The sequence below is a fragment of the Pseudophryne corroboree genome, chromosome 10 (genome assembly GCF_028390025.1).
Source record: "Pseudophryne corroboree isolate aPseCor3 chromosome 10, aPseCor3.hap2, whole genome shotgun sequence".
In the NCBI taxonomy this organism is placed as follows: domain Eukaryota; kingdom Metazoa; phylum Chordata; class Amphibia; order Anura; family Myobatrachidae; genus Pseudophryne; species Pseudophryne corroboree.
In genome coordinates this window covers 330,736,132-330,808,220 of record NC_086453.1, presented here as the reverse complement: position 1 = coordinate 330,808,220, position 72,089 = coordinate 330,736,132, and the positions used below count along the sequence as shown (strand labels likewise).

At 46.7% G+C, this 72,089-nt stretch overlaps 1 protein-coding gene across 1 annotated transcript; it reads left to right on the top strand.

Annotated features, from left to right (window-relative positions):
• The first annotated feature begins 22,429 nt into the window (after window positions 1–22,429).
• Window positions 22,430–68,213, top strand: LOC134965334 (nicotinamide N-methyltransferase-like). The gene is made up of 3 exons (XM_063941806.1): window positions 22,430–22,580; window positions 47,598–47,805; window positions 67,787–68,213. Exons 1-3 carry the CDS (start codon window positions 22,430–22,432, stop codon window positions 68,211–68,213), a joined length of 786 nt encoding a protein of 261 aa, XP_063797876.1.
• The last annotated feature ends 3,876 nt before the right edge of the window (window positions 68,214–72,089 follow it).

Sequence of the window (72,089 nt, the reverse complement as noted above, 5' to 3'; positions counted from 1 at the left end):
TACTACCAAGGAGCTTTATGTCTAGGCATACATGCGCAGGCATGTATGCGGGCGCGTTTGGTAACGGATGAAAGCTCCTTGTGGCTACATGTATGATGGGCCAAAGAGCTATTCTGATACCACTTTTTTTTTAATCAAAAATCCTTTTTGTATTGGTGTACAATAGGCTTTCACTGTTGTGTGAATTTACTATTCACTAGTGTTTGTTTTTGGCTTATTCATAGGATTGGGAGGAAAATTGAAGTGGACGGCATAGTTCGTGTTGTGCGTACCAAGGTGAGTAAAGCAATGTTTCAATGTATATATTCAAGAAACTTTGGACCGCCTGCCCTTGTGGAACCACACAGCCCAGCAATGGGTCATGCTGGGCTGTGTGGTTCCACAAGTGCAGGCGTGTCAAAGTGCTGACCACTGACACCACTATTCCACTTTGGACCGCCTGCCTTTGTGGAACCACACAGCCCAGCAATGGGTCATGCTGGGCTGTGTGGTTCCACAAGTGCAGGCGTGTCAAAGTGCTGACCACTGACACCACTATTCCACTTTGGACCGCCTGCCTTTGTGGAACCACACAGCCCAGCAATGGGTCATGCTGGGCTGTGTGGTTCCACAAGTGCAGGCGTGTCAAAGTGCTGACCACTGACACCACTGTTCCACTTTGGACCGCCTGCCTTTGTGGAACCACACAGCCCAGCAATGGGTCATGCTGGGCTGTGTGGTTCCACAAGTGCAGGCGTGTCAAAGTACTGACCACTGACACCACTATTCCACTTTGGACTGCCTGCCTTTGTGGAACCACACAGCCCAGCAATGGGTCATGCTGGGCTGTGTGGTTCCACAAATGTTCTTGGGAAAGGAATGAACATGACATCATTACTGTCTTTACTTTATATGTTTTTTTTCCCCCACAGATATCTATCTACACAAGAATGTAAAGAAGAACAAACTACTTTTTTGTTTTATTACATTTCATTTTTTATTTAAAAAATAAAATATAATTTTATATATTTCTTCAATAAATTTTTAAAATGAGAAGTTTTCTGTGGTTTTTATTTAAATTATTAGTAAATACAATGTTAAATATGAGATGCAGTGGTATTGTGTTAGGTCGCCCATGGTACAGCAGGGGAACTGTCGTGTCCCTTTTCATCCATGAGGATTCAAGCCACTTGGGAAGGATACTCCGCAAGACCTGTGGAAGAGAATAGTATGAGGTTCCAGCTATTGGTAGTGTCACCCTTCTATGGAAAAGGTAAAGGTACAAGCAACACGACACAAGCAGGTTACAGCGGCCCCAAATGCAACCCTCCGGCACTTGCGTAACTACACATCCAAACATTCCCTGACGCAGCGTAAGCATTGCTGTCAGGGCATGATTGGATGTGCAGTTTTGCAAATGCCGGAGGGCTACACTTGGGACACGCTGGGGTGACTTTGGACAAGAGGGAGTTTTGGGCAATACATCTCACCTGAGCGGGGTTGTCAGCAACATGGCGGAGGTTCAGGTCCACATCACAAGTAGGTCGCCCATGGAACATCAGGGGAAATGTCGTGTCTCTTCACATCCACGCCACTTGGGAAGGATACTCCGCAAGACCTGTGGAAGAGAATAGTATGAGGTTCCAGCTATTGGTAGTGTCACCCTTCTATGGAAAAGGTAAAGGTACAAGCAACACGACACAAGCAGGTTACAACGGCCCCAAATGCAACCCTCCGGCACTTGCGTAACTACACATCCAAACATTCCCTGACGCAGCGTAAGCATTGCTGTCAGGGCATGATTGGATGTGCAGTTTTGCAAATGCCGGAGGGCTACACTTGGGACACGCCGGGGTGACTTCAGGAAGCCAATCAGGAAGCGCCACCGCGGGTAACCCCACCGCTGACTGCAAAGCTCCCACCATTGAAACTAATGGAGGGAGCTGTGCAATGCGCTGTCTGCCAGCTCAGACGCGCATACAACCAATCAGGAGAGTGCCACGAAGTGGCGCTTCCTGATTGGCTGAAGGGACCTTTCTGTGACAGCAGTCACGGGGGGTCTCTCTGCATTCGGGGAAAGGGGTCCCATGTGTAAACATGGGACCCCTTTCAGTCCGTGTGGTCCGGGTATTCATTTTTTTGTTTTGCCAAGTACGTGGATTACAAAACACAGGACACTGGATCAGGTGAGTATAATTTTATTCACAGGTACCCCGGATCGTAGTATCAGGAGACGTGGCACTCGGCGGGTCAACATAGGTAAGTATGTATTAGAGATGTGCACTTGAAATTTTTCGGGTTTTGTGTTTTGGTTTTGGGTTCGGTTCCGCGGCCGTGTTTTGGGTTCGACCGCGTTTTGGCAAAACCTCACCGAATTTTTTTTGTCGGATTCGGGTGCGTTTTGGATTTGGGTGTTTTTTTCAAAAAACACTAAAAAACAGCTTAAATCATAGAATTTGGGGGTCATTTTGATCCCAAAGTATTATTAACCTCAAAAACCATAATTTCCACTCATTTTCAGTCTATTCTGAACACCTCACACCTCACAATATTATTTTTAGTCCTAAAATTTGCACCGAGGTCGCTGGATGACTAAGCTAAGCGACCCTAGTGGCCGACACAAACACCTGGCCCATCTAGGAGTGGCACTGCAGTGTCACGCAGGATGGCCCTTCCAAAAAACACTCCCCAAACAGCACATGACGCAAAGAAAAAAAGAGGCGCAATGAGGTAGCTGTGTGAGTAAGATAAGCGACCCTAGTGGCCGACACAAACACCTGGCCCATCTAGGAGTGGCACTGCAGTGTCACGCAGGATGGCCCTTCCAAAAAACACTCCCCAAACAGCACATGACGCAAAGAAAAAAAGAGGCGCAATGAGGTAGCTGTGTGAGTAAGATAAGCGACCCTAGTGGCCGACACAAACACCTGGCCCATCTAGGAGTGGCACTGCAGTGTCACGCAGGATGGCCCTTCCAAAAAACACTCCCCAAACAGCACATGACGCAAAGGAAAAAAGAGGCGCAATGAGGTAGCTGTGTGAGTAAGATAAGCGACCCTAGTGGCCGACACAAACACCTGGCCCATCTAGGAGTGGCACTGCAGTGTCACGCAGGATGGCCCTTCCAAAAAACACTCCCCAAACAGCACATGACGCAAAGAAAAAAAGAGGCGCAATGAGGTAGCTGTGTGAGTAAGATAAGCGACCCTAGTGGCCGACACAAACACCTGGCCCATCTAGGAGTGGCACTGCAGTGTCACGCAGGATGGCCCTTCCAAAAAACACTCCCCAAACAGCACATGACGCAAAGAAAAAAAGAGGCGCAATGAGGTAGCTGTGTGAGTAAGATAAGCGACCCTAGTGGCCGACACAAACACCTGGCCCATCTAGGAGTGGCACTGCAGTGTCACGCAGGATGGCCCTTCCAAAAAACCCTCCCCAAACAGCACATGACGCAAAGAAAAAAAGAGGCGCAATAAGGTAGCTGTGTGAGTAAGATAAGCGACCCTAGTGGCCGACACAAACACCTGGCCCATCTAGGAGTGGCACTGCAGTGTCACGCAGGATGGCCCTTCCAAAAAACACTCCCCAAACAGCACATGACGCAAAGAAAAAAAGAGGCGCAATGAGGTAGCTGTGTGAGTAAGATAAGCGACCCTAGTGGCCGACACAAACACCTGGCCCATCTAGGAGTGGCACTGCAGTGTCACGCAGGATGGCCCTTCCAAAAAACACTCCCCAAACAGCACATGACGCAAAGAAAAAAAGAGGCGCAATGAGGTAGCTGTGTGAGTAAGATAAGCGACCCTAGTGGCCGACACAAACACCTGGCCCATCTAGGAGTGGCACTGCAGTGTCACACAGGATGGCCCTTTCAAAAAACACTCCCCAAACAGCACATGACGCAAAGAAAAAAAGAGGCGCAATGAGGTAGCTGTGTGAGTAAGACAAGCGACCCTAGTGGCCGACACAAACACCTGGCCCATCTAGGAGTGGCACTGCAGTGTCACGCAGGATGGCCCTTCCAAAAAACACTCCCCAAACAGCACATGACGCAAAGAAAAAAAGAGGCGCAATGAGGTAGCTGTGTGAGTAAGATAAGCGACCCTAGTGGCTGACACAAACACCTGGCCCATCTAGGAGTGGCACTGCAGTGTCACGCAGGATGGCCCTTCAAAAAAATACTCCCCAAACAGCACATGACGCAAAGAAAAATGAAAGAAAAAAGAGGTGCAAGATGGAATTGTCCTTGGGCCCTCCCACCCACCCTTATGTTATATAAACAGGACATGCACACTTTAACCAACCCATCATTTCAGTGACAGGGTCTGCCACACGACTGTGACTGAAATGACGGGTTGGTTTGGACCCCCACCAAAAAAGAAGCAATTAATCTCTCCTTGCACAAACTGGTAGTACAGAGGCAAGATGTCCACCTCATCATCATCCTCCGATATATCACCGTGTACATCCCCCTCCTCACAGATTATCAATTCGTCCCCACTGGAATCCACCATATCAGCTCCCTGTGTACTTTGTGGAGGCAATTGCTGCTGGTCAATGTCTCCACGGAGGAATTGATTATAATTCATTTTAATGAACATCATCTTCTCCACATTTTCTGGAAGTAACCTCGTACGCCGATTGCTGACAAGGTGAGCGGCGGCACTAAACACTCTTTCGGAGTACACACTTGTGGGAGGGCAACTTAGGTAGAATAAAGCCAGTTTGTGCAAGGGCCTCCAAATTGCCTCTTTTTCCTGCCAGTATAAGTACGGACTGTCTGAGTGCCTACTTGGATGCGGTCACTCATATAATCCTCCACCATTCTTTCAATGGGGAGAGAATCATATGCAGTGACAGTAGATGACATGTCCGTAATCGTTGTCAGGTCCTTCAGTCCGGACCAGATGTCAGCATCAGCAGTCGCTCCAGACTGCCCTGCATCACCGCCAGCGGGTGGGCTCGGAATTCTGAGCCTTTTCCTCGCAACCCCAGTTGCGGGAGAATGTGAAGGAGGAGATGTTGACAGGTCGCGTTCCGCTTGACTTGACAATTTTCTCACCAGCAGGTCTTTGAACCCCAGCAGACTTGTGTGTGCCGGAAAGAGAGATCCAAGGTAGGTTTTAAATCTAGGATCGAGCACGGTGGCCAAAATGTAGTGCTCTGATTTCAACAGATTGACCACCCGTGAATCCTTGTTAAGCGAATTAAGGGCTCCATCCACAAGTCCCACATGCCTAGCGGAATCGCTCTGTGTTAGCTCCTCCTTCAATGTCTCCAGCTTCTTCTGCAAAAGCCTGATGAGGGGAATGACCTGACTCAGGCTGGCAGTGTCTGAACTGACTTCACGTGTGGCAAGTTCAAAGGGCAGCAGAACCTTGCACAACGTTGAAATCATTCTCCACTGCGCTTGAGACAGGTGCATTCCACCTCCTATATCGTGCTCAATTGTATAGGCTTGAATGGCCTTTTGCTGCTCCTCCAACCTCTGAAGCATATATAGGGTTGAATTCCAACTCGTTTACCACTTCTTGCTTCAGATGATGGCAGGGCAGGTTCAGGCGTTTTTGGGTGGTGCTCCAGTCTTCTGTACGTGGTGCCTGTACGCCGAAAGTGTCCCGATTCTTCTGGCCACCGACAGCATCTCTTGCACGCCCCTCTCGTTTTTTAAATAATTCTGCACCACCAAATTCAAGGTATGTGCAAAACATGGGACGTGCTGGAATTTGCCCATATTTAATGCACACACAATATTGCTGGCATTGTCCGATGCCACAAATCCACAGGAGAGTCCAATTGGGGTAAGCCATTCCGCGATGATCTTCCTCAGTTGCCGTAAGAGGTTTTCAGCTGTGTGCGTATTCTGGAAACCGGTGATACAAAGCGTAGCCTGCCTAGGAAAGAGTTGGCGTTTGCGAGATGCTGCTACTGGTGCCGCCGCTGCTGTTCTTGCGGCGGGAGTCCATACATCTACCCAGTGGGCTGTCACAGTCATATAGTCCTGACCCTGCCCTGCTCCACTTGTCCACATGTCCGTGGTTAAGTGGACATTGGGTACAACTGCATTTTTTAGGACACTGGTGAGTCTTTTTCTGACGTCCGTGTACATTCTCGGTATCGCCTGCCTAGAGAAGTGGAACCTAGATGGTATTTGGTAACGGGGGCACACTACCTCAAGAAATTGTCTAGTTCCCTGTGAACTAACGGCGGATACCGGACGCACGTCTAACACCAACATAGTTGTCAAGGCCTCAGTTATCCGCTTTGCAACAGGATGACTGCTGTGATATTTCATCGTCCTCGCAAAGGACTGTTGGACAGTCAATTGCTTGGTGGAAGTAGTAAAAGTGGGCTTACGACTTCCCCTCTGGGATGACCATCGACTCCCAGCAGCAACAACAGCAGCGCCAGCAGCAGTAGGCGTTACACGCAAGGATGCATCGGAGGAATCCCAGGCAGGAGAGGACTCATCAGAATTGCCAGTGACATGGCCTGCAGGACTATTGGCATTCCTGGGGAAGGAGGAAATTGACACTGAGGGAGTTGGTGGGGTGGTTTGCGTGAGCTTGGTTACAAGAGGAAGGGATTTACTGGTCAGTGGACTGCTTCCGCTGTTGCCCAAAGTTTTTGAACTTGTCACTGACTTATTATGAATGCGCTGCAGGTGACGTATAAGGGAGGATGTTCCGAGGTGGTTAACGTCCTTACCCCTACTTATTACAGCTTGACAAAGGCAACACACGGCTTGACAAATGTTGTCCGCATTTCTGTGAAATACTTCCACACCGAAGAGCTGATTGAGCTGATTTTTTTGGTATTTTCACCAGGCATGTCAATGGCCATATTCCTCCCACGGACAACAGGTGTCTCCCCGGGTGCCCTGACTTAAACAAACCACCTCACCATCAGAATCCTCCTTGTCAATTTCCTCCCCAGCGCCAGCAACACCCATATCCTCCTCATCCTGGTGTACTTCAACACTGACATCTTCAATCTGACTATCAGGAACTGGACTGCGGGTGCTCCTTCCAGCACTTGCAGGGTGGGCGTGCAAATGGTGGAAGGCGCATGCTCTTCACGTCCAGTGTTGGGAAGGTCAGGCATCGCAACCGACACAATTGGACTCTCCTTGTGGATTTGGGATTTCGAAGAACGCACAGTTCTTTGCTGTGCTTTTGCCAGCTTGAGTCTTTTCATTTTTCTAGTGAGAGGCTGAGTGCTTCCATCCTCATGTGAAGCTGAACCACTAGCCATGAACATAGGCCAGGGCCTCAGCCGTTCCTTGCCACTCCGTGTGGTAAATGGCATATTGGCAAGTTTACGCTTCTCCTCCGACAATTTTATTTTAGATTTTTGAGTCCTTTTTTTACTGATATTTGGTGTTTTGGATTTTACATGCTCTGTACTATGACATTGGGCATCGGCCTTGGCAGACGACGTTGCTGGCATTTCATCGTCTCGGCCATGACTAGTGGCAGCAGCTTCAGCACGAGGTGGAAGTCGATCTTGATCTTTCCCTATTTTTGGAACCACAACATTTTTGTTCTCCATATTTTAATAGGCACAACTAAAAGGCACCTCAGGTAAAACAATGGAGATGGATGGATACTAGTATACTTATGGATGACGAGCGACTGCCGACACAGAGGTAGCTACAGCCGTGGACTACCGTACTGTGTCTGCTGCTAATATAGACTGGATGATAATGAGATAAAATTAAAATATATATATATATCACACTAGTACTGCAGCCGGACAGGTATATATTATGTAATGACGGTCCTGCTGGACACTGTCTGTCAGACTCAGCACTGCAGACTCCTAAAGTAAGCTACTAGTATCAAGAAGATAGAAAAAAAAACCACGGGTAGGTGGTATACAATTATGGATGGACGAGCGACTGCCGACACAGAGGTAAGCTACAGCCGTGGACTACCGTACTGTGTCTGCTGCTAATATAGACTGGATGATAATGAGATAAAATTAAAATATATATATATATATATCACACTAGTACTGCAGCCGGACAGGTATATATTATGTAATGACGGACCTGCTGGACACTGTCTGTCAGACTCAGCACTGCAGACTCCTAAAGTAAGCTACTAGTATCAAGAAGATAGAAAAAAAAAAACCACGGGTAGGTGGTATACAATTATGGATGGACGAGCGACTGCCGACACAGAGGTAGCTACAGCCGTGGACTACCGTACTGTGTCTGCTGCTAATATAGACTGGATGATAATGAGATAAAATTAAAATATATATATATATCACACTAGTTACTGCAGCCGGACAGGTATATATTATGTAATGACGGACCTGCTGGACACTGTCTGTCAGCACTGCAGACTCCTAAAGTAAGCTACTAGTATCAAGAAGATAGAAAGAAAAAAAAAAACACGGGTAGGTGGTATACATTTATGGATTGGACGAGCGACTGCCGACACAGAGGTAGCTACAGCCGTGGACTACCGTACTGTGTCTGCTGCTAATATAGACTGGATGATAATGAGATAAAAATTAAAATATATATATATATCACACTAGTACTGCAGCCGGACAGGTATATATTATGTAATGACGGACCTGCTGGACACTGTCTGCAGAATGCGTTTATAAAACACCACACGACGAGTGTTTAACTTTTTCAGCAGACAATCACAATATACTGGTGGTCAGCAGACAATCACAATACTGGTGGTCAGTGGTCACTGGTCAGTCACACTGGCAGTAGCACTCTGGCAGCAAAAGTGTGCACTGTACTTAAAATATGTACTCCTGCTATAACTGCTCCCAAGTCTCCCCCACAATTAAGCTGTGTGAGCAGTGAGCACTCAGCACAGTCAGATAATGATATACAGTATTACATATGATGCAGCACACTGGGCTGAGCACAGATATGGTATGTGACTGTGTCACACTGTGTATCGTTTTTTTTCAGGCACGAGAACGGATTAATTAAACTGGTGGTCACTGGTCACACTATCAGCAGCAAGTAGTACTCCTCCTAAATAATTAGAGATGAGCGGGTTCGGTTTCTCTGAATCCGAACCCGCACGAACTTCATGTTTTTTTTCACGGGTCCGAGCGACTCGGATCTTCCCCGCCTTGCTCGGTTAACCCGAGCCGCGCCCGAACGTCATCATGACGCTGTCGGATTCTCGCGAGACTCGGATTCTATATAAGGAGCCGCGCGTCGCCGCCATTTTCACACGTGCAATTGAGATTGATAGGGAGAGGACGTGGCTGGCGTCCTCTCCATTTAGATTAGAAGAGAGAGAGAGAGAGAGAGATTGACCTGATTTACTGGAGCTTAGGAGTACTGTAGAAGTGTAGAGAGTGCAGAGTTTACTAGTGACTGACCACAGTGACCACCAGACAGTGCAGTTTTATTTAATATATCCGTTCTCTGCCTGAAAAAAACGATACACACAGTGACTCAGTCACATACCATATCTGTGTGCACTGCTCAGCCCAGTGTGCTGCATCATCTATGTATATATATCTGACTGTGCTCAGCTCACACAGCTTATAATTGTGGGGGAGACTGGGGGAGCACTGCAGTGCCAGTTAATAGTTATAGGTTATAGCAGGAGCCAGGAGTACATATTATATTAAAATTAAACAGTGCACACTTTTGCTGCAGGAGTGCCACTGCCAGTGTGACTGACCAGTGACCTGACCACACTGACCACCAGTATAGTTAGTAGTATACTATATTGTGTGATTGCCTGAAAAAGTTAAACACTCGTCGTGTGACTTCACTTGTGTGGTGTTTTTTTTTTTATTCTATAAAAAACTCATTCTGCTGACAGACAGTGTCCAGCAGGTCCGTCATTATATAATATATACCTGTCCGGCTGCAGTAGTCGATATATATATATTTTTTATATCATTATTTATCATCCAGTCGCAGCAGACACAGTACGGTAGTTCACGGCTGTAGCTACCTCTGTGTCCGGCACTCGGCAGTCCGTCCATAATTGTATACCACCTACCCGAGGTTTTTTTTTCTTTCTTCTTTATACATACATACTACTACATCTCTTTATCAACAGTCTATATTAGCAGCAGACACAGTACGGTAGTTCACCGGCTGTAGCTACCTCTGTGTCGGCACTCGGCAGTCCGTCCATAATTGTATACCACCTACCCGTGGTTTTTTTTTCTTTCTTCTTTATACATACATACTACTACATCTCTTTATCAACCAGTCTATATTAGCAGCAGACACAGTACAGTACGGTAGTTCACGGCTGTAGCTACCTCTGTGTCGGCACTCGGCAAGTCCCGTCCATAATTGTATACCACCTACCCGTGGTTTTTTTTTTCTTTCTTCTTTATACATACATACTACTACATCTCTTATCAACCAGTCTATATTAGCAGCAGACACAGTACGGTAGTTCACGGCTGTAGCTACCTCTGTGTCGGCACTCGGCAGTCCGTCCATAATTGTATACCACCTACCCGTGGTTTTTTTTCTTTCTTCTTTATACATACATACTACTACATCTCTTTATCAACCAGTCTATATTAGCAGCAGACACAGTACAGTACGGTAGTTCATGGCTGTAGCTTACCTCTGTGTCGGCACTCGGCAGTCCGTCCATAATTGTATACCACCTACCCGTGGTTTTTTTTTCTTTCTTCTTTATACATACATACTACTACATCTCTTTATCAACCAGTCTATATTAGCAGCAGACACAGTACGGTAGTTTCACGGCTGTAGCTACCTCTGTGTCGGCACTCGGCAGTCCGTCCATAATTGTATACCACCTACCCGTGGTTTTTTTTTCTTTCTTCTTTATACATACATACTACTACATCTCTTTATCAACCAGTCTATATTAGCAGCAGACACAGTACGGTAGTTCACGGCTGTAGCTACCTCTGTGTCGGCACTCGGCAGTCCGTCCATAATTGTATACCACCTACCCGTGGTTTTTTTTCTTTCTTCTTTATACATACATACTACTACATCTCTTTATCAACCAGTCTATATTAGCAGCAGGCACAGTACAGTACGGTAGTCCACGGCTGTAGCTACCTCTGTGTCGGCACTCGGCAGTCCGTCCATAATTGTATACCACCTACCCGAGGTTTTTTTTTCTTTCTTCTTTATACATACATACTACTACATCTCTTTATCAACCAGTCTATATTAGCAGCAGACACAGTACAGTACGGTAGTTCACGGCTGTAGCTACCTCTGTGTCGGCACTCGGCAGTCCGTCCATAATTGTATACCACCTACCCGTGGTTTTTTTTTCTTTCTTCTTTATACATACATACTACGACATCTCTTTATCAACCAGTCTATATTAGCAGCAGACACAGTACAGTACGGTAGTTCACGGCTGTAGCTACCTCTGTGTCGGCACTCTGCAGTCCGTCCATAATTGTATACTAGTATCCATCCATCTCCATTGTTTACCTGAGGTGCCTTTTAGTTGTGCCCTATTAAAATATGGAGAACAAAAATGTTGAGGTTCCAAAATTAGGGAAAGATCAAGATCCACTTCCACCTCGTGCTGAAGCTGCTGCCACTAGTCATGGCCGAGACGATGAAATGCCAGCAACGTCGTCTGCCAAGGCCGATGCCCAATGTCATAGTACAGAGCATGTCAAATCCAAAACACCAAATATCAGTAAAAAAAGGACTCCAAAACCTAAAATAAAATTGTCGGAGGAGAAGCGTAAACTTGCCAATATGCCATTTACCACACGGAGTGGCAAGGAACGGCTGAGGCCCTGGCCTATGTTCATGGCTAGTGGTTCAGCTTCACATGAGGATGGAGGCACTCAGCCTCTCGCTAGAAAAATGAAAAGACTCAAGCTGGCAAAAGCAGTAGCACCGCAAAGAACTGTGCGTTCTTCGAAATCCCAAATCCACAAGGAGAGTCCAATTGTGTCGGTTGCGATGCCTGACCTTCCCAACACTGGACGTGAAGAGCATGCGCCTTCCACCATTTGCACGCCCCCTGAAGTGCTGGAAGGAGCACCCCGCAGTCCAGTTCCTGATAGTCAGATTGAAGATGTCAGTGTTGAAGTACACCAGGATAAGGAGGATATGGGTGTTGCTGGCGCTGGGGAGGAAATTGACCAGGAGGATTCTGATGGTGAGGTGGTTTGTTTAAGTCAGGCACCCGGGGAGACACCTGTTGTCCGTGGGAGGAATATGGCCGTTGACATGCCTGGTGAAAATACCAAAAAAATCAGCTCTTCGGTGTGGAGGTATTTCAACAGAAATGCGGACAACAGGTGTCAAGCCGTGTGTTCCCTTTGTCAAGCTGTAATAAGTAGGGGTAAGGACGTTAACCACCTCGGAACATCCTCCCTTATACGTCACCTGCAGCGCATTCATAATAAGTCAGTGACAAGTTCAAAAACTTTGGGTGACAGCGGAAGCAGTCCACTGACCAGTAAATCCCTTCCTCTTGTAACCAAGCTCACGCAAACCACCCCACCAACTCCCTCAGTGTCAATTTCCTCCTTCCCCAGGAATGCCAATAGTCCTGCAGGCCATGTCACTGGCAATTCTGACGATTCCTCTCCTGCCTGGGATTCCTCCGATGCATCCTTGCGTGTAACGCCTACTGCTGCTGGCGCTGCTGTTGTTGCTGCTGGGAGTCGATGGTCATCCCAGAGGGGAAGTCGTAAGACCACTTTTACTACTTCCACCAAGCAATTGACTGTCCAACAGTCCTTTGCGAGGAAGATGAAATATCACAGCAGTCATCCTACTGCAAAAGCGGATAACTGAGGCCTTGGCATCCTGGGTGGTGAGAACCGTGGTTCCGGTATCCATCATTACTGCAGAGCCAACTAGAGACTTGTTGGAGGTACTGTGTCCCCGGTACCAAATACCATCTAGGTTCCATTTCTCTAGGCAGGCGATACCGAAAATTTACACAGACCTCAGAAAAAGAGTCACCAGTGTCCTAAAAAATGCAGCTGTACCCAATGTCCACTTAACCACGGACATGTGGACAAGTGGAGCAGGGCAGGGTCAGGACTATATGACTGTGACAGCCCACTTGGTAGATGTATGGACTCCCGCCGCAAGAACAGCAGCGGCGGCACCAGTAGCAGCATCTCGCAAACGCCAACTCTTTCCTAGGCAGGCTACGCTTTGTATCACCGGTTTCCAGAATACGCACACAGCTGAAAACCTCTTACGGCAACTGAGGAAGATTATCGCGGAATGGCTTACCCCAATTGGACTCTCCTGTGGATTTGTGGCATCGGACAACGCCAGCAATATTGTGTGTGCATTAAATAAGGGCAAATTCCAGCACGTCCCATGTTTTTGCACATACCTTGAATTTGGTGGGTGCAGAATTATTTAAAAAACGACAGGGGCGTGCAAGAGATGCTGTCGGTGGCCAGAAGAATTGCTGGACACTTTCGGCGTACAGGCACCACGTACAGAAGACTGGAGCACCACCAAAAACTACTGAACCTGCCCTGCCATCATCTGAAGCAAGAAGTGGTAACGAGGTGGAATTCAACCCTCTATATGCTTCAGAGGTTGGAGGAGCAGCAAAAGGCCATTCAAGCCTATACAATTGAGCACGATATAGGAGGTGGAATGCACCTGTCTCAAGCGCAGTGGAGAATGATTTCAACGTTGTGCAAGGTTCTGCTGCCCTTTGAACTTGCCACACGTGAAGTCAGTTCAGACACTGCCAGCCTGAGTCAGGTCATTCCCCTCATCAGGCTTTTGCAGAAGAAGCTGGAGACATTGAAGGAGGAGCTAACACGGAGCGATTCCGCTAGGCATGTGGGGACTTGTGGATGGAGCCTTAATTCGCTTAACAAGGATTCACGGGTGGTCAATCTGTTGAAATCAGAGCACTACATTTTGGCCACCGTGCTCGATCCTAGATTTAAAGCCTACCTTGGATCTCTCTTTCCGGCAGACACAAGTCTGCTGGGGTTGAAAGACCTGCTGGTGAGAAAATTGTCAAGTCAAGCGGAACGCGACCTGTTAACATCTCCTCCTTCACATTCTCCCGCAACTGGGGGTGCGAGGAAAAGGCTCAGAATTCCGAGCCCACCGCTGGCGGTGATGCAGGGCAGTCTGGAGCGACTGCTGATGCTGACATCTGGTCCGGACTGAAGGACCTGACAACGATTACGGACATGTCGTCTACTGTCACTGCATATGATTCTCTCACCATTGAAAGAATGGTGGAGGATTATATGAGTGACCGCATCCAAGTAGGCACGTCACACAGTCCATACTTATACTGGCAGGAAAAAGAGGCAATTTGGAGGCCATTGCACAAACTGGCTTTATTCTACCTAAGTTGCCCTCCCACAAGTGTGTACTCCGAAAGAGTGTTTAGTGCCGCCGCTCACCTTGTCAGCAATCGGCGTACGAGGTTACATCCAGAAAATGTGGAGAAGATGATGTTCATTAAAATGAATTATAATCAATTCCTCCGCGGAGACATTGACCAGCAGCAATTGCCTACACAAAGTACACAGGGTGCTGAGATGGTGGATTCCAGTGGGGACGAATTGATAATCTGTGAGGAGGGGGATGTACACGGTGATATATCGGAGGATGATGATGAGGTGGACATCTTGCCTCTGTAGAGCCAGTTTGTGCAAGGAGAGATTAATTGCTTCTTTTTTGGGGGGGGTCCAAACCAACCCGTCATATCAGTCACAGTCGTGTGGCAGACCCTGTCACTGAAATGATGGGTTGGTTAAAGTGTGCATGTCCTGTTTTGTTTATACAACATAAGGGTGGGTGGGAGGGCCCAAGGACAATTCCATCTTGCACCTCTTTTTTCTTTTATTTTTCTTTGCGTCATGTGCTGTTTGGGGAGGGTTTTTTGGAAGGGACATCCTGCGTGACACTGCAGTGCCACTCCTAAATGGGCCCGGTGTTTGTGTCGGCCACTAGGGTCGCTTATCTTACTCACACAGTCAGCTACCTCATTGCGCCTCTTTTTTTTCTTTGCGTCATGTGCTGTTTGGGGAGTGTTTTTTGGAAGGGCCATCCTGCGTGACACTGCAGTGCCACTCCTAGATGGGCCCGGTGTTTGTGTCGGCCACTAGGGTCGCTAATCTTACTCACACAGCTACCTCATTGCGCCTCTTTTTTTCTTTGCGTCATGTGCTGTTTGGGGAGTGTTTTTTGGAAGGGCCATCCTGCGTGACACTGCAGTGCCACTCCTAGATGGGCCCGGTGTTTGTGTTCGGCCACTAGGGTCGCTAATCTTACTCACACAGCTACCTCATTGCGCCTCTTTTTTTCTTTGCGTCATGTGCTGTTTGGGGAGTGTTTTTTTGGAAGGGCCATCCTGCGTGACACTGCAGTGCCACTCCTAGATGGGCCCGGTGTTTGTGTTGGCCACTAGGGTCGCTAATCTTACTCACACAGCTACCTCATTGCGCCTCTTTTTTTCTTTGCGTCATGTGCTGTTTGGGGAGGGTTTTTTGGAAGGGACATCCTGCGTGACACTGCAGTGACACTCCTAAATGGGCCCGGTGTTTGTGTCGGCCACTAGGGTCGCTAATCTTACTCACACAGCTACCTCATTGCGCCTCTTATTTTCTTTGCGTCATGTGCTGTTTGGGGAGGGTTTTTTGGAAGGGGACATCCTGCGTGACACTGCAGTGACACTCCTAAATGGGCCCGGTGTTTGTGTCGGCCACTAGGGGTCGCTAATCTTACTCACACAGCTACCTACATTGCGCCTCTTATTTTCTTTGCGTCATGTGCTGTTTGGGGAGGGTTTGTTTGGACTGCAGTGACACTCCTAGATGGGCCCGGTGTTTGTGTCGGCCACTAGGGTCGCTAATCTTACTCACACAGCTACCTCATTGCGCCTCTTTTTTTCTTTGCGTCATGTGCTGTTTGGGGAGTGTTTTTTGGAAGGGCCATCCTGCGTGACACTGCAGTGCCACTCCTAGATGGGCCCGGTGTTTGTGTCGGCCACTAGGGTCGCTAATCTTACTCACACAGCTACCTCATTGCGCCTCTTTTTTTCTTTGCGTCATGTGCTGTTTGGGGAGTGTTTTTTGGAAGGGCCATCCTGCGTGACACTGCAGTGCCACTCCTAGATGGGCCCGGTGTTTGTGTTGGCCACTAGGGTCGCTAATCTTACTCACACAGCTACCTCATTGCGCCTCTTTTTTTCTTTGCGTCATGTGCTGTTTGGGGAGGGTTTTTTGGAAGGGACATCCTGCGTGACACTGCAGTGCCACTCCTAAATGGGCCCGGTGTTTGTGTCGGCCACTAGGGTCGCTAATCTTACTCACACAGCTACCTCATTGCGCCTCTTATTTTCTTTGCGTCATGTGCTGTTTGGGGAGGGTTTTTTGGAAGGGACATCCTGCGTGACACTGCAGTGCCACTCCTAAATGGGCCCGGTGTTTGTGTCGGCCACTAGGGTCGCTAATCTTACTCACACAGCTACCTCATTGCGCCTCTTATTTTCTTTGCGTCATGTGCTGTTTGGGGAGGGTTTTTTGGAAGGGACATCCTGCGTGACACTGCAGTGACACTCCTAAATGGGCCCGGTGTTTGTGTCGGCCACTAGGGTCGCTAATCTTACTCACACAGCTACCTCATTGCGCCTCTTATTTTCTTTGCGTCATGTGCTGTTTGGGGAGGGTTTTTTGGAAGGGACATCCTGCGTGACACTGCAGTGACACTCCTAAATAGGCCCGGTGTTTGTGTCGGCCACTAGGGTCGCTAATCTTACTCACACAGCTACCTCATTGCGCCTCTTTTTTTCTTTGCGTCATGTGCTGTTTGGGGAGGGTTTTTTGGAAGGGACATCCTGCGTGACACTGCAGTGCCACTCCTAGATGGGCCCGGTGTTTGTGTCGGCCACTAGGGTCGCTAATCTTACTCACACAGCTACCTCATTGCGCCTCTTATTTTCTTTGCGTCATGTGCTGTTTGGGGAGGGTTTTTTGGAAGGGACATCCTGCGTGACACTGCAGTGACACTCCTAAATGGGCCCGGTGTTTGTGTCGGCCACTAGGGTCGCTTATCTTACTCACACAGTCAGCTACCTCATTGCGCCTCTTTTTTTCTTTGCGTCATGTGCTGTTTGGGGAGGGTTTTTTGGAAGGGCCATCCTGCGTGACACTGCAGTGCCACTCCTAGATGGGCCCGGTGTTTGTGTCGGCCACTAGGGTCGCTTATCTTACTCACACAGTCAGCTACCTCATTGCGCCTCTTTTTTTCTTTGCATCATGTGCTGTTTGGGGAGGGTTTTTTGGAAGGGACATCCTGCGTGACACTGCAGTGCCACTCCTAGATGGGCCAGGTGTTTGTGTCGGCCACTAGGGTCGCTTAGCTTAGTCATCCAGCGACCTCGTTGCAAATTTTAGGACTAAAAATAATATTGTGAGGTGTGAGGTATTCAGAATAGACTGAAAATGAGTGGAAATTATGGTTTTTGAGGTTAATAATAATATGGGATCAAAATGACCCCCAAATTCTATGATTTAAGCTGTTTTTTAGGGTTTTTTGAAAAAAACACCCGAATCCAAAACACACCCGAATCCGACAAAAAAAATTCGGTGAGGTTTTGCAAAAACGCGGTCGAACCCAAAACACGGCCGCGGAACCGAACCCAAAACCAAAACACAAAACCCGAAAAATTTCAGGCGCTCATCTCTACTAATAATATGCTCCCCAAAATTTGTGTCTCTCTCTAGTACTCTAGTCTAAACGGAGAGGACGCCAGCCACGTCCTCTCCCTATCAATCTCAATGCACGTGTGAAAATGGCGGCGACGCGCGGCTCCTTATATAGAATCCGAGTCTCGCGATAGAATACGAGCCTCGCGAGAATCCGACAGCGGGATGATGACGTTCGGGCGCGCTCGGGTTAACCGAGCAAGGCGGGAAGATCCGAGTCGCTCGGCCCCGTGTAAAAAAACCTGAAGTTCGGGCGGGTTCGGATTCCGAGTAACCGAACCCGCTCATCTCTAGTATGTATGTGTCGGCATGTCTGAAAAAAAGTTTTACTTTCACGGTGTGTGTCTCCTGTTTTTATTTGGGTATTTTTTTTCCAGTAGAACTACAGGTACCAGCAGGGGCATGCTGCGCTGTACTCTGCTGTTTTGGCTGGCTGTCTCCATACAGAGACTCCAGACTAATTATGGCTGTGCAGCTTAGTGACTGTATAGAGAGGCACACTGCGCTGTACTCTGCTAATTATGATCTGCTATGTCCATACAGAGACTCCAGGCTAATTATGGCTGTGCAGCTTAATGACTGTATAGAGAGGCACACTGCGCTGTACTCTGCTGTTTAGGCTCTTCTATGTCCATACAGAGACTCCAGCCTAATTGTGGCTGTGCAGTATAGAGACCGTATAGGGACATGCTGTGTTGTACTCTGCTGTTTAGGCAGAAAACTAGTCAAGATAACCGTGGACCCATCTGTAGGCTGGGTTACGCTGCACTTTGCTGTGTGTTGCGCTGTACCCTGCTGTATTGGCTGTGCCTTACTCAAGTGCACTTTATTCAAATGCATCTATAAGCCCTGTGATCCATGCAGTTTGAATCGAGCTGTAAGTGTAACAACAGAAAAATAAAAAAATTTATTGTTTTTGTACTAGTTGGTTGGTGTGCTTTACTCAAGTGAGCTCTTAGTAGCCGGGACGTGGCTCAGGGAGGACGCAAGTCCCAGCCGTTGCCAGGTCACCAGGATGCTGCATCTCCTCCAGCTGCCAGAGCTTCTGGGTCCCGCAACGCTGCCACGGGGGTGCTTGGGAACCGCCGGGCGCATGGCAACGGGGACACTGGTAGCAGACGGCGTTCCCCATTGCTAGGTAATTAGTTGTCTGTAGACGTGCAGCAGGGCAACTTCACAGGGTTTTCTCATTATGACCTCTCAGCTTTGATTGGTGCAGGCACCTGTTATATTCCTTTCCTGTGCACTCCTCAAATGCTGGTTATAGTTCCTGCTTCTTGTAAGAGACTGCCAGTCCTGTGAGCTCTTGTGCTAAAGAATCTTTGCTAGATCCAGTCCTGTCTGGATCCTGTCTGCCTTAGCATCTGGTGTAGTGTGGATTCTTCCACACAATATTTGTTCTTTGTCTTGTCTTTATTTTTGGTCTTTCTGCTAGCTATCCATTATCATTGTTTCTTGCATACAGCTGCTTCACACATAACCACCACATTTGCCTTTATTACCACAGTCTCATTCCACTACAGTGTCTCTCCCTGGCCTCTTTTGTCCATGTATATATAATTTGGTGCCAGCCCGTGAGCCAATCAGAGCTCACGGACTGGCAGCCAAGGCTCCTGATTGGCTGCTGGACCACGAGCTTTGATTGGCTCATGGATCGGCACCTAAATGAAGGTAGACACCCGCACCGCCGCCGGAGACTTGGGGGCAGGGGAGGTGCACGCAGCGCTCTCCTCCCCTGACACACAGGACAGAAGCAGCGCAATAAGAAGCAGGGAAAGGGGGGGCACTGTGAGGGCATGTGTACCTGGCACTGGTGGCATATTTGGCACTGCAGGGACATGTGTATCTGGCACTGGGGGCATATCTGGCACTGGGGGCATCTCTGCATCTGGCACTGGGGGCATATCTGGCAGGCATATCTGACACTGTGGGGTCATTTCTGTATCTGGCACTGGGGGGACATGTGTATCTGACACTGGGGGCATTTCTGTATCTGGCACTAGGGCATCTTTGTATCTAGCACTGGGGCAATGTGTATCTGGCACTGTGAGGTAATATATATCGGGCACTCTGGGGGCATTTGTGTGTCTGGCACTGTGGGGCAATGTGTATCTGGCACTGTGGGGCAATGTATATCTGGCACTGTGGGGCAATGTATATCTGGCACTATTGGGGGTCATATGTGTATCTTACCTGTAAGACATTTTTTCTACTTGCACCACTGGTCTTTCTCTTCCTGTCCTTGTCTTTTCTACTGACAGATAACTCTGGTCATCTCGGGGGTAAGCTCGTACTGTCGCCAGTGGCGTAAGTCCTGGTGGGCATCCCAGTGCCGGTAGGCGCATCTAGCCTTATGGGAAAAACAGCTCTTGTAGGCAAGAAGACCTGCTGGTGCACTGTACGAGTCTTACTGTCAGGTGTCTGGGGTTATTGTCCAGAATTGCCCAGAAGACCATCATCTTTCCAAGTTCATCATACTCATCATCTTCAGTCACCCAGGTCTCCACGCCAGTATGCCCAGGTACTTTCCTCAGACCATAGCATGCACTTTGTTCACATGTATCTATAAGTCCTGTGATCCACGCAGTTTAAGGCATGCTGCAAGTTTAAAAATATATCTAGTATTTTTGGACTGCTTGGTTGGTGCACTTTATTTAAGTGTGCTTTGTGCATCTATAAGCACTGTGATCCACACAGTGATCTGCGACTTGACAAATGGTTAACTATCAGTTTAGGGAAGAGCAACCAAATACTAGTGCAGTAGCTCCTGCCCCCAGTCATGATGATGATGCTAGTTCAGCAGTATCTACTAAAGCTGACGCTCAAGGGCATAGCAGTTCTAAGTCAGGGTATCTAAAATCAAAAACCAAATATACAGTGTTAAAAAAAGACACCTCTTGTAAAGGGAAGGTTTGGTGCAGAAAAACATAAAATTGCCAACATGACATTCACCATATGCGGTGGCAAGGAAAGGCTCAACTGTCAGTGAGGCTTCTTCTTCTGTTTCTCATGATGATGCAAGAACTTTTCACTCTAGAAAAGTCTAGTCTAGAAGAGGTATCAAGAAAATGAAAACCAGAAAGGCAGTATAACAAACTGCGTTCAGAGCCATCAAACATTCCTGAGGAATGTTTAGGGGTGTCTATGTTAGCTATGTGTGAGTCTGACATTTCTCACACTGTCCTCATAGATAAGCCTCTTTCACCTCCTTCCACCATTTCTGCACCATCTGCACATGAAGGGAGCAGTATTATGCCCTGGTGATGAGGGCATAATAGAAATTGAGGATTCGTGAGTGGAAGTGCAACAGAATGAGGAGGATATGTGTGTACAACTACTATTAGAGATGAGCGGATTCGGTTTTACTCGGTTTTACTCGGTTCTCAAAACGGCATCTTATTGGCTCACTGATGTCACGTGTTTTGGATAGCCAATCGGATGCCATTTTGAGAACCGAGTAAAACCGAGTAAAACCGAATCCGCTCATCTCTAACTACTATCTGACACCGAGGGGTAAATTTACTAAGGAAGGAGTGTTTTATAACTGGTAATGTTGCCTGTAGCAATCAATCAGATTCTATCTATCTTCTAGAAGCAGCTAGATATATGTTAAGTAGAATCTGATTGGTTGCTCTGAGCAAGATCACCAGTTCTAAAAAAAACTCCCACTTTAGTAAATTTACCCCTGAGGATGTAGATGATGTTGTTTGTGCAAGTCAACCACAAGCAGCTGCAGTTCTTGCCCATTATAAAAAGAAAGCCATAGTAGTGCCTGGGCATTACCACCAAAAAGCCAACTCTTGGGTGTGGGATTATTTTTACCCAATTCCTGACAATGTTTGTGAAGGCATCTGCTCCATTTGTGAGGCCAAAGTTAGAAGACGAAGGGTCGTTAGCCATCCAGGCACCTCCTCCATGTTACGTCATTTGCGGCAAGTTCATGAAATTTATTTTACAAGATTATAATGTAATTAACACCCTCATTATCAACCTCCTTATTAATGAGCGGAGTTAGTCCTTTCAAAAAATTGTCTTGTGTGGGCCCAAACAAAGCAAGCACTTCAGCCACAAGTGTCAGTCCCTGTCGCTGAAGTGCTTGGTTTCTTAAACTGTGCATGTCCTTTTTAATATCCAACATAAAGGTGGGAGGGAGGGCCCAAGGACAAATCCATCTTTCAGCAACTTTCAATTCTGCCACTGCTGTGTGATAATGTTTCATAGGTGTGTTATAAACTGCTGTGTGCTTGTGCTGCTGCTCTCTTACTTAGTAACCAACAAGGCTGCTGTAGCCTTTACCCAGTAATGGTGAAAACAATATTGTAAGCTGTGAGGTGGTCAAAATTGACTGGAAATGACTGAAATAAATGTTATTGAGGTTAATAATACTATAGGAACAATTTAAAAAAAAAAAATCCAAATCCAAAGCCAGACAACGAATTAGAGGCAAATCTAAATCCAACAAAAATGGTTCAGTGCACATCTTTAATTGTAATGATTTATTTGTTTAGTTACTTTTGATGAATTTAAAATGGAAAGCAGATACATAATACATAGATATATAAACAGATTACTGTATATTAATCAAACATGCATCACATGAACAACTCAAGAAGAAAGATTAAACATCATGTGATAATGTAATAGAATTATTCCTGGTAAGGATGTTTTTCTAAATCCTACCGATATAAATAGAACTTCTGGACCAGTCAAGGTGAACAGAGACTAAGAACGAGAGAGTTAACTGTAAGTGATACAATAATACGAGATGGATTGCAGCACCCAAAAGTTCTACCATGAACATAACATTGATACAAGAAAGCTTGTTGATGCATATTTTTCTGATAAACCAGAAATGATGTTCAAAGACACTTCCCTGAAATTTCCTATGGAGAAACTTCACCATATTTTTAGTACGGGTATGTATAGTTCACTGTGCTTTATCTTGCTGCCAAGGTTATACCGTATTATTTATGTTTTAGGTGCTTTTTATAAAGGTAAGATACAGCCATTACATTTGCTATGTTCATATGACAAATAAAAACATCATTAGTTCTGAAAACTATGCAATGTCTATGAAGAAAGAATATAATAATAACATTTGAAAGTGTTTTGGGTTTGGTTTTGGATGTACTGTAGGTTTCTTTAAAAATCAACAAAAACAGCTACAATCATATAACTTGGACCTGTTTTTGTTCCTGTAGTATTATCAATAACATTAATTACAAACAATCCAAAACCCATGATTCAGGTTTTAAATCCAAGTTTCAAATTCAAGGGAAGACGCGACTCAGTCCACTTGGATCACCAAAAGTGATCCAAGCCGGGACTCAGCTATACTTTGATCCTCAAAATTTGGGTGTGTTCGATTTTCAACAAAAGTGAACCACTCATCTCTAATTAATACAACCTCCGCACACTCTTAGGTTTATTCATAAAGCAGTGAAAAGAATGGACAAGTGAGCCAGTGGAGAAGTTGCCCATGGTAAGCAAGCAACTGGTATGTTTATAGATTTGTAGGTGGGGGAGCTAGGCTGAAGGTTTGCCTAGGGTCCAAAGAGACCTTGCGCCGACCCTGCTTATAGGGATCTGTCATCTGTCAGTGTTAATAAAATGCAGTGTATGGAAGAATGGCATGGCCTGCTGTAATCTGTGTAAGCAGACTTTCAAATGACAATTACTGAATCATTTAATACAGTATGTTTAAACTAACTTGCTCCATTCTGCACGTTTAACCCACATACTGGCAATTTATCAATATCTTTAAAAACTGCATTATCCAGATTGATTTAAAAGCAGTAGATTTATCCCTTATATGGCTCCTGAGACAAGTCTTTCCAGCAATAGAGACACTGATAATTCCCTTATTGGGGAACTTTGTGAATATGAAAATGGGTGTTCAGTTGTTGATACCCACCTTTAAATTAGAGATGAGAGGGTTCGGTTCCCTGATACTGCCGTATATGTCCAGTGGTACTGCCGTATAATTCCAGTGATACCGCCATATAATTCCAGTGGTACTGGGGTATAAATCCAGTCCAGTGATACTATCGTATATGTACAGTGGTATTGCTGTATAAATCCAATGATACTGCCGTATATGTCCAGTGGTACTGGCATATAAATCCAGTGGTACTGGTGTATAAATCCAGTCCAGTGATACTGCCGTATATGTCCCCTGGTAATGCCGTATAAACCCAGTGGTACTGGCGTATAAATCCAGTCGAGTGATACTGCCGTATATGTCCAGTGGTACTGCCTTACATGTCGAGTGGTAATGCCGTATAAAAACAGTCCAGTTATACTGCCGTATATGTCCAGTGATACTGCCTTACATGTCGAGTGGTAATGCCGTATAAAAACAGTCCAGTTATACTGCCGTATATGTCCAGTGGTAATGCCATATATGTTCAGCGGTATTGCTGTAGAAATCCAGCGATATTGCCGTATATGTCCAGTGATACTGCTGTATATGTCCAATGATATTGCCGTAAAAATAAAGTGATACTGACGTATAAATTGTCCAGTGGTACTCCGTATAAATCCAGTGGTACTGGCGTATAAATCCAGTCTAGTGATACTGTCGTATATGTACAGTGGTATTGCTGTATAAATCCAATGATACTGCTGTATATGTCCAGTGGCACTGGCGTATAAATCCAGTGGTACTGGTGTATAAATCCAGTCCAGTGATACTGCCGTATATGTCCACTGGTACTGCCGTATAAACCCAGTGGTACTGGCGTATAAATCCAGTCCAGGGATACTGCCGTATATGTCCAGTGGTACTGCCATATAATTCCAGTGATACTGCCGTATAAATCCAGTCCAGTGGTACTCCCGTATAATTCCCGTCATACTGCCATATAATTCAAGTGATACTGCCGTATAATTCCAGTGGTACTGGCGTATAAGTCCAGTGATACTGCCGTATAAATCAAGTCCAGTGGTTCTGCCATATAATTCCAGTGATATTGCTGTATAATTCTAGTGATACTGCCGAATAATTCCAGTGGTACTGGCGTATAAATCCAGTGATACTGCCGTATAAATCAAGTCCAGTTGTACTGCTGTAAAATTCCAGTGATACTGCCATATTATTCCAGTGATACTGCCGTATAATTTCAGTGATAATGCCTTATAATTCCAGTGGTACTGCCGTATAAGTCCAGTCCAGTGGTGCTGCCATATAAGGTCAGTGGTGCTGTCCTGTGCTTTATATTATTTACTCCAAATAAAGGGGTTATTAATATTTAATCCAAATAATTTTCAGAGGGTTTGCCCTGTGTGGTGTAGAGGTACGCTCTCCTGTACCACATATTGTTATATAATTCCAGAAAAATAATGGAGAATACAAAATTGGAGGATAAAATAGGGAAATATCAAGGACCACTTCCTCCTAGTGCTGAAGCTGCTGCCACTGGTCATGACATAGACCAGTGATGGCTAACCTTGACACTCCAGCTGTTGTTGAACTACATATCCCAGCATTCCCTGCATCGGTTTTGCTATTTGGCAATGCTAAAACTGATGCAGGGTATGCTGGGATGTGTAGTTCAACAACAGCTGGAGTGTCAAGGTTAGCCATCACTGACATAGATGATGAAATGCCATCAACGTTGTCTGCCAAGACCGATGCCCAATGTGATAGTAGAGGGCATGTAAAATCCAAAAAGCCAAAGTTCAGTAAAAAGACCTAAAAAAAATTAATTGAAATGGTCTGAGGGGAAACGTAAACTTGCCAATAAGCCATTTACGACACAGAATGGCAAGGGACAGCCAAGGCCCTGGCCTATGTTCATGACTAGTAGTTCAGCTTCACATGACAATGGAAGCCCTTATCCTTCCGCTAGAAAAATGATAAGGGTTAAGATGGAATAGCACAGCAAAGAACTGTAAGTTCTAAGATGGTATCACAATCCCCAAGGAGAGTCCAAGTGTGTTGGCGGTTGCGATGCCTGACCTTCCCAACACTGACGGGAAGAGGTGGCTCCTTCCACCATTTGCACGCGCTCTGCAAGTAGCACCCACAGTCCAGTTTCTGATATTCTGATATTTCCCAAGTAGTTTAGCCCCCAGTGATATTGTCCCCAGTGGTAATGCCCAAAAGTTATGCCCCCAGTAGTTATGCCCCTTGTAGTTTAACCCAGTGACGTGCAGTCAGGGGAGGCAGTGACTCCCCTGTCATTTATGATTAAAATAATACAAAGAAGATAGTTATGACACAGATTCTGTGTCATAAGTATCTGCTTTTGCCTTTATATTATTTAAATCATTTGTAGCATGAAAAAAAAGAATTCAATGTGTTTGGAGGCACAGCTCTCAGTGCCTCCGGCTATCACTAAGGAAGGGCCGGAAACGGGGGGCAGGGCCAAACATAGGGCAGTAAAAGCCCATTGAATAAAGACCTATATGCGGCATCTAATAGCAGTGCCTCTGTGACAGGGGCGTGCTTTCAGCCCATATGAAAGCACGCCCCTGTCACTATGGCTAATGTGATTGGGCAGTGTGCAGGGCCAGAATGACTACCCATCAACAAAGCACCAAACTCCTGGGGATGGCTGATGCGAGCATTAGCAACCCTCCCTCTCCCCCCCCCCCCCACAAGCTTATACAAGCGGCGGCCAATAATGGATACCCCCAGCTGGAGTTTACAGCCGCGGACGCAGCGGGTGCATCATATGGTGGGAGTGAAGTCCTGCAGCAGAGATCCCTGCTCTGCTACCCTGTGCTGCTGGGTCCACCAATGTTACTGCCAATGCACTTGTCAAACTGACAGGCAGCGGCATGGGCAATGTGAACAGCGGCACCTGCTCGAAACTCATTGCAGGTCTGGCTGAATGTGTCCCCGGCGTCTGACCTGCTGGGTGGGTTTAAGCGCAGGGGCCGGCCATGCGAGCCCCGAGCAGCATTAAAGAAGACCGGGATGGGTGAGGAGACTTACAGTTCGCCAGCTGTGGAGGCTCCATAGTGGTATGTTGTAACTGCCATGGCCTGGAGCGACTCTGCTGGAGTTTAGGCTGCACATGAGAGAAGATGTATTGTGCAGAGTGGGCTCACCTAAGCAACTCACAGCCAGCCACGAGAGAGTGAGCTAAAGTGCCAGGACTTCAGGATGAAGGTGGACTCCAGATAGCAGCAGCCAGAAGGTAATGTAGTGTAACCCTAATCCTAACCCACCCCCAGCCTAATTTAACTCCCCCAAAGGCCTAATCCTAACCCAACCACCCTAATCCTCCCATTCTGCAGCCTGACCCTAACCCTCCCCTCCCGCAGCCTGACCCTTACCCTCCCTCCCGCAGCCTGACCCTAACCTCCCCCTCCCACAGCCTAACCCTAACCTTCCCCTCCAGCAGCCTAACCCTAACCTCCCCTCCCACAGCCTAACCCTAACCTCCCCTCCCACAGCCTAACCCTAACCTCACCCTCCCGGAGCCTGACCTTAATCTCCCTTTCCACAACCTGACCCTAACCTTGCCCTCTCACCGCCTTACCTTTACCTCGCCCTTCCGCACCCTGACCCTAACCTTGCCCTCCCGCAGCCTGACCCTAACCTTGCCCTCCCACAGCCTAACCCTAACTTCTCCCTCCCACATCCTGACCCTAACCTCGCCCTCCTACAGCCTGACCCTAACCTCACCCTCGCACAGCCTAACCCTTACCTCGCACTCCCACAGCCTGTCCCTAACCTCCCCCTCCCGCAGCCTAACCCTAACCTCCCCCTCCTGCAGCCTAACCCTAACCCTCCCTCCATGCAGCCTAACCTTCCCTTTCCACAGCCTACGCCTCCCCCTCTCCCCCTTCTCCCCAACAGCCTAACCCTCCTCGGCATACTTACGTTCAGGATTCTGGCACCGGCATTCTGACAGGTGTCAGGATTCCAGCGCTGGTCTCCTGATGGCCTGCATCTGTACGTTGGGATGCCAACTACATCCCGCTGATATGATGTTTGTCCTTACTACTACCCCCAACCAGTACCTACCACTACTATGATCACATAGATTATAGATCATTTCTGCTGAAGTGTTACTAGGGGCAGTGGCAGTAACGGGGATTAAGTCAGTGGTGGTAGGAGTCATCGTCAGTACTCAAAGGACATTTTGACTGCACTGCCTCACCAGCCACTGACCTTACCGCATGCCACTGGTTTAGCCCCCAGTGGTAATGACCCCGTAGTTATGTCCCCAGTAGTTATACCATCAGTAGTTTTACCTCCTGTAGTTTAGCCCCCAGTGCTAATGCCCCAGTAGTTATGCCCCCTGTAGTTATGCCGTCAGAAGTTATACCCCTTGTAGTTTAGCCCCCAGTGGTAATGCCACCATATTTATGCCACCTGTAGTTATGCCATCAGTAGTTATACCCCTTGTAGTTTAGCTCCCAGTGGTAATGCCCCTATAGCTATGCCCCCTGTAGTTTAGCCCCCAGAGGTAATTCCCCCTGTAGTTTAGCCCCCTGTGGTAATGCCCCCGTAGTTATGCCCCCAGTATTTTAACCCCTAGTGGTAATGCCCCCAGGAGTGAGGTCCTGCCTCCGGCTGCCGATGTGGAGAGGGAGCAGGGTTCTCGCTGGTAGCACAATCTCAGTGGGTGCCCAGCATCTCTCTGCGGCTCTGGGCTCACATTTTGGGTTAGGTGAGCCGCTCCGGGCACACATTTTGGGTTAGGTGTGCTGCTCTGGGCTCACTTTCTGGGTCAGGTGAGCAGGAGGAAGCAGAACTGGTTCCGTTTCCAAATGGAAATTATAGAAAACAGTTCCGCCCCGTTCCGGCTCACTTTAACCTCTGCCTGATACAGGAGAAGATGGCGACGTCCATGTTGCTGATCTGGTGGGATCCGCACTATATTGACAACCAGCTTTGCACCCAGAACCCCACTGTGCACCATGCAAGGCAATCCTGGAATCCTGCTTTGTGCACTCCAGTGCGGCATCCACAGCACCTCTGATCCTGGATGCAGAATCGATCACTGCCGCACGAATCCCGCACCTTTTAGCTGTAAGAGTGCTCCGGCGTCTGACCAGCAACCGACCAGGTAAGAAAAGACTGGGTTTTGGGAGTATTACCCTGGGCTGTGACACACTATACAGAGCACAGCCACGTGTGAGTCTGGACACAGCACTGCCAATACAGCAGAGTACAGTGCAGCATACAGCAGTGTGCGTTAAAGTGAAATGGAGCGTAGTCCCAGACATAGTGCCTTTATACATAATCCAAATCCTGCAAGAATCCGATGCCAGGAGGATGATGTTAGTCCTGGAAGTGGGATCCGAGTTTGGTGGGAACTCCGGAGCCATGGCTTGGGTGGATTCAGATCCCGGGAGATTTTTGTGGTTCGGATTCCATGGAATCTGGATCACTCAACTCTATTAAGAACTAGTAAAGGGACCTGGCATACTGTATGCTGGGTCACCTCAATACTCCTCCCCAACCCACCCTTGCTGTTCTGTTCTGCTCCCTGCTGGGAGTCCTACTCTGCCTACCTCTCTGCTGCTCTGTCTTGCCCTCCTGACCCCAAGCCACCATCCCGCACCATCACAGCCCCATGATCTGTTGATCTGTCCTAACCCCATACTTACCGAGCTTCCTCTCCTAAGTGTGTCCTGTATCCCCAGCAGTGGGACTTATTGGATGGGTGGCATCCATTCAGTTTCCCAACGAACATACATGTTTGAAATGTGACAAATCTCATATAAATATTATGTTGATCTGTTCATGTTTTTGAAGAGCGCACATGCCAATTATCTTGTCCTCTTGGTATGTTGCAGTTGAAATGGCATATAATTATTTTCTTAATAACTTAGTAGCTATTTGATATTGCATTTCTCTGTAGATGACTTGAAATGCAATATAAAATATAAAAATGACTTGTTTGCTACTGATTAATGCTGTTTATTTAACTGTACATTTAGAAAAACTCGAACTTTTAAAAAAAGTTTTGCTAATTTCAACAGTGTCTGTACTGAATCAAACAGTTTAAGATTGTCCAAGTTAAATTAGTTACAGAGCCTAATTCAGGTTTGTTTGCAAAACAAAAAAGTTAGCAATTGGGCAAAACCATGGTGGTCATTCCGAGTTGTTCGCTCGCAAGCTGCTTTTAGCAGCTTTGCACACGCTAAGCCGCCGCCTACTGGGAGTGAATCTTAGCATAGTAAAATTGCGAACGAAAGATTCTCAAAATTGCGATTACACACCTCTTAGCAGTTTCTGAGTAGCTCCACACTTACTCGGCATCTGCGATCAGTTCAGTGCTTGTCGTTCCTGGTTTGACGTCACAAACACACCCAGCGTTCGCCCAGACACTCCCCCGTTTCTCCAGCCACTCCCGCGTTTTTCCCAGAAACGGTAGCGTTTTTTCACACACTCCCATAAAACGGCCAGTTTCCACCCAGAAACACCCACTTCCTGTCAATCACATTACGATCACCAGAACGAAGAAAAAACATCGTAATGCCGTGAGTAAAATACCTAACTGCATAGCAAATTTACTTGGCGCAGTCGCACTGCGGACATTGCGCATGTGCACTAAGCGGAAAATCGCTGCGATGCGAAGAAATTTACCGAGCGAACAACTCGGAATGACCACCCATGTGCACTGCAGGTGGGGCAGATGTAACATGTGCAGAGAGAGTTAGATTTGGGTGGGGTGTGTTCAAACTGAACTCTATAGTGCAGTGTATAAATTAAGCAGCCAGTATTTACCCTGCACAGAAACAATATAACCCACCCAAATCTAAATCTCTCTGCACATGTTACATCTGCCCCCCCTGTAGTGCAACATGCGTTTGCCCAATTGCTTACTTTTTTTGTTTGCAAACAGACCTGAATATCATTAATAGTATTTTAATGTTTCTTCTAGAGATGAGCGGGTTCGGTTTCTCTGAATCCGAACCCGCCGAACTTCAGCTTTTTTTACACGGGGCCGAGCAGGCTCGGATCCTCCCGCCTTGCTCGGTTAACCCGAGCGCGCCCGAACGTCATCATCCCGCTGTCGGATTCTCGCGAGGCTCGGATTCTATCGCGAGACTCGGATTCTATATAAGGAGCCGCGCGTCGCCGCCATTTTTCACACGTGCATTGAGATTGATAGGGAGAGGACGTGGCTGGCGTCCTCTCCGTTTAGAGTGACTAATAGTACTAGAGAGAGACAGACACAAATTTTGGGGAGCATAATATAGGGGGAGTACTACTTGCTGCTGATAGTGTGACCAGTGGCAGTGACCAGTGCCACCAGTTTAATGAATCCGTTCTCTGCCTGAAAAAAAACGATACACAGTGTGACACAGTCACACATACCATATCTGTGCTCAGCCCAGTGTGCTGCATCATATACTGTATATCATTATCTGACTGCTGAGTGCTCACTGCTCACACAGCTTAATTGTGGGGGAGACTGGGGAGCAGTTATAGCAGGAGTACATATTTTAAGTACAGTGCACACTTTTGCTGCCAGAGTGCCACTGCCAGTGTGACTGACCAGTGACCACTGACCACCAGTATTGTGATTGTCTGCTGACCACCAGTATATTGTGATTGTCTGCCTGAAAAAGTTAAACACTCGTCGTGTGGTGTTTTTATAAATGCATTCTGCAGACAGTGTCCAGCAGGTCCGTCATTACATAATATATACCTGTCCGGCTGCAGTACTAGTGTGATATATATATATATATATATATATATATATATATTTTAATTTTATCTCATTATTATCTAGTCTATATTAGCAGCAGACACAGTACGGTAGTCCACGGCTGTAGCTACCTCTGTGTCGGCAGTCGCTCGTCCATCCATAATTGTATACCACCTACCCGTGGTTTATTTTTTTTTTCTATCTTCTTGATACTAGTAGCTTACTTTAGGAGTCTGCAGTGCTGACAGACAGTGTCCAGCAGGTCCGTCATTACATAATATAATATACCTGTCCGGCTGCAGTACTAGTGTGATATATATATATTTTAATTTTATCTCATTATCATCCAGTCTATATTAGCAGCAGACACAGTACGGTAGTCCACGGCTGTAGCTACCTCTGTGTCGGCAGTCGCTCGTCCATCCATAAATGTATACCACCTACCCGTGGTTTTTTTTTTTTTCTATCTTCTTGATACTAGTAGCTTACTTTAGGAGTCTGCAGTGCTGACAGACAGTGTCCAGCAGGTCCGTCATTACATAATATATACCTGTCCGGCTGCAGTACTAGTGTGATATATATATATTTTAATTTTATCTCATTATCATCCAGTAGAGATGAGCGGGTTCGGTTCCTCGGAATCCGAACCCGCCCGAACTTCAGCTTTTTTTACACGGATCCGAGCGACTCGGATCTTCCCGCCTTGCTCGGTTAACCCGAGCGCGCCCGAACGTCATCATGACGCTGTCGGATTCTCGCGAGGCTCGGATTCTATCGCGAGACTCGGATTCTATATAAGGAGCCGCGCGTCGCCGCCATTTTCACACGTGCATTGAGATTGATAGGGAGAGGACGTGGCTGGCGTCCTCTCCATTTAGATTAGAAGAGAGAGAGTGAGATTGAGACAGAGACACTTGATTTACTGGAGCTTAGGAGTACTAGAGAGTGCAGAGTTTACTAGTGACTGACCACTGACCAGTGACCACCAGTGCAGTTTTATTTAATATAATCCGTTCTCTGCCTGAAAAAAACGATACACAGTGACTCAGTCACATACCATATCTGTGCTCAGCCCAGTGTGCTGCATCATCTATGTATAATATCTGACTGTGCTCACACAGCTTAATTGTGGGGGAGACTGGGGAGCAGTTATAGGTTATAGCAGGAGCCAGGAGTACATATTTTTAAAATTAAACAGTGCACACTTTTGCTGCAGGAGTGCCACTGCCAGTGTGACTGACCAGTGACCTGACCACACTGACCACCAGTATAGTATACTATATTGTGATTGCCTGAAAAAGTTAAACACTCGTCGTGTGACTTGTGTGGTGTTTTTTTATTCTATAAAAAACTCATTCTGCTGACAGACAGTGTCCAGCAGGTCCGTCATTATATAATATATACCTGTCCAGCTGCAGTAGTGATATATATATATTTTTTATATCATTATTTATCATCCAGTCGCAGCAGACACAGTACGGTAGTTCACGGCTGTAGCTACCTCTGTGTCGGCACTCGGCAGTCCATCCATAATTGTATACCACCTACCCGTGGTTTTTTTTTTCTTTCTTCTTTATACATACTACATCTCATTATCATCCAGTCTATATTAGCAGCAGACACAGTACAGTACGGTAGTCCACGGCTGTAGCTACCTCTGTGTCGGCACTCGGCAGTCCATCCATAATTGTATACCACCTACCCGTGGTTTTTTTTTCTTCTTTATACATACTACATCTCATTATCATCCAGTCTATATTAGCAGCAGACACAGTACAGTACGGTAGTCCACGGCTGTAGCTACCTCTGTGTCGGCACTCGGCAGTCCATCCATAATTGTATACCACCTACCCGTGGTTTTTTTTTTCTTTCTTCTTTATACATACTACATCTCATTATCAACCAGTCTATATTAGCAGCAGACACAGTACAGTACGGTAGTCCACGGCTGTAGCTACCTCTGTGTCGGCACTCGGCAGTCCGTCCATAATTGTATACCACCTACCCGTGGTTTTTTTTTCTTTCTTCTTTATACATACTACATCTCATTATCAACCAGTCTATATTAGCAGCAGACACAGTACAGTACGGTAGTCCACGGCTGTAGCTACCTCTGTGTCGGCACTCGGCAGTCCGTCCATAATTGTATACCACCTACCCGTGTTTTTTTTTTCTTTCTTCTTTATACATACTACATCTCATTATCATCCAGTCTATATTAGCAGCAGACACAGTACAGTACGGTAGTCCACGGCTGTAGCTACCTCTGTGTCGGCACTCGGCAGTCCATCCATAATTGTATACCACCTACCCGTGTTTTTTTTTTTCTTCTTTATACATACTACATCTCATTATCATCCAGTCTATATTAGCAGCAGACACAGTACAGTACGGTAGTCCATGGCTGTAGCTACCTCTGTGTCGGCACTCGGCAGTCCATCCATAATTGTATACCACCTACCCGTGGTTTTTTTTTTTTTCTTTCTTCTTTGTACATACTACTATAGAGTATAGTAGCTTACTGTAGCAGTCTGCGGTGCTGCTGAGCTGACAGTGTCCAGCAGGTCCGTCATCAGTCATCATTACCTAATAAATATATTATCTACCTGTCCGGCTGCAGTACTAGTGATATTATATATACATACATATATATATTGATTTCATCTCATTATCAATCATCCAGTCTATATTAGCAGCAGACACAGTACGTTAGTCCACGGCTGTAGCTACCTCTGTGTCGGCACTCAGCAGCCCATCCATAATTGTATACCACCTACCCGTGTTTTTTTTTTTTTCGTTCTTCTTTGTACATACTACTATAGTATAGTAGCTTACTGTAGCAGTCTGCGGTGCTGCTGAGCTGACAGTGTCCAGCAGGTCCGTCATCAGTCATCATTACCTAATAAATATATTATCTACCTGTCCGGCTGCAGTACTAGTGATATTATATATACATACATATATATATTGATTTCATCTCATTATCAATCATCCAGTCTATATTAGCAGCAGACACAGTACGTTAGTCCACGGCTGTAGCTACCTCTGTGTCGGCACTCGGCAGTCCATCCATAATTGTATACCACCTACCCGTGGTTTTTTTTTTTCTTTCTTCTTTGTACATACTACTATAGAGTATAGTAGCTTACTGTAGCAGTCTGCGGTGCTGCTGAGCTGACAGTGTCCAGCAGGTCCGTCATCAGTCATCATTACCTAATAAATATATTATCTACCTGTCCGGCTGCAGTACTAGTGATATTATATATACATACATATATATATTGATTTCATCTCATTATCAATCATCCAGTCTATATTAGCAGCAGACACAGTACGTTAGTCCACGGCTGTAGCTACCTCTGTGTCGGCACTCGGCAGTCCATCCATAATTGTATACCACCTACCCGTGGTTTTTTTTTTTTTCGTTCTTCTTTGTACATACTACTATAGTATAGTAGCTTACTGTAGCAGTCTGCGGTGCTGCTGAGCTGACAGTGTCCAGCAGGTCCGTCATCAGTCATCATTACCTAATAAATATATTATCTACCTGTCAGGCTGCAGTACTAGTGATATTATATATACATACATATATATATTGATTTCATCTCATTATCAATCATCCAGTCTATATTAGCAGCAGACACAGTACGTTAGTCCACGGCTGTAGCTACCTCTGTGTCGGCACTCGGCAGTCCATCCATAAGTATACTAGTATCCATCCATCTCCATTGTTTACCTGAGGTGCCTTTTAGTTGTGCCTATTAAAATATGGAGAACAAAAATGTTGAGGTTCCAAAATTAGGGAAAGATCAAGATCGACTTCCACCTCGTGCTGAAGCTGCTGCCACTAGTCATGGCCGAGACGATGAAATGCCAGCAACGTCGTCTGCCAAGGCCGATGCCCAATGTCATAGTACAGAGCATGTAAAATCCAAAACACCAAATATCAGTAAAAAAAGGACTCAAAAATCTAAAATAAAATTGTCGGAGGAGAAGCGTAAACTTGCCAATATGCCATTTACCACACGGAGTGGCAAGGAACGGCTGAGGCTCTGGCCTATGTTCATGGCTAGTGGTTCAGCTTCACATGAGGATGGAAGCACTCAGCCTCTCGCTAGAAAAATGAAAAGACTCAAGCTGGCAAAAGCACCGCAAAGAACTGTGCGTTCTTCGAAATCACAAATCCACAAGGAGAGTCCAATTGTGTCGGTTGCGATGCCTGACCTTCCCAACACTGGACGCGAAGAGCATGCGCCTTCCACCATTTGCACGCCCCCTGCAAGTGCTGGAAGGAGCACCCGCAGTCCAGTTCCTGATAGTCAGATTGAAGATGTCAGTGTTGAAGTACACCAGGATGAGGAGGATATGGGTGTTGCTGGCGCTGGGGAGGAAATTGACAAGGAGGATTCTGATGGTGAGGTGGTTTGTTTAAGTCAGGCACCCGGGGAGACACCTGTTGTCCGTGGGAGGAATATGGCCATTGACATGCCTGGTGAAAATACCAAAAAAATCAGCTCTTCTGTGTGGAAGTATTTCAACAGAAATGCGGACAACATTTGTCAAGCCGTGTGTTGCCTTTGTCAAGCTGTAATAAGTAGGGGTAAGGACGTTAACCACCTCGGAACATCCTCCCTTATACGTCACCTGCAGCGCATTCATAATAAGTCAGTGACAAGTTCAAAAACTTTGGGCGACAGCGGAAGCAGTCCACTGACCAGTAAATCCCTTCCTCTTGTAACCAAGCTCACGTAAACCACCCCACCAACTCCCTCAGTGTCAATTTCCTCCTTCCCCAGGAATGCCAATAGTCCTGCAGGCCATGTCACTGGCAATTCTGACGAGTCCTCTCCTGCCTGGGATTCCTCCGATGCATCCTTGCGTGTAACGCCTACTGCTGCTGGCGCTGCTGTTGTTGCTGCTGGGAGTCGATGGTCATCCCAGAGGGGAAGTCGTAAGCCCACTTTTACTACTTCCACCAAGCAATTGACTGTCCAACAGTCCTTTGCGAGGAAGATGAAATATCACAGCAGTCATCCTGTTGCAAAGCGGATAACTGAGGCCTTGACAACTATGTTGGTGTTAGACGTGCATCCGGTATCCGCCGTTAGTTCACAGGGAACTAGACAATTTCTTGAGGTAGTGTGCCCCCGTTACCAAATACCATCTAGGTTCCACTTCTCTAGGCAGGCGATACCGAGAATGTACACGGACGTCAGAAAAAGACTCACCAGTGTCCTAAAAAATGCAGTTGTACCCAATGTCCACTTAACCACGGACATGTGGACAAGTGGAGCAGGGCAGGGTCAGGACTATATGACTGTGACAGCCCACTGGGTAGATGTATGGACTCCCACCGCAAGAACAGCAGCGGCGGCACCAGTAGCAGCATCTCGCAAATGCCAACTCTTTCCTAGGCAGGCTACGCTTTGTATCACCGGTTTCCAGAATACGCACACAGCTGAAAACCTCTTACGGCAACTGAGGAAGATCATCGCGGAATGGCTTACCCCAATTGGACTCTCCTGTGGATTTGTGGCATCGGACAACGCCAGCAATATTGTGTGTGCATTAAATATGGGCAAATTCCAGCACGTCCCATGTTTTGCACATACCTTGAATTTGGTGGTGCAGAATTTTTTAAAAAACGACAGGGGCGTGCAAGAGATGCTGTCGGTGGCCAGAAGAATTGCGGGACACTTTCGGCGTACAGGCACCACGTACAGAAGACTGGAGCACCACCAAAAACACCTGAACCTGCCCTGCCATCATCTGAAGCAAGAAGTGGTAACGAGATGGAATTCAACCCTATATATGCTTCAGAGGTTGGAGGAGCAGCAAAAGGCCATTCAAGCCTATACAATTCAGCACGATATAGGAGGTGGAATGCACCTGTCTCAAGCGCAGTGGAGAATGATTTCAACGTTGTGCAAGGTTCTGCTGCCCTTTGAACTTGCCACACGTGAAGTCAGTTCAGACACTGCCAGCCTGAGTCAGGTCATTCCCCTCATCAGGCTTTTGCAGAAGAAGCTGGAGACATTGAAGGAGGAGCTAACACGGAGCGATTCCGCTAGGCATGTGGGACTTGTGGATGGAGCCCTTAATTCGCTTAACAAGGATTCACGGGTGGTCAATCTGTTGAAATCAGATCACTACATTTTGGCCACCGTGCTCGATCCTAGATTTAAAACCTACCTTGGATCTCTCTTTCCGGCAGACACAAGTCTGCTGGGGTTCAAAGACCTGCTGGTGAGAAAATTGTCAAGTCAAGCGGAACGCGACCTGTCAACATCTCCTCCTTCACATTCTCCCGCAACTGGGGGTGCGAGGAAAAGGCTCAGAATTCCGAGCCCACCCGCTGGCGGTGATGCAGGGCAGTCTGGAGCGACTGCTGATGCTGACATCTGGTCCGGACTGAAGGACCTGACAACGATTACGGACATGTCGTCTACTGTCACTGCATATGATTCTCTCCCCATTGAAAGAATGGTGGAGGATTATATGAGTGACCGCATCCAAGTAGGCACGTCAGACAGTCCGTACTTATACTGGCAGGAAAAAGAGGCAATTTGGAGGCCCTTGCACAAACTGGCTTTATTCTACCTAAGTTGCCCTCCCACAAGTGTGTACTCCGAAAGAGTGTTTAGTGCCGCCGCTCACCTTGTCAGCAATCGGCGTACGAGGTTACTTCCAGAAAATGTGGAGAAGATGATGTTCATTAAAATGAATTATAATCAATTCCTCCGTGGAGACATTGACCAGCAGCAATTGCCTCCACAAAGTACACAGGGAGCTGAGATGGTGGATTCCAGTGGGGACGAATTGATAATCTGTGAGGAGGGGGATGTACACGGTGATATATCGGAGGATGATGATGAGGTGGACATCTTGCCTCTGTAGAGCCAGTTTGTGCAAGGAGAGATTAATTGCTTCTTTTTTGGTGGGGGTCCAAACCAACCCGTCATTTCAGTCACAGTCGTGTGGCAGACCCTGTCACTGAAATGATGGGTTGGTTAAAGTGTGCATGTCCTGTTTATACAACATAAGGGTGGGTGGGAGGGCCCAAGGACAATTCCATCTTGCACCTCTTTTTTCTTTAATTTTTCTTTGCGTCATGTGCTGTTTGGGGAGTGTTTTTTGGAAGGGCCATCCTGCGTGACACTGCAGTGACACTCCTAGATGGGCCAGGTGTTTGTGTCGGCCACTAGGGTCGCTTATCTTACTCACACAGCTACCTCATTGCGCCTCTTTTTTTCTTTGCGTCATGTGCTGTTTGGGGAGTGTTTTTTGGAAGGGCCATCCTGCGTGACACTGCAGTGCCACTCCTAGATGGGCCAGGTGTTTGTGTCGGCCACTAGGGTCGCTTAGCTTACTCACACAGCTACCTCATTGCGCCTCTTTTTTTCTTTGCGTCATGTGCTGTTTGGGGAGTGTTTTTTGGAAGGGCCATCCTGCGTGACACTGCAGTGCCACTCCTAGATGGGCCAGGTGTTTGTGTCGGCCACTAGGGTCGCTTAGCTTAGTCATCCAGCGACCTCGGTGCAAATTTTAGGACTAAAAATAATATTGTGAGGTGTGAGGTATTCAGAATAGACTGAAAATGAGTGGAATTTATGGTTTTTGAGGTTAATAATACTTTGGGATCAAAATGACCCCCAAATTCTATGATTTAAGCTGTTTTTTAGTGTTTTTTGAAAAAAACACCCGAATCCAAAACACACCCGAATCCGACAAAAAAAATTCGGTGAGGTTTTGCCAAAACGCGGTCGAACCCAAAACACTGCCGCGGAACCGAACCCAAAACCAAAACACGAAACCAGAAAAATTTCAAGTGCACATCTCTAGTTTCTTCAATTATTTTTAATTGGCCAATAGTGACGTCAGTTTTGGGGTAAAAAAAGCAAAGTGATGGAAATTGAGGTAGAAGGTGTGGAACAGGTACTGTATATTGCGGTGCTTCATGAGTGGGGTGGCCAATCCCGGGCCATTTTTTTCAATCCCAGGAATCAGGTTTGAAAAATGTTCAATCCCGAGATACCCGGAATTGGCTGCATTTCAGTGTCGTAGTCCTCGCCCCGCCCTGCCCAGGTCAGATAAAGCAGAACTATCTCACCGGGCGGATGGGAGGGACACTTCCGTCACGTCCTGGAAGCTGAGCAGGCAGTGCGCCGGTGAGGTCCTGCGGCTGCGCAGCGTGACGTAAAGTCAGAGGTCACGCTGTGCAGCCGCCGGATCTCACTGCCAGAGGATACATGCTACAATCAAAGCTGGGGCAGGTGAGCAGAGGGAGCCGGGCAGCGTCTGAACGTTCTGAGGACGCTCAACGCTGCCCGTCAGATCCAAAAATAGGTTGCTGGCCAATCCCGAAATCCCAGGGATTGGAAGCTTCAATCCCAGGATTGAATCCCAGCCAATTTTAGGCCGGGATCCCACCGAGCCCAATCCTGGGATTGGCCACCATATTTACGAGTGGGACAAGTGTTTTTAGACTTGTAGGTGGGTGTAAGCCACTTTTTTTTAAAGTCCCCTAAAATGACCCAAATATACACTTATACCCATTTTTATGTACCCCACATTTAGTGAGAGCACTTGTTTAGCTGAAAAAAAAATAGCTTTCTATCATTTATTCACATTTAAAAAAAAAATGCATATAACAGCCATGTGACCCGATTTAGGGGGTGATTCCGAGATTTTCGCTATCGGCGGATTTTAGCAAGATTGCACATGCTAAGCTGCTGCTTACTGGGAGTGTGTCTTAGCATAGCAAATTTGCTAACGAAAGCTTCGCTAATTTTCTCGTAACGATTAACCCGCAGTTTCTGAGACTTACTCTTCCATTGAGATCAGTTCAGTCAGTTTCGTTCCTGGTTTGACATCACAACACACCCAGCGTTCGCCCAGCCACTCCTCCGTTTCTGCAGACACTCCTGCGTTTTCAACTAGCACGCGTGCGTTTTTCTGCACACTCCCATAAAACGGCCAGTTTCCGCCCAGAAACACCCACTTCCTGTCAATCACACTACGATCAGCAGAGCGATGGAAAAGCTTTGTTACGCCGTGAGTAAAATACCAAACTATTGTGTTAAATAACTTGGCGCAGGCGCACTGCATACCATGCGCATGCACAGTTTGCTACTATTCGCTCCGTTGCGAAAATTTATAATGAGCGAACAACTCGGAATGACCCCCTTAGTGGGACGTTTACTAAGCAGTGATAAGAGCGGAGAAGTGAGCCAGTGGAGAAGTTACTCATGGCAACCAAGTAGCACTGAAGTAACAGCTATAATTTGCATACTATAAAATTATACATGGCTGCTGATTGTCTGATGGGGCAATTTCTCCACTGGCTCACTTCTCCGCTCTTATCACTGCTTAGTAAATGTCCCCCTGAATGACACCAAATGTTTTATTATCGCCACTAGACTTATATAATGTTTTCATACATTAATTTGTTCTTTTTGGGGGGTACAGAAAGATTTCCCCATTTTTCCCATACTTATCTCTGGATTTGACTGCTAGAATTATCACGCGAATCTCCTGCCCGCTAGGCACACATACCCAACCCGTTTACATCACTGTCTTATTCCACAATGGTTAACACCAATAATTATTATTTTAAATAAAGTTTATTGACATTTATTATTTCATGTTGCGATATTCATATTAACATGCATACTTCATGTAAATATTATCTTAGTGACTTTTAATATTACACAACTTCTGATGATTTATATTGTGGCTATTTTTTTCATAATTCTGGAGGTCGAAAAATCAATGCTTTGCATGTGGTCTAATAATGAAATCAATTGTAGCGTTTGAGTCACTTATAAATGAACTAGGTGATTCATCGTGCCCTACGGGCGCTCTTCACACCGTCGTACGGGGCTACGCCCATTTAACCCTTGTACGCCCATGTGGCATACAATATTTGTATTATATGGAGTATTACCTTCAATCATAATTGTGTGAGTGGTTAAATATTGCACGGACAAAGGGCGTGCGATGGTTAAGGGGTCGTAGCCCCTTGCAACGGCGTGAACAGTGCATGCAGGGCCTGATGAATCACCTAGTAGGTGCTGTGGTTGGGGGAGTGGCGGGTGCGGGGGAGGCGCAGATGGGGGAGGGGGTCCAGGAGTGCCGCGGATGGGGGAGGGGGTCCGGGGGTTCCACGGGTGTGGGAGGGGCAGTTGCAGTGGTGCCACGGATGGGGCCGGTGCAGTGGTGGTGCGGGTGGGGGAGAGGCGTGTGCCGTGGGTGGGGGTCCGGAGCCACCGCGGGGGGGTAGGAGCAGTTTCGGGTGGGGAGGGGCGGGTGTAGTGGTGCCACAAGTGGGGGAGGGGGTATTGCAGGGGTGCTGCGGGTGGGGGAGTGGGTCCTGAGCCACCGTGGGTTGTGGAGGGGGAGTGTGGGGGTGCTGCGGATGGGGGCCGGAGGTACTGCGAGTGGGGTAATGTTTCTCCTGCTTCTCCTCCTGGAAGCAGCTAAGCTGCTGTCCTCCCTTTGGCAGTGGCTCTCCCGGAGACTCGCACAGCAGCCAAGCAGCCAGTCACTATTGTTAGCGCCGGTGTCCCAACGCGCCGCATTGCAGGGAAGTAGATGCACTAAATAAATTACAGCTCCCAGAAGCCCTAAGGGCCGGAATGTTTTGGCGCTAAGAGGTGCTGGGAGCTGTAGTTTATTTAGTGCTTCTACTTCACTGTAATGCGGCATGTTGGGACACCAGCGCTAACAATAGTGACTAGCTGGCAGAACTGACTTACTCGCTGAATCAATGTAAAAGGTGTGAGTGCTGTGCAGTGTCAGTGACACTGCACACCCACTGCACTGCACAGCACTGTCACCTTTTACATTGATTCAGCGTCCAGACATTACTCTTCGCAATATCACCCACTCTATCCGTTACATTAGCCATCTCGGAGCTTCCAGGCCGGCAGCCCAGGTGCTGTGTTCTGGGCGCGGCTGTGGCGTGGAGGCACTTCTGTGACATCATGCGCAGAGGAGGCTCCGGGACTCAGAGAGTATGGGAGTAGGCGTAGGGAGGGCTCTGAAAGCCTTCCGCTGCACCGCTTTCAGACACATCTATGCCATTTGCCGCAGCAGCTTTTGTTCCACCTGTGCCGCGGCTAGGGAGTGGGGATTGTTGATGCCGGAGGGGGGCAGGTGGACTGGCAGCAGGACATAGGGGGTCATTCCGACCTGATCAATAGAAGGCTACTTTTAGCACTGCTGCGATCAGGTAGTCGCCGCCTACAGGGGAGGGGGGAATCGCTGTGCAGGGCTACAAACGCTTGTGCAGAGAGTTGCACAAACAAAAGTTTTTGCAGTCTCTGCATAGCTCAGGACTTACTCACCCACTGTGATCATTCAGGACGGAGCTGATTTCAGGATCCCTCCCTGGAAACGGCTGGGCACGCCTGCGTTTGGACAGACACTCCCTAAAAACGTTCAGTTGACGCCTCCGGCCGGCCTCTTCCTGTCAATCTTCTTGCATTCGCCACTGCAACCGCTTTCTTCGTTATTCTCGTCGCTTCCAGGCGAGCAGCGACACACCTGCGCATTGCCGCCACGTGCATGCGCAGTTCTGACCCGTTCACACGGCTGCGAAAAAGTGCAGTGTGTGAACGGGTCGGAATGACCCCCATAGTACGCTGCAGTAAAAGGATTTTTTTTTCCCCTTTCTACAGTGCAGAGACTTGTTGCAGATGCAGTGGCATACCCTCCAGCTGCACCTTTTGGCAGGTACAGTGACTTTTTTTTATGGTCTGTACAGATATTTGGCTCTCCAAACTCCCATTGAAAGTATAGGAAAAGGGGCGCGACCACGGCACTTTACCCATGGCCACGCCCCCTTTTCGAATTTGGAGCGATTTTTATGTGTAAATTGTTGGAGGGTATATTGCTGCAGATGTAGTGGGCCTATTTTGGGGTGTGGACCTGGAGATGCAGCTCCATCAGCCCCATTGTTAATTCTGTTCTGGGAACACACAGCAGCCAAAGGGCAGACCCTGCCATTGGATGTAACCTGTGTGGGAGGCCATTTCTCGGCCAATCAGCTGTGGACTGGTTGTGATAGACCTGTTGCTAACCGAATGAGAGCACCTAGCCACGCCCAGTTTATAGACACAGGCACAGAGAGGTACATTTACTAAGCAGTGATAAGAGTGGAGAAGTGAGCCAGTGGAGAAGTTGCCCATGGCAACCAATCAGCACTGAAGTAACATCTATAATTTGCATACTATAAAATGATACAGAGCTGCTGATTGGTTGATGGGGAAATTTCTCCACTGGCTCACTTCTCCGCTCTTATCACTGCTTAGTAAATGTTCCCCAGAGTCACAGATCTGGGCTATTATATAGGAGATAATTGAAATGTATCAAAAAAGAGAGTGGAATAGTCATGAAAAAAAAAACAATTAAAAACAAAACATCAATAATACTTCATAAAAATAATTATAATTATAAGCATGTTAAAAAAAATGAAGATTTGTTAGTATATGATGCAGAGATTGTTGTCTATTGGGTCAAATTAGTATAATCTAGAATTATGTTGCCGATGTGATGGAAATTCCGGGTGTGGGATGATAGATAGACAGTGTCTAGTTAGACAGTCAATAGACACCACATGTTAGGCAGTCAAAAGGTCAACAGGGTCAAAAGGTCGACATGAAAATGGTCGACATAAAAAAGTAGACACCATTTTTTTGCATTTTTGGGAAAGATAGTTGGTGTGGATAGTTTTGTCATCTGGGACCCCCAATTGTAGAAAGGCATCCCCTCGTGGGGCTCACTTCGCTCTCTACGCTTTGGGCTCGGTGGTTCGCTGCTCTCGCCACAAGGTTTATAACCAACTCTGTGCTGACATATATACAGAAGGAAGGAAAAAGTCCAAAAACATGTACATTTTTTTAAAACGGTGTCTACCTTTTTTATGTCGACCATTTTCACATTGACCTTTTGACCTTGTCCACCTCATGTCTGTCTAACATATGGTGTCTATCTGTTGACTGTCTGTCTCACTAGACACTGTCTATCACCTGGATATCGGAAATTCAAATGTATTTTTCTTTCTACTAATGTGGTCTTCAGCTGCTGGCGTCATTTCCATGATTGTAGTGGAAAGTGGGTGTCATGGTAACCACCATACTGTTATACATGATCATATGTTTATAACCATCCTATTCATAGTCTGAGTCCATTCTATTGTGATTACGGCAAGCCTTCTGCTATTCTACAGTATGTTGAACCTTAGGGGTCAATTCAAGTAGCCGTGAGACTGTGGATGAGCAAGTGCATGCATATGCCACATTTACTGTATCCTATAACTCGCATATTTTTGTTCAAAGTTCATACGGCTGCGTACTCTGTTGCAATTGAATTGACCCATCAGAGACCTTGTTTTATGTGTATTGTATGCAGGGCAGTTTCTAGGCAATTTGGTTTCCAGTGCGAACAATAAAATTGCGCGTCCCCACAAGGGCATTTTAAAATAACAATTTGAGAACCGGCGAAAAGAGGCACGGAATCATTGCAGGGGCGTGGCAAGGGGGTGTGGCCTTGCAGGAAAAAACTGCCTTACATCCCAGTATTTCACCCTGCACCCCCTGACATTGGCCACCACCTAGGGGGAAAAAATCCTCATTCATGCCCCCTACATTATTTGTCTTTTTTCCTCCTTATAGTAATGCCCCTTACACATTATTTGCCACACTGTAATGCCCCTTACACCATATTATGCCCCACAATTATTCCTCTGTCACCATATTATGCCCCACAAAGTAATAATGTCCTTGACACCATATTATGCCCCCACAGTTATGCACCTATCATCATATTATGCCCCACACAGTAAGGCCCATGACACCGTATTATGCCCCCATGGGCATGCCCCTGTCACCACATTATGCCCTCCCCCAGACACACACAGTAATAATGCATCTTAAAATGATGACATACACTACCTGCTCATTGTCAGGGGTTCCCTTCTTCACAGTGGGTCGCTAGTCCTGGCACTTAAGGGGACCAGAGAGACCACTGTTGAAGCTCCTGCCTCCATCCACCGACTAGGCCTCTATTAAACATACCTCCCAACTGCCCCGATTCTCGTGGGACAGTCTCGTTTTTTTGGGCCGCAGTGTCCCACGGTGGTGGTTGGGGGGGGGGCAGTTCGGAGGCTTCTGTCACTCACTGCTCTGCTTAGCAGTGCAGAGGTGAATAGATGCAGTGCCCATGTGCACAGCGTACATTCACGGGAGACAGAGGCTGCGAGGGCATGCCAGCAGTCCACAGAGCGCTGGGCATGCCCCCTCAGTGACAAAAATAGGGGTGCGTGGGGCGTGATCGTGGCACTCCCGTGATGTCATGCCCCTCTTCACATAGGCCACAACTTTTTTCGGACGCGGATACAGCTTCGCCATTTTGGAAGGGACATTTTTAACAGTATTACATGCAGACGGCCAGACCACATAGAATACTGCCTGGAGGAGACACTGGCTGTGGTCTCAGGCGCCTCGTGCGGCTGCACGGCTCATCCGGCACTAGGAATTGCCTTGATTGTATGTAAAACAAAAAATATTAGATACTTGCTACACATTTTTTTGGCAGATAGTTGTCATCTAGAAATCCGATATTTGTGTCAAAATAGAACATGATTGCTAACCAATCACAGACTTTCAATCTCTCACTGTTAATTAGTATTGTTGTTCTGCAAGTGTGATGAAAAGACTGTAAAATATACATTTGTACAATTATAGTAATACAGGTTGAGTATCCCATATCCAAATATTCCGAAATACGGACTTTTTTGAGTGAGAGTGAGATAGTGAAAACTTTGTTTTTTGATGACTCAATGTACACAAACTTTGTTTAATACACAAAGTTATTAAAAATATTGTATTAAATGACCTTCAGGCTGTGTGTATAAGGTGTATATGAAACATAAATTCATTCTGTGCTTAGACTTAGGTCCCATCACCATGATATCTCATTATGGTATGCAATTATTCCAAAATACGTAAAAATCCGATATCCAAAATACCTCTGGTACCAAGCATTTTGGATAAGGGATACTCAACCTGTATAGTAATACTCCTAACCTATTACTAGATAAGGACAGTGCCTGGCTAGGCACAAAATCTATATAAGAGTATTAAATTTTTGTGATTGGTTGAAGATGTCCTTTGTTGCTAGGCAGATCAGAGTTTTGAGTGAGTTGTAATTGGTTAGGGCCAGCCTATCGGTGAGTGTAGGGGAGGTGATTTAGTGCATGAAAGGTAGAAACTTCCAGATTTGCTTCCTCTTGTCGGTTGGAAGCCCACCCACCCGCCCTATTGGCCCTTTGATTTGGCTCTCTAATTTGGCTCTCTTCAATTTGGCTTACTATTATCTTTCTTTCAGACTTAGTGGGCGGGAAGGCGCTACTGGCCTGCGGTCACTTGTAGCATAAGTGGTGTTGTGGGGCACTTACCCCTTTTGAAGGACGGCGAGTGTGTCCTGCCCTTGTGGGAGGGCGATGGGCGCTTCCTTGGGGAGCGTCCTCACTCTGCTATAGGAAGGGGTGGTGAGACCTTCACAAAACAGGTTATGCTGATATATATAGATGGGGCGTTTCAGTCGCACCCATGACAGTTGGGGCGTTTAGTCACCACCATTTTGTAAGATCGTGACTAGAGCTGGTTAGTGGTAGCGTCTTCCTGGCCACCCACTACGAGTGAGGTCATTCCAATTAATAAATTCAATGACCATTTAATCCAATGCAGTTGTGTCTGTGTCTTTATTTTAGTTGATAAGCTATCTTAAAGTTTATAGTTAATGTCAAGCACAATAAGTTAATAGACGGCTTATATAGTGGGCTAGAGAAACACTATTTATGCATAAATACTGTACAAAATATTATGATCCAGAATTCCGAGTTGTTTCAATACGCACACAGGAAACATAGGGGCAGATGTATTAAGCCTGGAGACGGCATAAGGAAGTGATAAACCAGTGACAAGTGCAATGTGATAAATGCACCAGCCAATCAGCTCCTACCTGTTAATTGACATATTGGAGCTGATTGGCTGGTGCGTTTATTACCTTGCACCTATCACTGGTTTATCACTTCCTTATGCCTTCTCCAGGTTAATACATCTGCCCCATAGATTGCATGGTGTATAGAGATTGTGTTGTGAATCCGCATTTCTCATACATTTAAGAAGTAACAGGACTATTGTGATACAGTTGTGTATCTATAACATCACATTGCAGAGCAATGTTCATAATAGTTATATAACATACAGTATTGAACTTTTTAATCATTGCACTCTTTCTTGGCAGGTAACACTAAAGGAGAGATTTTAATTGACGTCAGTACTGGACCGTTAGTTCACCATCTCTTTTCAGCCTGTGAATTTTTCAAAGACATCTATTTGCTGAGATTCAGAGAGCAATGCAGTATGGAGCTGAACAGATGGCTGAATACACGTACAGGAGCGTTAGATTGGAACCACGCATCATCATATGTTACAGCGTTAGAAGGAAACAGGTTACGTATCAGTCCCACTGACTGTCAGTATATGTTGATTCTAGCCAATGCTTTACTCACCAAAAATATAACAAGGATTGCAAATGGTGTGTAACATTTCTAATAGTGTATGGACAATGGGTCTGATTCCGAGTCGTAAACTGCATCGATGTCGGATGCAGTTGAGTGGGGTTTTTCTGTACATGCATCTAAATTGTACTGTACCCGCATCGCAACGGTGTTCATACAGAGTCATAGGGCCTAATTCAGACCTGTTCGCTCCACTGCGAATTTGCAGAGGTCTGCGATCGGATAGTTGCCACCCAGGCAGAGTGAAAAATCGCTCCGTGCAAGTCTGCGTACGCCATGCGAAAAGCTTTGCAAACGCCGGCCAGCTGCAAATCTGTTCACAACTCACTCACCATCAAATATTTTTTCCAGTCTGTGCGCAGCCCAGGACTTACCCCTACAGTGTGATAGAAACAAGCTGATCGGGGCCGGAGCTGACGTCACACACCCTTCCTAAAAACGCTTGGGAACGCCTGCGTTTTTCCTGACACTCCCAGAAAATGATGTTACCACCTCCAAATGTCCGCTTCCTGTCAATCACCTTGCGTACGCCTACCGATCAAAATAATAGCTGGATTCTTTTGCAGTTTGGCCTCACGCGTGCACACTACGATCCGTTAGCATGCACAGTCGATCGATAATTGGCCGCCTTGCGAATTTGCACAACAGAGATCAGGGCCAGTATTTACTAAAAATCCGAGTTTGGCCGATTTGTGTTTTTTTTTCTAAGTCCCAATCCGGGAATTCACTAAGCACCAATCTCGGCAGTGTCTGGTCTATTCGTAATGGTTTGAATGACAACGTTCCGAAATACGAATGAATAGACCATCGGTCAAACGCGGCTGTTATTTCATAGAATACGGGCATTCACTATTCATTCGTATTTGGGTGTTAGTTTCTGAGTGCTCAAGTGCGGGTCTGTTTTTTTTTCGATTCGTTAAAAAAAGCAGCAAAAAATAGACCTGCTTTTTCCAGTCGAGTTTGGATAACCATGCACGGATCCGTGAGATCTGTGCATGGTTATCTATGGGAAAGGGTCTGTTTAGTGTAAAATCTGGAAAAAAAAATTGCGTGGGGTCCCCCCTCCTAAGCATAACCAGCCTCGGGCTCTTTGAGCCGGTCCTGGTTAAAAAAATATGGGGGGGGGAAATGACAGGGGTTCCCCCATATTTAATCAACCAGCACCGGGCTCTGCGCCTGGTCCTGGTTCCAAAAATACGGGGGACAAAAAGCGTAAGGGTCCCCCGTATTTTTGAAACCAGCACCGGGCTCCACTAGCTGGGAAGATAATGCCACAGCCGGGGGACACTTTGATATCGGTCCCTGCGGCCGTGCCATTAAAACCCCAACTAGTCACCCCTGGCCGGGGTACCCTGGAGGAGTGGGGACCCCTTCAATCAAGGGGTCCCCCCCCTCCAGCCACCCAAGGGCCAGGGGTGAAGCCCGAGGCTGTCCCCCCCCCATCCAAGGGCGGCGGATGGGGGGCTGATAGCCTTGTGAACAATTGTGAATATTGTTTTTAGTAGCAGTACTACAAGTCCCAGCAAGCCTCCCCCGCAAGCTGGTACTTGGAGAACCACAAGTACCAGCATGCGGTGGAAAACCGGGCCCGCTGGTACCTGTAGTAGTACTACTACTAAAAAAATACCCCCAAAAACACAGGACACACACACCGTGACAGTATAAGTTTATTACATACATGCACACCTCCAAACATACATACTTACCTATGTTCCCACGAGGCTCGGTCCTCTTCTCCATGTAGAATCCTAGGGGTACCTGTGAAAAAAATTATACTCACATAATCCAGTGTACCTTCTGCTCTTTGTATAATCCACGTACTTGGCAAAATAATAAAACGGAAACCCGACCACGCACTGAAAGGAGTCCCATGTTTACACATAGGACCCCTTTTCCCGACTGCCAGGACCCCCCTGACTCCTGTCAAAGAGGGTCCCTTCAGCCAATCAGGGAGCGCCACGTCGTGGCACTCTCCTGATTGGCTGTGTGCTCCTGTAGTGTCTGTCAGGCAGCACACGGCACAGATACAATGTAGCGCCTATGCGCTCCATTGTAGCCAATGGTGGGAACTTTGCGGTCAGCGGTGAGGTTACTTTCGGTCAACCGCTGACCGCAAAGTTCCCACCATTGGCTACAATGGAGCGCATAGGCGCTACATTGTATCTGTGCCGTGTGCTGCCTGACAGACACTACAGGAGCACACAGCCAACCAGGAGAGTGCCACGACGTGGCGCTCCCTGATTGGCTGAAGGGACCCTCTTTGACAGGAGTCAGGGGGAGTCCTGGCAGTCGGGGAAAGGGGTCCCATGTGTAAACATGGGGCCACTTTTAGTGCGTGGTCGGGTTTCCGTTTTATTATTTTGCCAAGTACGTGGATTATACAAAGAGCAGAAGGTACACTGGATTATGTGAGTATAATTTTTTTCACAGGTACCCCTAGGATTCTACATGGAGAAGAGGACCGAGCCTCGTGGGAACATAGGTAAGTATGTATGTTTGGAGGTGTGCATGTATGTAATAAACTTATACTGTCATGGTGTGTGTGTCCTGTTTTTTGGGGGGTATTTTTTAGTAGTAGTACCACAGGTACCAGCGGGCCCAGTTTTCCACCGCATGCTGGTACTTGTGGTTCTCCAAGTACCAGCTTGCGGGGGAGGCTTGCTGGGACTTGTAGTACTGCTACTAAAAACAATATTCTCAATTTTTCACAAGGCTATCAGCCCCCCATCCGCCGCCCTTGGATGGGGGGGACAGCCTCGGGCTTCACCCCTGGCCCTTGGGTGGCTGGAGGGTGGAGACCCCTTGATTGAAGGGGTCCCCACTCCTCCAGGGTACCCCGGCCAGGGATGAATAGTTGGGGTTTTACTGGCACGGCCGCAGGGACCGATATCAAAGTGTCCCCCGGCTGTGGCATTATCTCCCCAGCTAGTGGAGCCCGGTGCTGGTTTCAAAAATACGGGGGACCCCTACGCTTTTTGTCCCCTGTATTTTTGGAACCAGGACCAGGCGCAGAGCCCGGTGCTGGTTGATTAAATGTGGGGGAACCCCTGTCATTTTTTCCCCTATATTTTTTCTACCAGGACCGGCTCAAAGAGCCCGAGGCTGGTTGTGCTTAGGAGGGGGGACCCCACACAATTTTTTTCAGAATTTTTTAGACTTTAAACAACTTTTTAAGGTACACAATGAAGCCCTGCACGGATCTCACAGATCCGACCGGGATTCCTTGTGTTTTTTGTCAGGCAGTGTTTTACTCATCACTCCCGTAAAACACTGCCTGATATTACGAATCACATCGACATCGGAAAAAACGATTGTGCAAAACTCGGCCGCTTAGTGAATGATCGTATCAGGATTCAAAAAGTTGCAGTAAAATGCACCCGATACCATTCGAGTTCAAACACCCTTCAAAACGGCCAAAACACGAATCTTTGTAAATATACCCCCAGGTCTGAATTAGGCCCTATGTCTGTACTCATTGTTTGTTTGCACCAGGTACCACCCACCCCCCATCTAAGTGTGATCTCTCCACCATTTTTTTTTATTAAATAAAAATTGCACAAAGTTAATATACATTTTTCCATGTGGGTACATAACTACAGAAGTCACATTGTCACATCTATCTGATCATTCAGCTTTCCAAGCTGCCCAACTACTCCAGGTGGAAAAAAAATTTTCCCCCACAATCATAGAGACTGTGCATATTGCCCCAAATCATCTACATTTACACATAAACTGGCAGAAATATCAAATGCACTAAGAGGCCAGCATGTCTACACATTTGTACACAGTGGTCAAAGTGGAAATTTTGAAGTGGGGGTATGGAAAAGTGAAGGTTGTAACTATGCGAGTGCCAAAGATGCACTCGTGCCACTCAAAAGGGGGTGTGTCCTTCAGTGTAGTTTACCACACCATATACCCCTTATCCACATTATGCACCACAGTATTAGGACCCTTTATACTATCTAGTACTGGTGCCCCTTACACATAATACCACACAGTATGACCAGAAATTCACATTATATCACACAGTATGAGCTGAAATTAGCATTATCGCACACGTATGAGCCAAAATTCACATTATAGCACACGGTATGAGCCAAAATTCACATTATAGCACACGGTATGAGCCGAAATTCACATTATAGCACATGGTTTGAGCCAAAATTCACATTATAGCACACAGAATGAGCCAAAATTAACATTATAGCACACGGTATCAGCCAAAATTCACATTATAGCACACAGAATGAGCCAAAATTCACATTATAGCACACAGAATGAGCCGAAATTCAAATTATAGCACACGGTATCAGCCGAAATCCACATTATAGCACACGGAATGAGCTGAAAATCACATTATAGCACACAGTATCAGCTGAAATTCACATTATAGCACACGGTATGAGCCAAAATTACATTATAGCACGCAGAATGAGCCGAAATTCACATTGTAGCACACAGAATGAGTTGAAATTCACATTAAAGCACACGGTATGAGCCGAAATTCACATTATAGCACACAGAATTAGCCGAAATTCACATTATAACACACGGTATGAGCTGAAATTCGCATTATAGCACATAGAATGAGCCAAAATTCACATTATAGCACATAGTATGAGCTGACATTCGCATTATAGCACACAGAATGAGCCGAAATTCACATTATAGCACATAAAATAGCCAAATTCACATTATAGTAAACAGAATGAGCCAATTTCACATTATAGCACACCGTATGAGCCAAAATTCACATTATAGCACACGGTATGAGCCGAAATTCACATTATAGCACATGGTTTGAGTCAAAATTCACATTATAGCACACAGAATGAGCCAAAATTAACATTATAGCACACAGAATGAGCCTAAATTCACATTATAGCACACGGTATCAGCCGAAATTCACATTATAGCACACGGTATCAGCTGAAATTCACATTATAGCACATGGTATGAGCCAAAATTACATTATAGCACGCAGAATGAGCCAAAATTCACATTGTAGCACACAGAATGAGTTGAAATTCACATTAAAGCACACGGTATGAGCCGAAATTCACATTATAGCACACAGAATTACCCGAAATTCACATTATAACACACGGTATGAGCTGAAATTCGCATTATAGCACACAGTATGAGCCGAAATTCACATTATAGCACATAGAATAAGCCAAAATTCACATTATAGCACATAGTATGAGCTGACATTCGCATTATAGCACACAGAATGAGCCGAAATTTACATTATAGCACATAGAATAGCCGAATTCACATTATAGCAAACAGAATGAGCCAATTTCACATTATAGCACACGTTATGAGCCGAAATTCACATTATGGGGTATATGCAATTCACGGCAAATCGCGGCAAATTATCGCCATTTTTAATTCGACACAATTCGACAGGTGAATTCCGGCAGGTGGCTGCCGGAATTCACCATATTCAATGAAAACGGATTCGACAGTCCCGCGGGCGAAAAACGTCCGATTTGCCGGATTTTGCCGCAAATTAAAAAAATGGGGAAAAACCCGGAAAAAAATGGCGTGGGGACCCCCTCCAAAGCATAACCAGCCTCGGGCTCTTCGAGCTGGTCCTGGTTCTAAAAATGCGGGGACAATATTGACATGGGATCCCCCGTATTTTTAAAATCAGCACCGGGCTCTGCGCCTGATGCTGGTGCAAAAAATACGGGGGACAAAAAGAGTAGGGGTCCCCCCGTATTTTATACACCAGCATCGGGCTCCACTAGCTGGACAGATAATGCCACAGCCGGGGGTCACTTTTATACAGCGCCCTGCGGCCGTGGCATTAAATATCCAACTAGTCACCCCTGGCCGGGGTACCCTGGGGGAGTGGGGACCCCTTCAATCAAGGGGTCCCCCCCAGCCACCCAAGGGCCAGGGGTGAAGCCCGAGGCTGTCCCCCCTATCCAAAGGCTGCGGATGGGAGGCTGATAGCCTTGAGTAAAATGACAGAATATTGTTTTTTCCAGTAGTACTACAAATCCCAGCAAGCCTCCCCCGCAAGCTGGTACTTGGAGAACCACAAGTACCAGCATGCGGGAGAAAAACGGGCCCGCTGGTACCTGTAGTACTACTGGAAAAAAAATACCCAAATAAAAACAGGAGACACACACCGTGACAAGTACAACTTTATTACACACCGCCGACACACACATACTTACCTATGTTGACACGCCGACTGGCACAGTCTCCGACGATCCGAGGGTACCTGTGAAAAAAATTATACTCACCTGCCAGTGTCCAGAGATAAATCCACGTCCAGAGATCAAATCCTCGTACTTGGCAAAATAAAAACACGCACACCCGTACCAACGGACTGAAAGGGGTCCCATGTTGACACATGAGACCCCTTTCCACGAATGCCGGGACACCACGTGACTCCTGTCACTGAGGTCCCTTCAGCCAATCAGGAAGCGCTACTTCCGTGGCGCTCACCTGATTGGCTGTGCGCGTGTGACCTCAGACAGCGCATCGCAAAGCCTCTCCCATTACTTTCAATGGTGGGAACTTTGCCGTCAGCGGTGGGGTTACCCGCGGTCAGCCCCTGACCGGCGGGTGACCCCACCGCTAGCCGCAAAGTTCCCACCATTGAATATAATGGAGAGGCTTTGCGATGCGCTGTCAGATCAGACGCGCACAGAGCCAATCAGCAGAGTGCAAGGACGTTGCGCTCGCTGATTGGCTTACGAGACCTTTCAGTGACAGTTGTCACGTAGAGGTCTCTGCATTCGGGGAAAGGGGTCTCATGTGTCAACATGGGACCCCTTTCAGTCCGCTGGCACGGGTTTTTGCGTTTTGTTATTTTGCCAAGTACCTGGATTATACTCTGGACGTGAGTATAATTTTTTAACAGGTACCCTCGGATCGTCGGAGACTGTGGCAGTCGGCGTGTCAACATAGGTAAGTATGTGTGTGTCGGCAGTATGTAATAAAGTTGTACTTGTCACGGTGTGTGTGTCCTGTTTTTATTTGGGTATTTTTTTTCCAGTAGTACTACAGGTACCAGCGGGCCCGTTTTTCTCCCGCATGCTGGTACTTGTGGTTCTCCAAGTACCAGCTTGCGGGGGAGGCTTGCTGGGACTTGTAGTACTACTGGAAAAAACAATATTCTGACATTTTACTCAAGGCTATCAGCCTCCCATCCGCAGCACTTGGATGGGGGGGGACAGCCTCGGGCTTCACCCCTGGCCCTTGGGTGGCTGGGGGGGGGGACCCCTTGATTGAAGGGGTCCCCACTCCCCCAGGGTACCCCGGCCAGGGGTGACTAGTTGGATATTTAATGCCACGGCCGCAGGGCGCTGTATAAAAGTGACCCCCAGCTGTGGCATTATCTGTCCAGCTAGTGGAGCCCGATGCTGGGGTATAAAATACGGGGGACCCCTACTCTTTTTGTCCCCCGTATTTTTTGCACCAGCATCAGGCGCAGAGCCCGGTGCTGGTTTTAAAAATACGGGGGATCCCCTGTCAAATTTTTCCCCGCATTTTTAGAACCAGGACCAGCTCGAAGAGCCCGAGGCTGGTTATGCTTTGGAGGGGGGACCCCACGCCATTTTTTTCCTTGATTTTACCGTTCCAGCTATTAAAAAAAATATATATATTTTTAAAAATATATAAATAATACTTGTGCCTCCAAAAAAGACAAACCAAGTACCTAATCCCTTCTAATATAAATAGATATGCTATTACCAAAAAAAAAAAACACAAAAAAAAACATGTTTTAAATTTTTTTTATTGCTTTCACCCTCCAAAGTGTGGCGGATTGAAAATGACGAATTTACTGTCTAAAAGCACTGTTGTCGAATTTCCAAACTTCCATTGAATAGACTTTGGTCGAATTGCAGCATGTGTATCATTGCAAAAAAGTCGAATTTGTCAAAAGTCGAATTTCAAAAAGTCGAATTTTGAAAGTCCTTTTTTTTGTCGGAAAGTACTGAATTGCATTGTCGATTTTTTTTTTTTTTTGGCGAAAAATTCCCGAAATTCGACAATTTCGGGAATTCGACCGCAATTGCATATACCCCTATAGCACACAGAATGAGCCAAAATTCACATTATAGCACATAGAATAGCCGAATTCACATTGTAGCAAACAGAATGAGCCAATTTCACATTATAGCACACGGTATGAGCCAAAATTCACATTATAGCACACGGTATGAGCCGAAATTCACATTATAGCACATGGTTTGAGCCAAAATTCACATTATAGCACACAGAATGAGCCAAAATTAATATTATAGCACACAGAATGAGCCGAAATTCAAATTATAGCACACGGTATCAGCCGAAATTCACATTATAGCACACGGAATGAGCTGAAAATCACATTATAGCACACGGTAACAGCTGAAATTCACATTATAGCACACGGTATGAGCCAAAATTACATTATAGCACGCAGAATGAGCCAAAATTCACATTGTAGCACACAGAATGAGTTGAAATTCACATTAAAGCACACGGTATGAGCCGAAATTCACATTATAGCACACAGAATTACCCGAAATTCACATTATAACACACGGTATGAGCTGAAATTCGCATTATAGCACACGGTATGAGCCGAAATTCACATTATAGCACATAGAATGAGCCAAAATTCACATTATAGCACATCGTATGAGCTGACATTCGCATTATAGCACACAGAATGAGCCGAAAATTCACATTATAGCACATAGAATAGCCGAATTTACATTATAGCAAATAGAATTAGCCAATTTCACATTATAGCACACGTTATGAGCCGAAATTCACATTATAGCACACAGAATGAGCTGAAATTCACATTATAGCACACAGAATAAGTCGAAATTCACATTATAGCACACGGTATGAGCTGAAATTCACATTATAGCACATGGTATGAGCCGAAATTCACATTATAACTAGTGATGAGCGGGTTCGGTTCCTCGGAATCAAAACCCCCCCGAACTTTACCCATTTTACACGGGTCCGAGGCATAATCGGATTCTCCAGTATTGCTCGGTTAACCCGAGCGCGCCCGAACGTCATCATCCCGCTGTCGGATTCTCGCGAGATTCGGATTCTATATAAGGAGCCGCGCATCGCCGCCATTTTTCACTCGTGCATTGGAAATTATAGTGAGAGGACGTGGCTGGCGTATTCTCACTTTGTTTCAGAACTTTCAGGGGGCTGCAAATATCTTTATTCTGGGGACCAGCAGTATTATAGGAGGAGTACAGTGCAGAGTTTTGCTGACCAGTGACCACCAGTATTATACGTTCTCTGCCTGAAAAACGCTCCATATCTGTGCTCAGTGTGCTGCATATATCTGTGCTCACACTGCTTTATTGTGGGGACTGGGGACCAACAGTATTATATAGGAGGAGTACAGTGCAGAGTTTTGCTGATCAGTGACCACCAGTATTATACGTTCTCTGCCTGAAAAACGCTCCATATCTGTGCTCAGTGTGCTGCATATATCTGTGCTCACACTGCTTTATTGTGGGGACTGGGGACCAGCAGTATTATATAGGAGGAGTACAGTGCAGAGTTTTGCTGACCAGTGACCACCAGTATTATACGTTCTCTGCCTGAAAAACGCTCCATATCTGTGCTCAGTGTGCTGCATATATCTGTGCTCACACTGCTTTATTGTGGGGACTGGGGACCAGCAGTATTATATAGGAGGAGTACAGTGCAGAGTTTTGCTGACCAGTGACCACCAGTATTATACGTTCTCTGCCTGAAAAACGCTCCATATCTGTGCTGCATTGTAGTATATAGTAGGAGTACAGTGCATAATTTTGCTGACCACCAGTATATAATATATAGGAGTACGGTACAGAAGGCTACTGCTCTACCTACCTCTGTGTCGTCAAGTATACTATCCATCCATACCTGTGGTGCATTTCAGTTTTGCACAGTTTGCTGACCACCAGTATATAATATATAGCAGTACGGTACAGTAGGCCACTGCTCTACCTACCTCTGTGTCGTCAAGTATACTATCCATCCATACCTGTGGTGCATTTCAGTTTTGCACAGTTTGCTGACCACCAGTATATAATATATAGCAGTACAGTAGGCCACTGCTCTACCTACCTCTGTGTCGTCAAGTATACTATCCATCCATACCTGTGGTGCATTTCAGTTTTGCACAGTTTGCTGACCACCAGTATATAATGGTTCCGGTATGAAAGATAGATAGTGTCTAGTTAGACAGTCAATAGATAGACACCATATGTTAGACAGACATTAGGTCGACAGGGTCGACAGGGTCAAAAGGTCGACATGGAAAAGGACGACAGGTCAAAAGGTCGACAGGTCAATAGGTCGACAGGGTCAAAAGGTCGACATGAAAATGGTCAACATGAAAAAGGTAGACACCATGGGGTATATTTACTAAGCTCCCGATTTTGACCGAGATGCCGTTTTTTCATCAAAGTGTCATCTCGGTAAATCTCGGTCATTTACTAAACACTAATCACGGCAGTGATGAGGGCATTCGTAATTTTTTGCTAGTTCAGGTAAAAAATTACGAATGAATACACCATCGGTCAAAACGCGGCTGTTTAAGTATGAATCTCGGTCATTTACTAAGAAGTGCAAAGCAAAAAAACACAAAACACTGCCGTGAAAAATTACAACTCGTAAAAAAGTCCTAAAAAAAAACAGACCTGCTTTTTTTATCCGTGATTTGAGATGCATGCAGGGATCCATGAGATCCGTGCATGTATATCAGTGGGAAGGGGTGTGAAAGTGCTTATTTTTGCTAAAAAAAATTGCGTGGGGTCCCCCCTCCTAAGCATAACCAGCCTCGGGCTCTTTGAGCCGATCCTGGTTGCAGAAATATGGGGGAAAAAATGACAGGGGTTCCCCCATATTTAAGCAACCAGCATCGGGCTCTGCGCCTGGTCCTGGTCCCAAAAATACGGGGGACAAAAAGAGTAGGGGTCCCCCGTATTTTTAAAACCAGCACCAGGCTCCACTAGCTGGACAGATAATGCCACAGCCGGGGGTCACTTTTATACAGCGCCCTGCGGCCGTGGCATCAAAAATCCAACTAGTCACCCCTGGCCGGGGTACCCTGGGGGAGTGGGGACCCCTTCAATCAAGGGGTCCACCCCCCCCAGCCACCCAAGGGCCAGGGGTGAAGCCCGAGGCTGTCCCCCCCCCATCCAATGGGCTGCGGATGGGAGGGCTGATAGCCTTTGTTGTAAAATAAAAGATATTGTTTTTAGTAGCAGTACTACAAGTCCCAGCAAGCCTCCCCCGCATGCTGGTACTTGGAGAACCACAAGTACCAGCATGCGGCGGAAAAACGGGCCCGCTGGTACCTATAGTACTACCACTAAAAAAATACCCAAAAAAAGACAAGACACACACACCGTGAAAGTATAATTTTATTACTTACATACACACATACATACATACATACTTACCTATGGCCCCACGCAGGTCGGTCCTCTTGTCCAGTAGAATCCAAGGGTACCTGTTGAATAAATTATACTCACGAGATCCAGGGGTCCAGGCTCCTCGGCAAATCCAGGGTTAATCCACGTACTTGCCAAAAATAAAAAAACGGTGTCCCGACCACGAACTGAAAGGGGACCCATGTTTGCACATGGGTCACCTTTCCCCGAATGCAAGAAACCCACTTTGCCTTCTGGCTAAGTGGGTTTCTTCAGCCAATCAGGGAGCGCCACGTTGTAGCACTCTCCTGATCAGCTGTGTGCTCCTGTCTTCACTGACAGGCAGCACACGGCAGTGTTACAATGTAGCGCCTATGCGCTACATTGTAACCAATGATGGGAACTTTCTGCTCAGCGGTGACGTCACTTTAGGTCAACCGCAGGGCAGAAAGTTCCCATCATTGGTTACAATGTAGCGCATAGGCGCTACATTGTAACACTGCCGTGTGCTGCCTGTCAGTGAGGACAAGAGCACACAGCCGATCAGGAGAGTGCTACAACGTGGCACTCCCTGATTGGCTGAAGAAACCCACTTAGACAGAAGTCAGAGTGGCTTTCTGGCATTCGTGGAAAGGAGTCCCATGTGAAAACATGGGGCCCCTTTCAGTTCGTGGCTCGGCTTTCCGTTTTCTTATTTTATGCAAGTACGTGGATTACCCCTGGATTTCCCGAGGAGCCTGGACCCCTGGATCTCGTGAGTATAATTTCTTCAACAGGTACCCCTTGGATTCTACTGGAGAAGAGGACCGACCTGCGTGTGAACATAAGGTAAGTATGTATGTATGTTTGTGTGGATGTATGTAATAAATCTTTACTTTCACGGTGTGTGTGTCTTGTCTTTTTTTGGGTATTTTTTTAGTAGTAGTACTACAGGTACCAGCGGGCCCGTTTTTCCGTCGCATGCTGGTACTTGTGGTTCTCCAAGTACCAGCATGCGGGGGAGGCTTGCTGGGCCTTGTAGTACTGCTACTAAAAACAATGGCCCTCATTCCGAGTTGTTCGCTCGTTCTTTTTCATCGCATCGCAGTGAAAATCCGCTTAGTACGCATGCGCAATGTTCGCACTGCGACTGCGCCAAGTAACTTTACTATGAAGAAAGTATTTTTACTCACGGCTTTTTCTTCGCTCCGGCGATCGTAATGTGATTGACAGGAAATGGGTGTTACTGGGTGGAAACACGGCGTTTCAGGGGCGTGTGGCTGAAAACGCTACCGTTTCCGGGAAAAACGCAGGAGTGGCCGGAGAAACGGTGGGAGTGCCTGGGCGAACGCTGGGTGTGTTTGTGACGTCAACCAGGAACGACAAGCACTGAACTGATCGCACAGGCAGAGTAAGTCTGGAGCTACTCTGAAACTGCTAAGTAGTTAGTAATCGCAATATTGCGAATACATCGGTCGCAATTTTAAGAAGCTAAGATTCACTCCCAGTAGGCGGCGGCTTAGCGTGTGTAACTCTGCTAAATTCGCCTTGCGACCGATCAACTCGGAATGAGGGCCAATATCTTTTCTTTTACAACAAAGGCTATCAGCCTCCCCATCCGCAGCCCATTGGATGGGGGGGGACAGCCTCGGGCTTCACCCCTGGCCCTTGGGTGGCTGGGGGGGGGACCCCTTGATTGAAGGGGTCCCCACTCCCCCAGGGTACCCCGGCCAGGGGTGACTAGTTGGATTTTTGATGCCACGGCCGCAGGGCACTATATAAAAGTGACCCCCGGCTGTGGCATTATCTGTCCAGCTAGTGGAGCCCGGTGCTGGTTTTAAAAATACGGGGGACCCCTACTCTTTTTGTCCCCCGTATTTTTGGGACCAGGACCAGGCGCAGAGCCCGATGCTGGTTGCTTAAATATGGGGGAACCCCTGTCATTTTTTCCCCCATATTTTTGCAACCAGGATCGGCTCAAAGAGCCCGAGGCTGGTTATGCTTAGGAGGGGGGACCCCACGCATTTTTTTATATTATTTTACAGTGTTTAATTAAAAAAAAAAAAAAAACCCCAGCACGGATCACACAGATCCGGCCGAGATTGATTGTAAAAAAAGTCGGCAGTGTTTTGCTAATCACTGCCGTAAAAATAGGTAAAAAACCACGAATGACATCGACATCGGAAGAAAAGAAAAACCCGAATACGACAGCTTAGTAAATCCATCGTAATCAATTCAAAAAGTTGCAGTTTTACACTGTCGATGTCATTCGTGATTGAACTTTGACCTTTTTACGGAAATTACGAATCTTAGTAAATAAACCCCCATGTTTTTTGCATTTTTGTGCTTTGTGTGGATAGTTTTGTCATCTGGCACCCCAATTGCAGAAAGGCATACCCTCGCGGGGCTCGCTTCGCTCGCCACGCTTCGGGCACGGTGGCTCGCTGCGCTCGCCACAAGGTTTATAACCAACTCTATGCCGACATGGATAGAGAAAGTATGAAATAATCCAAAAACATGTTAAATTAAAAAAACACATTTGTCTATCTTTTTATGTCGACAATTATCATGTCGACCTTTTGACCATGTCGACCTTTTGACCAGATGACCTTTTGACCTGTCGACATCTTCCATGTCGACCTTTTGACCTGTCGACCTTTTGCCCTTTCGACCTTTTCCATGTCGACCTTTTGACCTTTTGACCTGTCGACATTTTCCATGTCGATTTTTTGACCCTGTCGACCTTTTGACCCTGTCGACCTAATGTCTGTCTAATATATGGTGTCTATCTATTGACTGTCTAACTAGACACTGTCTATCTACTAAACGGATAGGGTATATAATATATAGCAGTACGGTACTGTAGGCCACTGCTCTACCTACCTCTGTGTCGTCAAGCATACTATCCATCCATACCTGTGGTGCATTTCAGTTTTGCACAGTTTGCTGACTACCAGTATATAATATATAGCAGTACGGCACAGTAGGCCACTGCTCTACCTACCTCTGTGTCGTCAAGTATACTATCCATCCATACCTGTGGTGCATTTCAGTTTTGCACAGTTTGCTGACCACCAGTATATAATATATAGCAGTACGGTACAGTAGGCCACTGCTCTACCTACCTCTGTGTCGTCAAGTATACTATCCATCCATACCTGTGGTGCATTTCAGTTTTGCACAGTTTGCTGACCACCAGTATATAATATATAACAGTACGGTACAGTAGGCCACTGCTCTACCTGCCTCTGTGTCGTCAAGTATACTATCCATCCATACTTGTGGTGCATTTCAGTTTTGCGCAGTATATATAGTAGTAGGCCATTGCTATTGATACTGGCATATAATTCCACACATTAAAAAATGGAAAACAAAAATGTGGAGGGTAAAATAGGGAAAGATCAAGATCCACTTCCACCTCGTGCTGAAGCTGCTGCCACTAGTCATGGCCGAGACGATGAAATGCCATCAACGTCGTCTGCCAAGGCCGATGCCCAATGTCATAGTAGAGAGCATGTAAAATCCAAAACACAAAAGTTCAGTAAAATGACCCAAAAATCAAAATTAAAAGCGTCTGAGGAGAAGCGTAAACTTGCCAATATGCCATTTACGACACGGAGTGGCAAGGAACGGCTGAGGCCCTGGCCTATGTTCACGGCTAGTGGTTCAGCTTTACATGAGGATGGAAGCACTCATCCTCTCGCTAGAAAAATGAAAAGACTTAAGCTGGCAAAAGCACGGCAAAGAACTGTGCGTTCTTCTAAATCACAAATCCCCAAGGGGAGTCCAATTGTGTCGGCTGCGATGCCTGACCTTCCCAACACTGGATGGGAAGAGGTGGCACCTTCCACCATTTGCACGCCCCCCTGCAAGTGCTGGAAGGAGCACCCGCAGTCCAGTTCCTGATAGTCAAATTGAAGATGTCACTGTTGAAGTACACCAGGATGAGGATATGGGTGTTGCTGGCGCTGTGGAGGAAATTGACAAGGAGGATTCTGATGGTGAGGTGGTTTGTTTAAGTCAGGCACCCGGGGAGACACCTGTTGTCCGTGGGACGAATATGGCCATTTACATGCCTGGTCAAATTACAAATAAAAACACCTCTTCGGTGTGGAATTATTTAAACACAAATGCGGACAACAGGTGTCAAGCCATGTGTTGCCTTTGTCAAGCTGTAATAAGTAGGGGTAAGGACGTTAACCACCTTGGAACATCCTCCCTTATACGTCACCTGCAGCGCATTCATCATAAGTCAGTGACAAGTTCAAAAACTTTGGATGACAGCGGAAGCAGTCCACTGACCACTAAATCCCTTCCTCTTGTAACCAAGCTCCTGCAAACCACACCACCAACTCCCTCAGTGTCAATTTCCTCCTTACACAGGAAAGCCAATAGTCCTGCAGGCCATGTCACTGTCAAGTCTGACGAGTCCTCTCCTGCCTGGGATTCCTCCGATGCATCCTTGAGTGTAACGCCTACTGCTGCTGGCGCTGCTGTTGTTGCTGCTGGGAGTCGATCGTCATCCCAGAGGGGAAGTCGGAAGACCACTTGTACTACTTCCAGTAAGCAATTGACTGTCCAACAGTCCTTTGCGAGGAAGATGAAATATCACAGCAGTCATCCTGCTGCAAAGCGGATAACTCAGGTCTTGGCAGCCTGGGCAGTGAGAAACGTGTTTCCGTTATCCACCGTTAATTCACAGGCAACTACAGACTTGATTGAGGTACTGTGTCCCCGGTACCAAATACCATCTAGGTTCCATTTCTCTAGGCAGGCGATACCGAAAATGTACACAGACGTCAGAAAAAGAGTCACCAGTGTCCTAAAAAATGCAGTTGTACCCAATGTCCACTTAACCACGGACATGTGGACAAGTGGAGCAGGGCAGACTCAGGACTATATGACTGTGACAGCCCACTGGGTAGATGTATTGCCTCCCGCAGCAAGAACAGCAGTGGCGGCACCAGTAGCAGCATCTCGCAAACGCCAACTCGTTCCTAGGCAGGCTACGCTTTGTATCACCGCTTTCCAGAAGAGGCACACAGCTGACAACCTCTTACGGAAACTGAGGAACGTCATCGCAGAATGGCTTACCCCAAATGGACTCTCCTGGGGATTTGTGACATCGGACAACGCCAGCAATATTGTGCGTGCATTACATCTGGGCAAATTCAAGCACGTCCCATGTTTTGCACATACATTGAATTTGGTGGTGCAGAATTATTTAAAAAACGACAGGGGCGTGCAAGAGATGCTGTCGGTGGCCCGAAGAATTGCGGACTACTTTCGGCATTCAGCCACCACGTGCCGAAGACTGCACTGCCATCATCTGAAGCAAGAGGTGGTAACGAGGTGGTATTCAACCCTCTATATGCTTCAGAGGATGGAGGAGCAGCAAAAGGCCATTCAAGCCTATACATCTGCCTACGATATAGGCAAAGTAGGGGCAATGCACCTAACTCAAGCGCAGTGGAGAATGATTTCAACATTGTGCAAGGTTCTGCAACCCTTTGAACTTGCCACACGTGAAGTCAGTTCAGACACTGCCAGCCTGAGTCAGGTCATTCCCCTCATCAGGCTTTTGCAGAAAAAGCTGGAGACATTGAAGGAGGAGCTAACACAGAGCGATTCCGCTAGGCATGTGGGACTTGTGGATGGAGCCCTTAATTCGCTTAACCAGGATTCACGGGTGGTCACTCTGTTGAAATCAGAGCACTACATTTTGGCCACCGTGCTCGATCCTAGATTTAAAACCTACGTTGGATCTCTCTTTCTGGCAGACACAAGTCTGCAGAGGTTCAAAGACCTGCTGGTGAGAAAATAGTCAAGTCAAGCGGAACGTGACCTGTCAACAGCTCCTCCTTCACATTCTCCCGCAACTGGGGGTGCGGGGAAAAGGCTAAGAATTCCGAGCCCACCCGCTGGCGGTGATGCAGGGCAGTCTGGAGCGAGTGCTGACATCTGGTCCGGACTGAAGGACCTGCCAACGATTACTGACATGTCGTCTACTGTCACTGCATATGATTCTCTCACCATTGAAAGAATGGTGGAGGATTATATGAGTGACCGCATCCAAGTAGACACGTCAGACAGTCCGTACGTATACTGGCAGGAAAAAGAGGCAATTTGGAGGACCTTGCAGAAACTGGCTTTATTTTACCTAAGTTGCCCCCCCTCCAGTGTGTACTCCGAAAGAGTGTTTAGTGCAGCCGCTCACCTTGTCAGCAATCGGTGTACGAGGTTACTTCCAGAAAATGTGGAGAAGATGATGTTCATCAAAATGAATTATAATCAATTCCTCCGTGGAGACATTCACCAGCAATTGCCTCCAGAAAGTACACAGGGACCTGAGATGGTGGATTCCAGTGGGGTTGAATTAATAATCTGTGAGAAGGGGGATGTACACAGTGAAAGGGGTGAGGAATCGGACGATGAGGAGGAAGTGGACATCTTGCCTCTGTAGAGCCAGTTTGTGCAAGGAGAGATTGATTGCTTCATTTTTGGTCGGGGCCCAAACCAACCAGTCATTTCAGTCACAGTTGTGTGGCAGACCCTGTCGCTGAAATGATGGGTTTGTTAAAGTGTGCATGTCCTGTTTATACAACATAAGGGTGGGTGGGAGGGCCCAAGGACAATTCCATCTTGCACCTCTTTTTCTTTAATTTTTCTTTGCATCATGTGCTGTTTGAGGACTATTTTTTTGAAGTGCCATCCTGCCTGACACTGCAGTGCCACTCCTAGATGGGCCAGGTGTTTGTGTCGGCCACTTGTGTCGCTTAGCTTAGCCATCCAGCGACCTTGGTGCGCCTCTTTATTCTTTGCATCATGTGCTGTTTGGGGACTATTTTTTTGAAGTGCCATCCTGTCTGACACTGCAGTGCCTCTCCTAGATGGGCCAGGTGTTTGTGTCGGCCACTTGGGTAGCTTAGCTTAGTCACACAGCTACCTCATTGCGCCTCTTTATTCTTTGCATCATGTGCTGTTTGGGGACTATTTTTTTGAAGTGCCATCCTGTCTGACACTGCAGTGCCACTCCTAGATGGGCCAGGTGTTTGTGTCGGCCACTTGGGTCGCTTAGCGTAGTCATCCAGCGACCTCGGTGCAAATTTTAGGACTAAAAATAATATTGTGAGGTGTGAGGTGTTCAGAATAGACTGAAAATGAGTGGAAATTATGGTTATTGAGGTTAATAATACTATGGGATCAAAATGACCCCCAAATTCTATGATTTAAGCTGTTTTTGAGGGTTTTTTGTAAAAAAAACACCCGAATCCAAAACACACCAGAATCCGACAAAAAAATTTCAGGGAGGTTTTGCCAAAACGCGTCCGAATCCAAAACACGGCCGCGGAATCGAATCCAAAACCAAAACACAAAACCCAAAAAATGTCCGGTGCACATCACTAATTATAACACACGGTATGAGCTGAAATTTGCATTATAGCACACGGTATGAGACGAAATTCACATTATAGCACACAGAATGAACTGAAATTCACATTATAGCACACGGTATCAGCCGAATTTCAAAAAATAGCACACAGAATGAGCCGAAATTCACATTATAACACACGGTATGAGCCGAAATTTACATTATTGTACACAGAATGAGACGAAGTTCACATTATAACACATGGAATGAGCCAAAATTCGCATTATAGCACACAGAATGAGCCGACATTCACATTATAACACACCGTATGAGCTGAAATTCGCATTAGAGCACACTGAATGAGCCGAAATTCACATTATCCCACATGGAATGAGACAAAATTCAGGAAGAGTGACAGCAGGGACATAGGGACAGGGAGAGTAACAGCAGGGACATAGGGACATACTGTGTCTACCACACTGTGCCCCCCCTCACCTGGATTTAACTGCAGTCTGTTGTACACAGTGTCACCATAGTCCTTCTGCTACCGCCAGGCTCCTGCTAGTGTGCGGGTGCCAGTGCCTCATCGGTCCCCCGCAATGCGGCTCTGGAATGTCTGACTCTCAGGCACCGCAGCGGTAGCGATGCCCGGCAAAATGCTCCATCCCTGCCCCTTCCCTGTTAAGCTATTGGCTTCTTGGCCTCTCGCTCCAACCACACACTTTCATGCACAGCAGCTCCCCTGCCGGAGCTCTGGTTCATGATGGGGTGGACGCCAGTGGTGCGGCTGCGGTGATGGATCCATTAAGGGGAAAAGATAGTGATGCAGATGCCGCAATGTATGGGGGGGCGTGGATACAGTGATGTGGCTGCCGCGATGGATGGGTGGTGGAGGAGGACAGTGCTGCGGTGATGGTGTGGCACTGCAGTGCGGCTCCTATGATCGCGGCGCTACTATTTCAAATCTGCCGCGGACCGCCGACTGCCAGTCCGCAGTAGATTTGAAATAGTAGCACCGTGGTGAGCTCGATGCGGCAGCATGGCAGGGGACAGTGCTCAAAGAAGTGCCGGTATGCCATACCGTTGTATACCGCCCCCACTTTGAGCACTGTTTGTACAGGTATATGACAATTATTGTGTTTGTATTTTTCAGTGACCAGTGTGAGGACAAAGAAATGAGGCTGAAGACGGCAATAAAACAGATTGTGAACTGTAGCTTTGAAAAAGAAAATATCACAGACCCGGTGGTGCTGCCACAAGCCGACTGCATCATCACCACCTGGCTGCTGGAAGTCACCAGCAAAGATGAAAATGATTACATCAGCCATCTGAGGAAAATTACAAAGTTACTGAAACCTGGAGGACACCTGATATTACTTGGCGCTTTAAATGGGACTTATTACATGGTTGGGCAGGAGAAGTTCCATGTTTTCAAATATGATGAGAATTTTGCAAGAAATGTTCTCTCTGGAGAAGGATTTATTATTGATCACTGTGATGTTGTCATATTAAAAAAGGTAGTAAGGGACCTCACTGACGTTGATGCAACTTTATTCATCACAGCACGTAAAGGAAACTAAGGTGTTTATTTACTAAAAGTCGGTTTTATGAATTTGGTCGATTTTTCATTGGTTTTAATGGGGGAGAACTGGGGGGAAACTGGCGTGGGTTCCACAGACTTTCCAATAACTACTCCCAGGCTGAAACAGACATGGAGCTTACGCTATTACAGGGAGACACACAGGGTGGGGTTCCCCTGCCATACTGTAAAAGCTGTCCCAAAATCGTCAGCCCTGGCCTGAAAATCCTTAGAAAGTTGGGACCCTCCTTACCGAGGATCGACCAGCGCTTTCAGACCAGGGCTATTCCCTGCACCCCTAGTGGAGGTGGGTGCAGGGATAATGTGTCAAAATAGAAATTAATATTGGGCCTAATTCAGACCTGATCGTAGCAGCAACTTTGTTAGCAGATGGGCAAAACCATGGGAGTCATTCTGACCCGATCGCACGCTGCAGTTGTTCGCAGCGGTGCGATCGGGTCTGAACTGCGCATGCACCGCGACTGCAATGCGCAGGCTCATCGTCGGCCGGTGACGGGAAACGCCAGGCAGCGTGGGACCTTACAAAGAACAAGGTGATTAACAGCAGTAAGGCGTTTCTGGGTGGCAACTGACCGTTTTCTGGGAGTGTTGTGGAAAACGCAGGCGTGTCCAGGTGTTTGCAGGGCGGGTGTCGGACGTCAATTCTGGGACCTGACAGGCTGAAGTGATCGCAGCAGCTTTGTAAGTTCAGAGCTACTCAGAAACTGCACAAAACGTTTTGCACAGCTCCCCTGCACAAGCGATCGCACACTTGCTAAGGTAAAATACACTCCCCCATAGGCGGCGACTATCTGATCGCAGGGCTGCAAAACTCAGAATGAGGGCCCATGTGCACTGCAGGGGGGGCAGATATAATATGTGCAGAGAGAGTTAGATTTGGGTGGGGGGTGTTCAAACTGAAATCTAAATTGTAGTGTAAAAATAAAGTGTGTCCCCCCCTCCTGCAGTGCACATGGTTTTGCCCATCTGCTAACAAAGTTGCTGCTACGATCAGATCTGAATTAGGCCCATTGTTCTTTACAGGTCCCAGCAACCCTGTGAAACAACAAGTGCCAGCATGCCTGGACCTTAAGAGCTTTATACACATTAACAACACACAGACTTCCACCAGGGATGCAGGGAATAGCCCTGGGCTGAATCCGCAGGAGTGCGTTACCCATACTTGCCCACCTGACCCTCTCCACGAGGGAGAAAATGCTCTGTTCCTGGACTTTCCTGGTAATGTATGATTGCCATCATCTGTGGTGAAACACCTTTCTTAACAATTAACTAGCCCACCAACTAGCCCATCACAGGTGATGGCAATCATATATTACCTGGAAAGTCCAGGAACAGAGCAATTTCTGCCTCATGGAGAGGGTCAGGTAGGCAAGTATGGAAGTAACCAATTTATTGTTGGGGTCCTGACTAACTGTGGATTTCGAGCCCTGGGCGGACCAGTTTGGAGCTGGTTTTATGGTATGGCAGGGGGACCCTAAGCTATGTGTCTTTCTGCTACAGCTAAGGCCGCTGGCTGGTTCTGCCTGTTCCTGGTTATTGAAAAATAAGGGGGAACCCCACACCGGTTTTTCCCCCAAATTTAAGTACCAGACCAGTCTTAGAGGTCCTGTGCTGGCTATGGATTTAAGGGGGGCCCATACAGGTTTGTTTTTTTAACTATTTCTACACTTTTACACCTAAAGAAGCCTGTATAGACATAGTGACCTGTGCAGTGCATCTGTTTAAACGGGTATGTCACCTTATAGTAACTTCTATGAGGGGTATTCAATTAGTGCCGTTTTCGCCCAGTTTTAGGTCGAATTTACATTTGACCTATTCAATGCCTGTGCCATTTTTTCAAGTCGTAGAAAAATCCGGCACTGGCAAAAACCATGTGTATCGGCGAATTCGCCACCAATACACGTGTTTTGGTGAATTCGTGGGCGTTTTGGCCTTTCTATTGGTACAATTTTCACCTATGCCGATTCGACAAAAAAAAGTGAAACGACATGGTCGAAAAGGGATTCAAAAACGGGCGAAAACACCAGCAATTGAAAGCCCTGTGTCGAATTAGTGTCGTTTTTTCGACCAGTCGAAAAAACGGCACTTAATTGAATATCCCCCACATGTGTCATTAGTTTTGAACTGAAAGATCAAAACTGACTACATTAAGAACTGCAATATATGACCCACACCGAAAACGGGATTTCAATTGAAGCTAAAATCGGACGGATGATAAATCTGCATTTTTTAGACAACAGCACTCCCACTCTGTCATTAGCAATCAGTGTCCATCAGTTTTATAACCTTTGGCAAACCGACTTTTAGTAAATGTACTCCTACAGTAAATCTGGGAAGCCTTCAAATCTACTTTCATTTCAGATTGTCAATTAATTAATACTGGAATTATATGATCTCATTTTAGATATTTACACATCAGTTAATTACATGGGGCTTTGGTTGATATCAGTTCATATTGTGATTTTCATGGAACTCCACATATGACACATAAAGTAAATATAATTATTGCCAACCAATCCTTCTGATTTATAGACAAGATGAGGTTAGAGGTCAAAGAGATTTTTAGAATAAGTGTGGACTAAGTATGTTTGAAATTACAATAAAGTATATAAACTTTACATCCATGTGCATAACATGACAGGTGTCAGACTTGGTTTTGTCTGTGTCCCCGGAGGGGGCGCTAGTGGGTCAGTGGAGGTGGATGGGAGAAAACGAGGAGGCTGGATTATGTTTCTGCGCATGAGCGCAATGATATTTATTATACAGATGATTCACAAACGGCAGCAGAAAATAACAGTAGAAATGCAAATGTCAATTGTACAGCGTAATAGCTGAGAGTCTATGGTAACAGAATGAATGGTGACTGATGAAATAATAACCGGTAGTGATGATAACAGATGAGTGATAATTTGGCAGAGAATATTCTGGTATGGAAACCAGAGCAGATTAAAACATGGAACCAGCAGAGATGGTGTTGTATGGCAAACCTGGTAGCAGAGGCAGGAGTCTGACTATGTCCACAGTGCAGGTGATGAGGCACTGGCAGCGAGCAAGCTGCATCACAGGTGGGGAGATGGAACACACCTGGAGTCAGTCTCTACTGCTAGGCTGAAGCACACAGAGATGGTGATGAGTGTGAAGCCTGTAGATGGATGCAGGTATTGCTGGGGCTTGAAGTTCCACGGAGCTGTGAAAAGTAACCAGGAGTACAAAGTCTCAGGTAGAAAGCCAGGAACACGGAACAGCAGGTAGGTATCCAGGTACACGGAGGAAACAGGAACCAGATCCTTACACATGAGTCGCAGGAGTGACACAAAGTTCAGGATGCCTGCAGACTGATCCTGCAGCTTCATATATACCCCTTGTTAAACAGTCATTGGTGGAGTGAGGAAAAGTGGGTGCGGCCAAGCACCGGATTGGCCGCCGTATGCTGACTGCTGGAGGCTGTCATGGCGGCGCCCATGCCGCGGCCTAGCGGGAACGCGGCGTGCTACACGCCCGCTATCACAGGAGAGCTCCCAGGCCCAGGATGGCGTCTGATGGCAGAGACGCGGATGACAGATGAACGCAGGGACCCAGGACGGAGTCCGCAGCGGCGGACAGATGTCAGCTTGGTGAGTCGATTCCTGACAGTACCCCCCCCTTTAAGGGTGGGCACCGAACACCCACGTGGCTTGGAAGGATGAGTGTTATGGAAGACACGGACCAACCTTGGAGCATGGACATCCAACGAATTTACCCAACTTCTCTCCTCTGGGCCATAACCGGACCAATCGACAAGGTATTGAAGACGTCCATACCGGCAACGGGAATCCAGAATCTTGCCAATCTCGAACTCCACGCCCCGCTGAGTTCG

Excerpts from the sequence above, each read along its gene's own strand:
- LOC134965334 (XM_063941806.1), top strand. The coding sequence starts at position 22,430 with ATGGATTGCAGCACCCAAAAGTTCTACCATGAACATAACATTGATACA. Across the intron at positions 22,581-47,597 it reads TCACCATATTTTTAGTACGG|GTAACACTAAAGGAGAGATT; the intron begins GTATGTATAGTT and ends CTTTCTTGGCAG. Across the intron at positions 47,806-67,786 it reads ACAGCGTTAGAAGGAAACAG|TGACCAGTGTGAGGACAAAG; the intron begins GTTACGTATCAG and ends TGTATTTTTCAG.